General features: G+C 38.2%; 4 protein-coding genes across 5 annotated transcripts; 1 reads left to right on the plus strand and 3 right to left on the minus strand.

Moving 5' to 3' along the window:
- Positions 1 to 14360: 14360 nt before the first annotated feature.
- On the minus strand, positions 14361 to 19784 carry zbtb1 (zinc finger and BTB domain containing 1). Its single transcript, XM_065256935.2, has 2 exons — positions 19374 to 19784; positions 14361 to 17997 (listed from the first exon to the last, which is right to left on the minus strand). The coding sequence occupies exon 2, from the start codon at positions 17991 to 17993 to the stop codon at positions 15966 to 15968; it is 2028 nt and encodes a 675-aa protein (XP_065113007.1). The 5' UTR covers positions 17994 to 17997; positions 19374 to 19784; the 3' UTR covers positions 14361 to 15965.
- A 311-nt stretch (positions 19785 to 20095) lies between these two features.
- zbtb25 (zinc finger and BTB domain containing 25) lies at positions 20096 to 24092 on the plus strand. Its single transcript, XM_065256937.2, has 3 exons — positions 20096 to 20290; positions 21115 to 21293; positions 22949 to 24092. The coding sequence occupies exons 2-3, from the start codon at positions 21121 to 21123 to the stop codon at positions 24087 to 24089; spliced, it is 1314 nt and encodes a 437-aa protein (XP_065113009.1). The 5' UTR covers positions 20096 to 20290; positions 21115 to 21120; the 3' UTR covers positions 24090 to 24092.
- A 2195-nt stretch (positions 24093 to 26287) lies between these two features.
- Positions 26288 to 28680, minus strand: LOC135738812 (uncharacterized). Its single transcript, XM_065256936.2, has 2 exons — positions 28543 to 28680; positions 26288 to 27849 (listed from the first exon to the last, which is right to left on the minus strand). Exon 2 carries the CDS (start codon positions 27753 to 27755, stop codon positions 26292 to 26294), a length of 1464 nt encoding a protein of 487 aa, XP_065113008.1. The 5' UTR covers positions 27756 to 27849; positions 28543 to 28680; the 3' UTR covers positions 26288 to 26291.
- Positions 28681 to 39015: 10335 nt separating this feature from the next.
- Positions 39016 to 54817, minus strand: mthfd1a (methylenetetrahydrofolate dehydrogenase (NADP+ dependent) 1a, methenyltetrahydrofolate cyclohydrolase, formyltetrahydrofolate synthetase). Of its 2 annotated transcripts, XM_065256941.2 has the most exons (27): positions 54607 to 54817; positions 54313 to 54445; positions 53715 to 53799; positions 53127 to 53186; positions 52996 to 53049; positions 52271 to 52407; positions 50622 to 50722; positions 50058 to 50194; positions 48842 to 48953; positions 48614 to 48741; positions 47753 to 47850; positions 47335 to 47508; positions 45679 to 45821; positions 45542 to 45588; positions 45350 to 45457; positions 45196 to 45270; positions 45019 to 45111; positions 44236 to 44370; positions 44093 to 44161; positions 43837 to 43948; positions 43495 to 43634; positions 42315 to 42356; positions 42053 to 42153; positions 41434 to 41611; positions 40383 to 40490; positions 39718 to 39870; positions 39016 to 39154 (listed from the first exon to the last, which is right to left on the minus strand). In XM_065256941.2, exons 2-27 carry the CDS (start codon positions 54405 to 54407, stop codon positions 39092 to 39094), a joined length of 2748 nt encoding a protein of 915 aa, XP_065113013.1. In that variant the 5' UTR covers positions 54408 to 54445; positions 54607 to 54817; the 3' UTR covers positions 39016 to 39091. The 2 variants fall into 2 exon arrangements, with proteins under 2 accessions (XP_065113013.1, XP_065113012.1); XM_065256940.2 differs by lacking the exons at positions 44236 to 44370; positions 45019 to 45111; positions 45196 to 45270; ... (13 more) ...; positions 54313 to 54445; positions 54607 to 54817 and having other exon boundaries at positions 43837 to 43961; positions 44093 to 44154.
- Between the last annotated feature and the right edge of the window lie 17272 nt (positions 54818 to 72089).

Genomic DNA, 72089 nt, shown 5'->3' on the forward strand with positions numbered 1-72089 from the left:
TCATGTCTTAGCTCAACCCCTTTAGGATGCAAGGAAAGATACCTATGTCTTCTGGTCCATAACTCAGAAAGTTTCCTTGCTTCTTCCTCGCCTTCTAATGGTGCAATTAGACAGTGTGAAAACATTCATTAACCAAACTTAACCACTTTAAAGGGTCTTTTACAATAAAGAATTTTAAAGAGGTACATACCCCAAAGTAAATGATGACATGAGTTATCATCTCCAACGTAAATCTCTTTTCTTGGACTACAACAAACACATGGATTGTAGGCAACAGTTTAGTTCCTGGGATTGGTGATGTTGAGAAGACCGACATTATCATAATTCCTCCCGCTTGAACTCACAGCCTGTAAGTTAACTCATGTCAGCATTGCATTGTGACGAATCTTTTAAACATGGTAAGGGGTGTCACATTTCCGGATGGCATCAGATGTATTCAGGCCAATCACAAAATACAGATTAACTGGCCAATCAGGGACACAGAGCTTTTCAAATCTGTGCATTTCAGGGAGAGAGTGAAATCTGGAGCTACAAAAAATGTACAGTATGTGGAAAATAATGTGTTTTTAACCGTAAACCACGCAAACACATTGTTTTATACCAAATACACAAAATAACGTTGTTTTTTAGCAATGAAATAATGTGCTCTTTAAAGAGTACAACTTATGGACACGTTGCTCCTATGATTTTACAGTTTTTTACAATCACTTTGCTACTATTTTCAGAACCTTGATGTCATTTTTCACAACTCTAGACACAAAACTCACAACCAAAGATCAAAATGCACATTTTTCAAAACTCTTAACTCTTTTCTCAATTGCTTGGATACAATACACATAAAACTTGGATCATTTGTTCATTCAACCAAAATCACATGTTCAATATGACACAACTTAACATCAAAGTACTACTGTTTCAAAAGGCTATTCACACATCACATTTCAAATAAGTGTCTATTCATTTTCTTACAATGATCTAACTATCAATCAATACAACTGCCCAAAATGATAAGTAACTGTTGCATTATTCGTAATAGTTGTATGGAAACAGACAAAGAATCTTCCATGTTTACTGAAAATCATGAAAGTTTCAAGATAATGAGGTTCATTGTAACCAATAAGCATGGAGCATGAACCAATTATCACTGTACTGTATAGATGCAGGCCCTTGTAATTGCTTGTCCAATTCTGCCAACTTGTTACTGATGATTGAGTGCAGATTGTGAAATGATGTGACCTATGTTGTGATTGTACTGTAGTGTTTTCATCAATACATTACAAACTTTGTTCAATGATTCCAATGTGTCTGTCGTATTCTCTCTACTACTGCAGAACTTTTACAGATATGTATTTGCTCTACATGTACCATAATGAAATCTGTATCACCAATTTTGTTCTACAATACTTAATGATTGTACAAACAATGACTTAGTGAAACTATCAGTTGCTTGTGTGTGGGTGATCTATAGTTATGTTTCCATGGTATTTCACAGTAAATTTGTGTTTTGAAACAATGATTGTGCAAGTGCAAGATGTCTTTAAAGATGTGAATGCACAATGCAATGTTTTGAACACTAGACAGCCTGTGTTACAAGTGATTACCATTTTGAGTTTTGTATCTAGAGTTGTGAAAAATGACATCAAGGTTCTGAAAATAGTAGCAAAGTGATTGTAAAAAACTGTAAGCACAGTGTATCTCTCTGGAGGGCAAAACCTGAAGTGGACAAAAGACATAGTTAACGAACAGAACAGAGCTTAACACTATCCCTATACTTAATCAAAAACAAACAAAAGAACTCAAAAAAAAAAAAAAACTCTAAAAAACACATCACAACTGCATATTGCTATTTGTAGCTAATGCCAAACATTGTCAAAGTTGTACCTGGCACCTGTCATTCAGTCAAATAATTACTTTCTATATACTGACAGACTGTTACAAGTGTACTCCTCAAAGTGCACCCTTTTATATACTGATGGTTATTTCTGATCTCAAAGTGAGAGCAGGGTAGTTTGCTTGTAATGTAGAATTTATGTTGTAATGTAGATGATCGTCCAGCTGGTGGCACCAAATTACTTACTAAAACACGAACTAAACGTAAAACAAATACTTTATGTTTTTTTCCTAAATATAACATATTATACGCCCACTCTTTCATTTCTTTCCTACACACAAGATTTAGTTGTTGTTTATTTTTTAGTTGCATAAGTATAGGCTATAAACAACAAAAAACTGACCATATTAACCTGGAGGATAAACCTTTTATATTTTACTGTATGTGGTTTTCAGATACAGTTTTAGAAACGCCTTTGGCTACTTTCATTCATAAAAATCAAATTGTGGATTTCTAATTCATAAAACAGTTTTTCTGAATTGCTAAAACACATTTTTTGAAACCATCACTCATTTTCTCAAAACCTTAAACACAAATCCCAATTTTAAACAAAATTCACAGAACCCGTGACTCTGTGAAACAAAATCAAACAATTGCTTCAAAACCATTTCACTTGTACTCAAAATCAAACTAAGCTTTCAAATCATAAACACATAAGTCTATAATATAAAACACTACAAGCACCCTTACGAAAATTAACCATGGTTTTACTACAGTTAAAACCAAAAAACCATGGTTACTGTAGTAAAACCATAGTAACTACAAAATAACCATGGTTTTGACAATCATGGTTTTCAAAAACCATAGTTAAACCATAGTTAGTGTAGTAAAACCATGGTTTTGCTGATAGTAATCAATACACCAAAAAAAAAAATCTCTATTACTGTAATCACAAGTTTAGTTCAGTGAATATAGTGAATACTTTACTGTAAGTACTGCAAGTAATGGTAAGTTTTCAATACAGTTTTTCTGAATTGCTAAAACACTAAACCCCAATCTCTGAACCAAATTCATAGTGGCCTAAACCCATTTGTCAAATCATGCACTCTTTTTGCAAAATTCTAAACACAAACTTCTCACTAAAACACACATTTCACACTGCAATGCACTTGTTTTATAAATTCTAAACACAGGCAGGCAAAAGTTGAACACAACTAAAACACCGTTATCATCGAGTAAACACAACAACTCAAAATTCTACACACTTTTATCTAATGGTATTTTTACCAATTGTGTGGAATGGAAACAGTCTGAGAGGAAGATGAAGAGTATGAGGAAGAAAAGGACACCAGAGACAATGCAATTGGCAAAATTTGCACTTGGATTGATGACTTTTTACAAAATACAAGTGCTGCTTACAGTAATGTTGAAAACTTACTATTACTTGCAGTCTTTATAGTAAAGTATTCACTATATTCACTGAACTAAACTTGTGATTACAGTAATAGAGATTTTTAACAGTATTTGTCAAGTGTGTTGTTATGTACAATAAACATGTATTTTTCTGTAAGCAGATCTCCTGGATGTTGTGTTTTCCATTTTTTAAGGTAGTGTCTAATGGATGCTTGAAGTGTTTTATAATATAGACTTATGTGTGTATGATTTGAAAGCTTAGTTTGATTTTGAGTACAAGTGAAATGGTTTTGAAGCAATTGTTTGATTTTGCTGGAAGAGTCAGGGGTTTTGTGAATTTTGTTTAAAATTGGGATTTGTGTTTAAGGTTTTGAGAAAATGAGTGATGGTTTCAAAAAATGTGTTTTAGCAATTCAGAAAAACTGTATTACTGTTAGCAGCACTTGTATTTTGTAAAAAGTCAGCAATCCAACTGCAAATTTTGCTAATTGCATCGTCTCTGGTGTCCTTTTCTTCCTCATACTCTTCATCTGCCTCTCAGACTGTTTCCAATTGCTACCCAGTCTCACAAAGTTTCGTGATATAGTCACGTATTTTTTTGATTCTTTTTTCGTGCTATTATCACGAAATTTCGTGTTTTCTCGTGATCGTATAACGAATTCCTGTTTTCGTGTGATTATCACGTATTGGTTACTCAACTGCTTTTTCCTATTTTTAAACCATTGTCGCTTCGGTTTAGGGTTAGATTTGGTGCTTGCATTAGAATGTCACTTTATATATTGGTTTATACTATTTTTTCTGATTTTTTTTTATATGTCGCCTGGCGTTGGGGTTAGAGTTGGGTTTGGTTAGGGATGTCATTTTATGTAAATCTAACCCTAAACCGAAGCGACAATGGTAAGAAAATAGGACAAAACAGTTGAGTAACCAATACGTGATAATCACACGAAAACAGGAATTCGTTATACGATCACGAAAAAACACGAAATTTCGTTATAATAGCACGAAAAAAGAATCAAAAAAATACGTGACTATATAACGAAATTTCGTGAGACATTCACACAATTGGTAAAAAATACCATTAGATAAAAGTGTGTAGAATTTTGAGTTGTTGTGTTTACTCGATGATAACGGTGTTTTAGTTGTGTTCAACTTTTGCCTGCCTGTGTTTAGTATTTATAAAACAAGTGCATTGCAGTGTAAAATGTGTGTTTTAGTGAGAAGTTTGTGTTTAGACTTTTGCAAAAAGAGTGCATGATTTGACAAATGGGTTTAGGCCACTATGAATTTGGTTTAGAGATTGGGGGTTAGTGTTTTAGCAATTCAAAAAAACTGTAATATATGCCTAAACGTTGTATTGTGTAACATATTTTTGATAATATCATATTACTATGCCTAAAATTACCTAAGTTACCCTTTGAGACCATCTTAATAAATTTGTTACCCTAAATTATTAAAGTTAACTAAAAAATAAATCCCACATTAAAAATACGGTTGTATAGCCTATTTACTATAAAACTGTAGTAAAATTCCTAGATACTATAGTGTTTTTCAAGTAAACCATAGTAAACATTAAAGCATATTACAGTACTTACTTCAGTTTATTGATTGTTAATACATAATACTGTAGTATGCATTAACAAATGTAATAGTAGTTGGTGGAAATGGCCACTAGAGGGACATATTTTATATTTTTAAAACACTTACACAAAAAATTCCACTATATTTTCGAATTTCATATTCATTGGAGACATTTTAAAGATGGTAATTGTTTACATTTTGAACCAGAACTTTGTCCACCCTTGAAATTCACTATGGAGTTTTGCGTCTAGTGAATACTAAAGTAAAGCATTTTTTATTTTAAAGGACAAATCTTGCATCTCAAAAAGATAAAAGTAAATATTATGTAAACATTGACAGAATGCTGTTTATCTGGATAATGGTATTGGGTATTATGATTTATAAATTATAAGTATTTAAGAATGAGATGTATGAATACTCAAGAGAAATGATCTGTTTTACATTTTTATTATTTTGGGCAAAATTAACATGAACTTTTTTATGGACATGTGTAGTTTACACAGTCACACAACGTAAACTTGATGTTTCTTATCAGCGAACTATATAACAGTCCGTGTCATCTATCCAAACATTTCAGGATGACGTTTTCGCAGTGGGCTACGCAAGTGAGACCCGCCTCTCTCCAGCACTGTACCCTTATTGCATAATAGAGAGAGGGCAGCTGTATGTCTGTTCTCATCTCATTTAGCGTATCAAAACCCTAAACTAGACTGCCTGAACTGATTTTTCTCCAGACAAGGTGAGATTGCTATTTCTATCAGTTTTGGAAGCATCTCTGCATGGATTAGTCTCCGGATGCTGCTGTCATGCTGGAAACAGGATGGTGGGTTTGCAAAATTGACGGAGTGATGGTTGAATAACAGGACACGCGACGTGAATACATTCGCGGTTTTCTTGAATCAGCATCCAAAAACAAGCGGGCAAGACGGACGGCGTTCAGGAGCGCAAAGGAAGAATCCGTGGGAAGATGAGAGAACGGGACTTCATGCCAAACATGGAGCGGGGCAAACCTGCCACCTACACGGGAGACAAGAAGGCAAAAATGGCTGCCAAAACCAACAAAAAGTGGGTGAGACTGGCTACTGTATTTGCATACGTCTTGTCTGTGTCTCTGGCTGCTATAATACTGGCCATTTATTACAGTTTGATATGGAAACCGACGTCGGCCTCATCACCTGGACGGTCTGACGTTTTTAGCACTGTCGCAAGTGTGCCTATAAACTCAAATAACCTAACAGCTGGTGGTGATGTTTTATCAGTGAGAAAGACAAACAGTTCATCACCGGTCAACCAGAGGTCAACACAGACACCTGCTTATTCAAATGCAGGTGATAACAAAAGCCTCCCTAATATTCTCATTACAAAGAAATCTGATCATCAATTTGAGTCCACACAAAGTTACCCTGAAGAAAAAGTTAGCCATGTTTCTGAAAGTAGCATCCCTGTAGCAGGTGCACCAAGCGAACCCTTTATACCCATGGGGAACCAAGACGCAGTACGCATGGATGATAAGGAAAGCTCATTAGTGGACCCAAGGACCTTTCCCACATCTACTAAACCAAACATGCATGATGGTTCGGGGGCTGGTGCAGCAGAAAATCAGCAACAAATCTGGGATTCAGCATCTCAGCCCACAACTGACCAGGCATCTTGGACAAGCTACAGTGCAAGACCTGATGACTCCTCTTTGACAGAACGTGAACTTGAATTAGAGGGCTCCTCTCCGTAGCAAGAGGATTTGGTTACCAAGGACACAGAGAATGAAGCAATTGGTGTGTGACCACAGATTATTTGATGTTAATACCGATGACTGTGCAGTGTAAGAAATAGCAAACAAGACTGTGATAGAGGAACTCATTTGCAATATAGTATTTAAGGCCACAAACTGTTTTGATTAGCCTGCATTGGAAATCTCTTGCATATAGGGGTCAGGACTGGCATAGTAATGAATAATATAGCCTTTCTTTGCAAAGAACAATTTCAGGTAAGATGTGAATGGCAGTGTATTGCGCCCCTTTAGAATATCATAGAAAAGTAAGTCATGTTGGCGAGATCTTTCAGTAGCATTTATTTCCATATCTATTAGCTTAATTATGAGATAAAACACTTTGCCTATAGAATTGTGCTCAGGAATGGTATATTTATACGATTGAAAAATAACAGGAGACTAGGAAAAATACACTGTGCTAGCTTCCCCATGTTATCATTTTAACCTACTGTATTTTATAAATGTACGAGTTGGGAAATACAAATATAAGAAAACCACGATGTACTAATAAACATATATTTTTTATTCAGTAGTGCAATTGTTTGACAAGATAAACCACATTATATAATTTTTATACAGCATATCTGCAAAAAATATATCAAGACCTAATTTTAATCTGGCACCTTAAGCATCTTTTTAAGTTATCCGTTAATAAATATAGAACAAAAACATTAGGACTATAAATGCGTAATGGTGCTAAAAATAGGGTCATGTGTACAAACATTGCATGTTCTGCATACTATTTTAAACTGATCTTTTCTGGACTGTGCATTAAATCAGACTTCAAAATGTTCAAAACTAAAGAATGATTAAAACTAGGCCTGTATATTTATATTCAAAGTTGGGAAAACACTTTACCAAATTAGAAACCTATCAATAGCCTACTTTAGACTATCAATTAAAATATATATTAAAGTTTCACAAGTTCACATTAACACGTAATCAAATATAAAATAAAGCATATTAGGCGTGCTGTCCAAGAGGATGGCTCATTGCTTAAACCCAGAGAACTCCCCCTTCCTTAAGATATACTGGGGTGAAGGAGAAATGCTGCAAATCATGAGACAGAGGTGAGGGATGGCTGTAGAGACGTCTTTGTGCTGATTGGTTGGATTACATGACCATGCTCCTTCCGATTTAATAAACCTTAATAAAATGTTTTTGTCTATATTTTCCTTTCTGAAACAAAAATACATTTATGAGTCCCATTTGTTTTTTTTAATCAAAATTACAGATATCAATATCAACCTGTTGTAGTGTAGGGCATGGTAGACAGTCACAGTGAAAGTCACTGTTACATGACCGGATGGCTGGAAGTGATTCATGATGAAAACTGAGCGGAAGTGCATAGGCATTAATTATTAATCCCCATTTGCACGGCAAACCCTTGTGGATTTGCCTCAGTTAATTAATTTAGAAAGAAAATATATCAAACAAGAAAGGAAAACTAAAAATAATGTTTGATAGGTAATGGATATGTCTTGAAATGACATGTTTAATCAGTCTGACTGCTGTCTATTGGGGATAGATTGCTTAATTAACACTTATCACTTTCAAGAATGTGGTGTGCTTTATAATAAAAAAAGATCTAGCAGCTATAATTAATGTGACTTGAATACCTGTTGGACAGGCTCTACAATTGATTGTATAGTTATATGTGATAGTATATATGTATCCTGAAGCATAAACATCTCATTCACACTATGTTTATTCAATAATGCTGTTCATGTAAAATATTTCAGTACCTTGCTGTTTTTTTCAGCCAGTTAAAACAAAAGGACTTGGACATTCACTGCATATTGAAAGATGTTCTTGTGGGGCACTTTGTAATAAATGGAAACACTGAGCTTTCTACAGTAAACCCATTAATGGAAGAATCAGTTTAAGGGAAATAGCTTTTAGATGGTTTTGGTGGTTGTGAGTGCAATGGTAAGCGGATAGTGTAAGTTATTTGCCTGCATACATGAAAAGTAAGATGAAATATCTGTTAATTTCAAATCAGAAAACATTCAGAGAGAATTTATGTAAGTAGTTAAAAACACTATGGATGGTTTCCTGGACAAGGCTTACCAAAGTGTCAGACTAAAATGCATGTTTGGGCTGCCTTCATTTAAAAACATTTTGCACTGACATATCTTAACATACATCAGTAGCACTGTTTTGTCTCAAGATGCACACCAGTAATGTTTTTTGCAAGGTATTTTTGTAAAAACTACTTAAATGCTTCAAGGCCTCCAAATATAACCAAGGCCTGGTCCTGGATCAATCTAAACCCTGTCCAGAAAACTGCCCCTTTGAGTACACAAAAACACATTGAGTAGTAAGAAACCTCTTAACTAGCAAAAAAGGGCCATATTAGTATCTTAGATTTACTTGTTTCTATTGTTTTGAAAGGTTTTTTGGACATTTTCAAATGCCACATATAGGGGCAGTCTCACGAACAAGGTTAAGGTTAAGCCAGGATTAGGCCTTTGTTATATTAGGATATTTAAGTAGATTTTACAAACATACCATACAAAATACAATATTGTTGTGCATCTTGAGACAAAACAAGATATGTCAGGGCAAGGCGTTATTAAAGAATTATCTGCTTCAGGTGTAGGCTAATATACAGTAGATGAGTCGAAATACCAGCCTTACAAATTAGCTGTAATTATGCAGCTGGTTGGCAGTAACTTACTGTAGAAGATTTAGACTGAAAATGTTTCATGTTCATTTAACTTTATACAAACCGTTGCCAGTAAATAACATAAATGTAAAATCTACAGTAAGTTACTGGTAGCTAGTTGCCAGTATTACCCAGTAATACTGTAATTTCTACAGACATTTTTTAGAATGCACAAATTTAAGCCATGTGAAATTACTTCAGCAATATGAAAGTGACCTCATAAGGAACATGAGAAATGAAAACTAAGATAACAGCAGGAAATGTACAATACAGGATGTGGGTCAGGTGTGATATCAAGAAAATATTCTTAGAAATAACTTCCCTTAAACTGAAAATAGCTTGGCAGTAATCACCTGTCTTTGTATGCATTTTAAAGAGGAGCATTATACCTTCACCATGTTGCCTCTGACTCTATCCATCCTTTTTAAAGATTACATTCTTTTAAATTATTTTGTAAAAATTTATTATGCTGTTTCAAACATTCAAAGAAATTGGTTCACCTAAACAGGCTACTGCCTTACCTCTATGAGTTTACTGAATTCACTTTGCTTTCTGAAGCTCACTACTAATGTGTTTACTAGATGTCAATCTGACATTTCACAGGTGTTCACAGGACACACACATACATACTAGAACAGAGAAATACTAGAGTTGTGGGAGAAAGAGAGTATTGTAGATCGGTCATAAGGCGAGAAGAATTGACTTCCAACTTAATTCTTGACGAATAAAGGAGTATTACAAGACTTGCTTATTTTCAACTTTTTTATTTCACAAAATGTAATCTTATAGCAAATTTTTTACTTCAGTTTCTGTAGCAATAAAGGTCTTGTTTAATCTCTCCTCCTGTATAAGTTCAGTGGTAGTTGTGTTAGCAACGCAAAAGGTCATGGGTTTGAACACACACACTTAAGGCACTGAAAGTAGCTTAAATACATAAATGTAAATGTATAACCTTCAATTTGACCTTGTCTAAGACCCATAAAATACAATAACTTTTTTTTATTGTAGATGATTTACTTATTATATATATATAATATTCATACATCTATTGTCTTCATATATGATTTAAAACTATATCAGTGGTCAGTTGTTGTTTTTTTATCATTTTGAAACTCTATTAGTGCTGTAAGTTGATCTTAAACCATACAGTGGCAAAGAAAAAAAGAAAGACAGAACTGGGCATATCACATAAACAGACATTGCAGGATTCACCTTAAACTCGAGGTTCAAAACATTGGATTAACATGATTTAAGGTTATTCACAAAGCAGTGGAAATGGGCCTTGTTGACGCACATGTTTAATCCTATTAAAAATTATTATGAGCCATCATTGATTAATTCTCATGCAGGTACAAACTGATTACATATTCCACTTACTGTATGATATTTAATCATCTATTCAAATCAGATGGTGAAGCTGATATGTGCTGTTTGTTGTCATAACTTACACGTAACCAGCTAACTCAAAAATTAAGCCACCAGGAAACAAATTCATCCCTGTCAGAGAACGAGCCGACGAGAGTGGCTTTTTTAAAAAACAATGCTAACCTATCATTTCTTTCTATTTTATTCATTGATATTTTTACCCAGCAGGCTTTTGTCAGATATCACTCACATTCTAAGCCAGCATACACATGTAAGACTTTTTTAATATTGTCATAGACATATGGAATGAATCAAATGAAATTTGGACAAATTCAATACGAGTTTATGTTGAAGGTGTAAAAAATCAATTGACTAAATGAGGCTATAGTGAGGTGAAGTATAGTTTAAAATAAGCTTGGATCTAGGCAGCTGGATAGTGTGAAAATACAAAATATCATAATATGTTCTGCTACGCTGTACAAAAAAAGGCCTGGTCAGTTTTTTCTGTCTTGGGAACAATAAAAACAGTAAATCAGGCTCTAGTTTATTGTGGGAAAGCAGAATCTAGGAATGCTGTGGCATTTTATGAAGCCAAATAAAAATATTAGATTGTGAGCAGCAATTTAAGACTCTATTTGTCCTGCAATAATCTCAGCATTAATATTTGTCATGAATCAGGAAGTAAAAGGACTTTTATTTTGAGTGCAGCTACAGTTCGTCTTTGAAAAGCTGATGACATTTGATCTCATTTAATGGGTCTCCAGCATAAACTACAGAAAAAATACTTCAGCATACATGAAGAAAAGTGTTTCAACAAGGAAATTCTATACTGTACCATATAAAGTTTGTTTTCTTATTCAGAGTGCATTAAATATGTTTATTAAATATGTGTAATGACACTTCAGAGTGTGGGTGGAATAATGAAACAGGAAGAAAATTAGAGACGTAATTATGCAAGAATGATTTTTGTTTAGACTGCAGCCAGGTGGATGGGTACAGCTAGATACATCTACTCTGGACTTCATCTGCTTGATGATTTAGATGTATTTATAATACAAGTTAGACATAAAAACATACACTGTCTGTATCACAAAATTTTCCCAAGCTGTCACTGGGGCAATACCTTTTAAAAATGTCCTAATACGGAGGTAAAGCTATGTATACATTGGTCGGTATACATATCAGTATCTACCTCTGAGGTATTGATATGACTTAGGTGCAAAGATGTACTTTATGAAAAGGGATTTTTTGTATAAAAATATCAGTGTATTAAATATGTATGCACTCTTTAAACAACAAAACCTTAAACTAAACAAAAAGGCCAAAACACAAGGAATTAGGATGGAGGTCAAGAAGGACGACATAATGAACAAAACCTTATACTAAATGATAAGGAATGAAACAGGTGGCTGGCCAGGGCTGTGCTGGACACCTTTAAGAGGTCCATGTCTGTAAACATATGACTGGAGTGGGTGGATGGTGTGTCATGGAAAGACTCTTCATTACTATAACTGGCATGTCCAGCTCCCGTGAGGACCAGACACCCAAAGTCGTGGCAAACAGATCTGCCTTAAAAGGACATCATGTAAACCAGACTAAATCAGAGGGGCATGTGGGAAAGGCTCTGTGGGCCTATGATCTTAGGCAGAACGCTGCTGTTTTAAAACATATAATTAGGGATAATGGATATGAAATTCAATTAGATGGGTGTAACGGAAAGAGACCGTGGCATAGATGTTACAGATAAGGCTTTTTTTTGAACATATAAATATGTAGCTTAAGTTATTGGTTTTGTTAATGGATCAGGTCTGGTAAAGCAAAACATTTATCAGCAATTTGCACATATGTATTTGATCACACTTGAACTCCGCCTCAACACTGAGAATTTTTGGAAAAAGGTTTGCATTTGCATTGGTTGTATATTATCTTAATCTGAGAAATCATAAAGCATGTGAGCTATTACTTATTCAGTAGCAGAGATGCATTCAGTAGCCAGAAGACACAATGAGTCAAATGCACTCATGGGGAATGAATGCATAACCTGTTCATAATGTGCAAATGGAAGTACTGCAAACGTAAACACCGCCACCATGTGGATAAACTAAGAATAACACATAAGACAGAAATACACTCAAATAGAAGCAGCCATGCTTTTAGAGTAAACAAACACAAACAAAATGCACATCATGTATGGATACACTTGAAAAAGACACAATAGATTCAATTGTAACTTTTTCAAAAAATAATAACAATAATAATGTGATAATTACATTTAGGTTGGAATCAAACTATTTAATGCATACAGCTCAATTGCATTGTTAAACTATTTCACTAACTTTAAAGCTTTTATGACACACCCACTGATGTCAATCAGGTATTTACCCAAAAAAAACAATGAGAAGTTTCTCAATCCTAAACTCATTTGCTTGGTCAAATGCAGTGTTTGAATGCGTCACAGTGATCATGCGCCACAAGAGGTTTCCAGGCATTCAGTGATGGTTTCCAAAACCACAGGCTTATTGGCTGCAAAGGCACTAGGGCTGTTAGGAAACATGGAGGCATTAAAACGCTTTTAAACAGTCACGAGAACAACCATTTGACACCCTGAGATACGGTCCATTTAGTATTTTTATTTGTGCAGAGAAGGCAGGTTGTGTATGTGAGATTTTGATTTGACGAACTCCTTAAAATACACTTCATCCCATATATTCTTCACATTTCCACACATGGAGTGCAATTGTTTCATGGATCCAAATTGTTTAATGTTAACAGTCACAGATGGTGCTGTAATAATGTGGGTAATGTTTTCTTGCTGGTTATTTCCACCAAACATCGTTTGAATGGCACAGCCAGTTTAAGAATTGTTACTGATCATGCATCCCTTTATGAACACTATTTGCCTAATGGCCACTTGTAGCATGTTAATGCAATGTCACAAAGCAAAAACCAGCTCTCAAGATGTGAAAAGGAGATGCCAGGATGATGGCAATGCACCCCTCATCCTGACCTGTATGTTACCTATATGCCTCCAAAGGTAAGCAGTATGTCTAATTAAAGCTAGGGTGGAATACAATGACTCCATCTAGAGGTGACTTATGGCACAAACCTGAACCTTAAAAATTATTGTTTTTTTTCAGATTCTGTTATTGCAAATTGTGCAATCTTTGCAAATGATTTTTGAGGACACAGGTAATGCATGTATCTGTATACTAAAGATCTCTTAAATCTTTGAGAAAAAAAATTATATATATATATATATATATATATATATATATATATATATATATATATATATATATATTAGTAAAATATCTCTTTAATGAAAAAAGCTATGCAAGTTAGCCAAACCACTTTTGTTTGCTATTTGTATTTGGAAAAGTTTTTATTTTATTTTTTTTGTTTCCATAGTTTTGTCTATGGAAAAGGATGAGATTGCTTAACTACAAACAGAGGATAAGAACACAGATGCTCTTACTAAAATCTTACTTTAAAAGGTTTTAGGTCAAAAGACATTTTTAAATAGTAAAAAACCTGTCTTAACTAAACATTTTTGTTATAAGTAAACAAAAGCTGTTTGACATGGTCGGTTAAATAAAGGGATAAAATATCCCAGATGGGTTCTGAGTGATCATTTGCATGGCAAATGACATGCTGCTTTTAACCAGCAGTCTGACGGCTGGAACAATTCAGCCGTCACCCTGCACGCTGTACTAGATTAACCTTCGTCTGATAAAACAGTACAATACTGTAAAAATGACTGGTTTGGCATTTCTGTGTGCTAAAACAGTAAGAATTTTATACTAAATATTTCACACAAATACTCCCGTAAAATGTTTAAACTTTATTTTTTAGTTCATAAAGCCAAGGACATATGAAACACTGAAGAAATTTTAAAAATAAGCTAAAAAAAAACCAAGAGAAAAACAATATTTGCATATATTCCTTGCAATATTTCTACCACTCGAGAAAAATATTTTCACCATATTTAGATCATAACACACAACAATACACTGCTGTACGCCCAGTGCAAACTTCTGAGCTGCAAGATATCATTAATAATGGTTGCTTTGGTCCATAATAAAAACTCTTAAACCTCTCAATATCTTAATATACTTTCACACAATCCAAACATTAACTGTCAAGTTTAGTCAGTTTACTTAGATGGGATGACTTCAAACTAAAATACAGAGCAAGCACTTTTTCAGGTTTAACCAAAGTGCCTGTTCTTCTTAAACAATATAATTAATTGTGTCTAGATTAATCTGTATAATTATTGACAGCACAAAATGAACATAACAAACTATTATAGGTTCATTTTAGACAAAATAATGAATTTGAATATGTGTATTTAACCGATAAGGTAATAATTTACTCTTGTGCAAGCCATACATCTCATAAAGACTTAGCCACAATAATTGTACATGTTAATTTAAAGACCTAATACGCTGGGATGGACCCTTAACCGAAAGCAAACTGAAATAGCTTGCTAGAGCAAAACAGTGTAGGCTAAAAATAAGTATTGAACAACACACAATCCTTATTAGAAACACACCTTAATGTGATGTTTCATAAATCTGCTTAGATGAACTGTAGATGAATATCTTTGGGAAACCAAAGCAGCTGTACACAATGAAACATACTTTGTGACTCTTTCTACTAAGTGAATGCAAACTAAAATTTAGGGGTAAATTTACAACAGGTTGCATAGATTCCTGGGTTTGTAGGTGTGACTACTAGGTACATACAGGTAGCTGAAAGAAGTGTTTTTCTCTGCTTTTTATCATAATATACAGTATTTTTAGTGTTCTGGTGCAGGGAGGAATAGTGACAGCAAAACTTGTAATCTATTCTCCCTTATCTCTGTAAGCAAATGAGTGTAAAGAATTATGGCCATTTTGGGAATGAAACCAGAGCTACTTAAAAAGAAAAGCAGAATGGCCGAAGACACCTGTGTTTGGACCTCTAGAAATAAAAGCACCACTAATAACAAAAACAATGAACCTTTCCTCATAAGACGAATTCTTTAAAATAAACGTCAATGTGCACCATCACTAAAGCTTAATTATTCAAAGGATGGATTTCTGATCTATAACAACAACAGTTCAAGCTAGTATTTTCAACCGAAACACAACTGACCACATAATTTAGTCGACTTGGGATATCTCGAAACTGAAGACAAATACTCTAGGCACTATATCCCACCACAAACATTGAGTAATGTATTCAGAGTTTGCATACACACAGAAAGTGCAGATTTAAAGGTTGAAATTGGTGTCTAAGTGCATAGATTTCTTCTCACATTTACAGTATGGCTTATTTTATAGACCCGAATCTGCCTTTCATTGTCTCTTGTTGTGCTTAGAGTTGTAGTGGCTCCGCATGTCTTTCCGAAGGCGGAATTTCTCTCCGCACACGCCGCAGATGTACAGATGGACGTCCATGTGCTTTTCCAGGTGCTCGCCGCTTGGGAAAATTTTGAAACACACCTGGCAGATTGTCTCTCCGGCTGACAGGTGGGAGATCATGTGTCGCACGTGATCGTGTTTTAGGAAGGTGCCCTGGTCGCAGACGGGGCAGACGTACCGGGCCATTCCTTTGTGCATGTCAGTGTGCAACCGAAGCTGTCGTTCACGCAGGAACTGTTTGCCGCAGGTTTGACAAGTAAACTGCTTCTCCTTGGTGTGAACTGTGTAGTGCTCCCGTAGGTGACACCTCTGGTAAAAGCCTTTGCCGCAGATTGCACAGAAATGCTTTCGCCGATGGTCTGGCTCGCCGCTGTCTTCTAACAGGACGGGACGGAACGGCTCCTGTTCGGGACAAGCCAATGAGTGCTCCACAGCGAGAGTTTCACTTTCAAATATCAAACCGCAGAGAGGACAGCGAAAGCCAATTTCGGCTCCTTCCAGCAAGCTCTCTTCCATAGCTTCTCCATCTTCAAGCAGAGGTGAATCGTCACCTGGAGAGTCAATCTCAGGACCCTGGGGCTCACCGCAGCGCTCGGCGTGCTCCTGCAGCTGTCTGCCTTTAATGAGCACTTGGCCACACCTTCCACAGGCACAGATATGTCCCATGTGGCTGGAGATGTAATGGGCAGACTGATCCTCCTCTGTCAGCAAGGCTCCACACAATTCACAAGGAATACACGCTTCATCCTGCTTCTCTTCTTTGATCACTTGCACATTTGCATCCATCCCCAACACTTTACTTTGACCCTCCAAAGCATTTTCCATTGCAGAAATTCCTGCCTCTTCCTCGCTGTCAAATTTCATCTGGTCTGCAACATCTTTGTACACCCTGCTGCGAACCCTGCAGCTTCCTATGTTATGGTTTTCTACCTTCACCACACTTTCTAAGTCTGTCTCAGAATCATCATCTCTTTCCACTTTAATGGTTATATTCCTGGAGAAGGTTGTTTCACTGTCCATGCCAGAGGCAACAGACCTGATCACAGTCTCTGCGTCTGACTTGTGGTCTGACCAATCTTCTTCACCCTTGCAAACTGCTCTGTGTTCATCCGTCCCCTCCGAGGTTAAACTCTCCGCCTTGCCAGTGTCACCGTATGTCTCCTTGCCGACTTTGGGTGTCTGGAAAGCTTTGCGATTGGTGCACGTAAGGATGTGCTCAATAAGCAGCTTTTCACAGCTGAACACAAAGCCGCAATCATCACACGTGTAAGTGCGACCAAAACGAGGACGTTCTTTAATGCTGGAGCCTCGACCCGAAGTCCTCTTCCTTAGGTCACATGGTTGATCTCCAACCGTCTCTGAGTGTGGCAGAGGGTGTGGTATGACCACATCTTCAGCAGGCCTGACACTTGAGATGTTAATGCTTTGACGAGTAGGTGTGGTTGAAGTCTTGGGTGCACGTTCGTTCTCAGCAGGGCTGGGCCTTTGCTGCTCAAACATGCGCACGCCAAACATCATCTTGCCACCCGCTACACTGGACGAGGACGAGGAGCTGGATGACGAAGCGGAAGATGCGGAGGACGAGGGCGTCAGATTGGAAGTCCGGATGTCTCTGAGGTCCTCAAGCGAGTCGGGGATGTAGTACATTTGTAGGTAGGCCATAGAGGATTTCAGCTCATCGAACTCATAGTGATCCACAGCAATACGGCCAAGGTACATGAGCTGCAGGATGAGATCAAAGCACTCCGCGCTTATCTGCATGTTGCTGAGATCGAATCGCGCCGTTCCCTGCTGATCTCGGATGAACATCATTCTGAAGTAAGAGCTGCAGGCTGCCAGCACAGCTTTATGGGCCCTGAAGTAAATGTCCCCTATGGCGATACAGCAGTCACAGAGGAAACCCCACTCTCTTTGGTTGTTGAGCTGCTGCAGGACATGCTCGCTGTGGCTTGGCCTTGCCATTACCCTGTGCAAAAGTGTACAGAAAATAAACAGCCCATTAATCCAAGTTGGGGAAAACTTGTTCCCACTCAAATGTGCCAACGGTTTACGACTATCATGATAATGGATTGAAATTACATGGATGGATTGCATGGATGGACATATTAATGAATTTAGTGTTCCTGTAGCTCAACTGATAAAGTATTTTGTTATGCAAAAATCATGAGTTAAATCCCATATACATAGACTGATAAAAGAAACGTAGCGATTAAATGCACCATAGGTCGCTTTGGATCAAAGCTCCAGCCAAATGCATAAATTTAAATGTTATGTAAATATTGCTTAATAAATAAATAAATAGACAAGCTGTTCTAACACGTAAGTTCCTTGACTCCATGAAACAACAAAACAAAATATGAGCGTCATATCTGGACTTTTTGACTGTTGTAGAAAAATACTTGCAAACATCTCAAATGAAATTTAAATAATTAATATAACACAACTTATTATAGTACTATTTGCCAGCTAGATTTCTAATATTTATTTCTAATATTCTAATATTATTTTAAAATAACATTTTGTGAATTTAGACTTTAACAAAGGGGCAGGCTCAACAGGTACAATTTCTTTTAAGGCCACTTGCATGCACAATACTCTCAATAAAAATACATTTGATCATAATATACTTATTGACTCTGCTATAACCCACATATGTATATAGCCTAATATAGTAATTAAACTATAACATATTATAGACTAGTATTAACAATTAAAAACTCTAGTAAATACTGTTGTGTAGTTTAATATTTACTACAGAAATATTAGTACCTAGGAAATACTACAGTTTACTAAATATTACAGTATACTACAGAATTTTTAATGTTGTAAGAAATAATCGTGTAAAGTGGCTCACAGATGTGCTGTGCCAAATTATAGGTTATGTACACTTCATCACATAACAATAATAAAGGCATGCTTCATTTATCTTTATTTACGTGTGTGTAGTTTATGTAGTTTGTTTATGTTTCCGTTGTTCAGCTCCATTATAAAGCCAAGCGGAGAGCTTCACATCCCGCCCACGCGTTCTCATTGGCTCATTTCAGCGACACAATCATGCGGGCGTTGCGGCTGTCAATCATACCGCACTTAAAAGTAAAAATCAAACTATTTCAACAGCGAACTAAACATACGATCGTACGCATAACCACGCCGACAATAGTAAGTATTTAAAGGATATATTACGTACAGACGACAGAAGAAAATATATCTGAGCACGTCGTCGGGAGATCTCACGCAAGCATGCAATGCCACCCCCGCGCAGCTTCCCGCACATACACTGCGAGCAAAGCGTCACAGTACTGCAGCTCGTGTTTACACGCAAAATACGCTGAAAATACTCACCTACGGTAATGGGCGCTAACTTGTAGCGAACGACAGGATTCGAGGGATTACACGGAATGAAGAATTTCCACCTCGTTTGTCTTCGTCCAAGCGAAAACTTGGGACGAGAATATCCGATGTCGAGGGCGAAGCCCCTTGTGCAGCGCGGATGAAAGAACTTCCGCACAGCCGCTGTGCGCGCTCTATCACCGCACTGAGATCCGGCCCCACTCACGCAAATCCAGCCCGCCCCACACGCGCAGCACTGTGAAAATGCAACCAAACCATGCATGAAAATGTTCTCTTCAGGACGAGCCCTTGTTGTTGGCTTCTTTGACAAAATGTTAAGTGCTCCCTGCTAAATGAATAAATGTAAATGTACTCATTCACTTGGTTTAAAGTTTTATAATAATGTATTTATGTACCCTAATATATGTGGAAATGCTGGTATTGCTGTATTTTATAAAAATGTTTTATCAAAAATGTGGTATGGTTTTATTTGCATTGTATTGCATATTTGCGATATGTTTTTATATTATTACCTATTCACTAAATGCTTAACTTAGCCGAAATGTGTTAGCACCATACAGTTGATCCTGTCCTTGCTGTATCTTCCATTCAAGTACATTAGGCGTAATTCAATTTTTTTGTCAGGAACTTTATCAGTACAGTAGACCAACTCAATAAGTTATATAGCGACCGTGTCACCCTTCACTATAAAATATTAAAAACGAAACGAACGAGCATTTCTAAAAACCAAAGCATCCGCTTTTTATGTTATTCACCGTGCGCGCGTCTGGATCAGCTAATGTACAGTATGGTCACGTGACGGATAACAAGCTAAGCCGTCAATCGCATAGGAAGAGCCGCGAGACCATAAGAGAATTGCTCCAGCTGCAACAAATACGAAATTATAATCAGTATCTCTCGTGTAGTTGGTAAGAATCCGTTTTTTAGGGGACGATGTGATTGCGTTTTATCTTTGTTGTGGTACGTGCATGTTTTGTTTGCCAATGTGCATGAAAACGTACACCGTTTCTTCGACAACACTTAATCGGTACAGAGCAGGCGTGTGAAAATGAACGTGATTCAGACCAAAATGTTACAAAACCATGAGCTGAATGATATCATTCACGATATTCGATGTACTATTTATTCATTCAGTCATGACATTTTTCCATGCGATTGCATGCTGTTTCTATGGTCTTTTGTGTAATGATCAAAGAATGACTGAAGAATCATTGTCTGCATGCAGATACTCGATACTGTTGCACTGTAAACATTACGCCAGAAGGTTTACAATATAATGAATACAATGATTCAATGTCACTTTCCTGAAGATTAAGTTACGAATAATAAAGGGATCAAGGCATGGGAAAAATCTTAACATATAATTTAATACCAGAATAATATGGATAAATATTAGCAATGTAAAAATATGATTTGTAGATTGTTTCAATAGGCGCCAATGTACAAATAACACTGCTATCCAGATGTAAACATCTGGTCTATATTGTCTCAAACATTATAAAAATGTTGTGCAAACGTTGTTCGCTAGAGGTCGCCAGTTATGTCAACTCTTCTGCCTCATTGGTTTGCTCTGTGCTCCATCATGTTCAGATATGACATTTTTGTACCTAAAAGCTTTGACTATTTTTTTATAGGTGAATGGCATTTTTTATGTAATACCATTATAATATCTGCATAATAACATTTATTTTGTTTTACATTGTGTTGTATTCCATGTATGTGGGTGTAACAGGTCGAGATGGATGTGTCTGGCCATAGTTTGTTTCTCCTGCAACAACTGAATGTCCAAAGGGAGTTTGGCTTTCTGTGTGACTGCACTGTTGCCATTGGCAATGTATATTTCAAGGCCCATCGTGCCGTCCTTGCTGCCTTCTCAAACTACTTTAAAATGATCTTCATCCATCAGTCCAGGTTAGCTGAAACTCTAATACTCCTGCTTGGTATTTGCAGTATAATTTTTTGAAATCTAAAAACAAAAGTTTTTACACCCATCAAGGATACATAACACTTTTTGGCTTTGGATCTATAATTAAAAAAATATTTAATTTAGATTAATCATTTTTTACAAGCAACATTCACATCTATGCTACAAATGAACACTTAAAGTTTGTTTGTGGGACTGTTATCACACAATTACACCGAAAGTGACAGGAGTGCAAACGTTACAACTTACCCCACAGGTGTGGTTAAAGGGACATTCCACTTTTTTTGAAAATAATTTTCCAGCTCCCCTAAAGTTAAACATTTGATTCTTAGAGTTTTGGAATCCATTCAGCTGATCTTTGGGTCTGGCACTAGCACTTTTAACATTAGCACAATACATTGAATCTGATTAGACCATTAGCATCGCCTTAAAAAATAACCAAAGAGTATCAATATTTTTCCTATTTTAAACTGGACTCTTCTGTAGATACATTGTGTGCTAAGACCACTGATCTATATAAATGACTGGATTGCGCATGACGTCACACTTGTGAAGCCACCGCGCCGCCATGTTGGTATACCCAAACGTTCTATTAAATCAATGGACGTTATCAGATTTTAATGATAAAACATCACTTTACTCGTCTTCGTTTTAATATGTGAAGTTACCCTGTACATTATTACAACACAAACGTTCAAAGCATGTAAATAGTTATTTACTGAAAGTTGTACATTTTGCGTTTTAATCAGTTATTATACATTCATCTTTATTACAGTATCAGATCAGCAGACAGACCGTAGCATATTTAGTATTAATGACAATAAACGTGCTCATTCTGAAATCTAAATAAATAACCATGCTTTGTACCGTATGTGCATGCAATAATTTGCTAGTTTTGTAATTATGTTACTTACAAGTTACCTAAACTTATTTAGAGAAATAACGCTGAAAAAAAACTTTATTTATACCCGTGTCATTAACAAATGCAACAGACGCACTCACCTTAACGGTTTTTTTATAAATCCATTATCCTGCCCGATTAAAACATAAACATTGCAAATAACACCAGAATTAACAAATAATTAACGTACACATATCCTAAAAATTAACCTTGTGTAACTGATACGCTGTAAAGGGGGTAAATTTTGATCATGATTTTGAATGGAAGTCAATGACGCTCTCTGCCGGTTGGGTATACCAAGATGGCGGCTCGAACTCTGCGCTGGCTTCACGTCACGCAGTTACATCAATCGTTCTATGCGCAATCCAGTCATTTATATAGATCAGTGGCTAAGACCGACTGAAAATTAAAAGTTGCGATTTTCTAGGCAGATATGGCTATCATTTTGATGAATAGTATTTACATTTTCTGACAATAAGAGATTGCTCTGCCCTGTACAGTAAGAATATGTAAAGTAGCCATGTTACAATTAACCCCTGATTAGTTTGTGCCTTGCTCACCCCTATATATTGATTAACATTAAAATCCTTAGACAAATGTCTAAATGACAATTGTGAGCCTGCCTGTGAAACACCAATCTTAGGTCATTTACTGTTTTCTACATAAAATTTATTTTTGTATTCACATTGATAAAAAATGAAACTTTGATCAATTGTAAATACCTTTCTACTTTTTTTCCAGTGAGTGTATAAAGATCCAGCCCACAGATATTCAACCAGATGTCTTTAGCTACCTGCTACACATAATGTATACAGGCATGGGTCCCAAACAACCTGTAGACCAGGTCAGACTTCAAGAAGGCATCAAGTTTCTCCATGCATACCAGCTCTGCCATAAAACAGGTGAAGGTGGTTCAGATGCTTTCTCTGACCCTGTTCGTATGTCCAACCTCTATGGTATCCAGATCTCTTCTCAGCTGACCGGTAAAGAGACCTCAGGCTTGAAGGCGGCTGGTTCACGGGACCCAGAGGACAGACGCTCTAGTACAAGGGCAGATCGTACACATGGCCGACTGTCTCTTGCTTTAGGGCTAGAGGGCATCACAAATGAGAGGCACCCTCAAAGCTTTCACGCCGCATCTTCGGTGGTGTCAGGGGACGACTCTGATATCTCAGCACGAATCAAGCAGGAAAGAGTAGAGGAGGAAGAAGAACAACAACAACAACAGGAAGGCGAGAAGGACCCTCGCTCTCTCTCCCCAAACCAGGTGAGCCCCTGCCAGGCAGGCCTGTTCAAAGATGGCCCACTTGCACTTCTGTGCCCACGTTGTGGCGAACGCTGTCTGTCACCTGAAGGCTTACAAGAGCACCTTTTTACGCACGCAGCCTGTGCCCTCGAGCCTAGAGGCTTGATGGAGGGCCCCTCAGAGGACAAAACCGAAGAGCATGCATCCCTGGAAGAAAGACGGCCCCATAAAGAGCACATAGACACGGGTAGCCTAGAAGAGGCCTTACGACAGAGCCAGGCTCTTGCAGATGAATTGGCCATGGAACTCAGACGAGGTGCCGGAACCGGACGGAGTGGCAGTCCGTTGGCGGTCTTCACCCGAAAACGAAAGATGGCCTGCGCAGTCTGCAACCTTCGCTTCTCACAAAAGAGCCAGCTGCAGGAGCATATGTTTGCCCATGTGGGCAAGCCACTGAGATACCACCGCTACAGCCGCTTCTGCGGGCAGCTGCTCCATGGTTGCGAGGCCCAGCCGGATATCACCGCAGCCACAGGAGAGGAAACGGCCAAGGACACTCAGGATAACGGCAGTTCCTGCTACTCACTGGACTCCGAGGTCTCTCAGGAGAGCGTTGACGCAGTGACTGTGGAATGAAATCTGGGAATGTAGTCTCAAATAGACCCATACAAACACATCAATTGCTGATTTGATTTCTGCCTCAGCACCAATACGCTTGTGTCCTGTCTCAAACGTCCTTGTCAGTATGTTATACAAAGTTTTGTTGTGTTGATGATTGTTGTGTTGATATGTGTTGCTGACGTTTGGATGACTGAGAAGACATTTCAATACTATATTTAAACAAGTATTAAATTAAAAAGCATGTGCACATGAATCTCAAATAGCTAAATGATTTTAAAGGCCACCCTAAGCTAATAATTTGTAACTATTTCTGGTTTTCTTCAGCTGTGGCCTAATGATTAAAATGCACTGAGCTGAGAGTGTAAATGATCCCTGCCCTAAATCAAAACTGGTTCAGTGCCTTAGAGTATTTTTGCCAAACATCTTTGAAATGTAAAGCACTTAAACTATCACTCAGCCAGTTGAACCAAACCCTGGAAGTTGTTTTTATTGTTATAATGTTTTAATTAACATACCGTACATTCGAACAGTGCCTATTTGTCAGTGCAAAGTTATCCAAGACGTCTACACAATCAAAGTAATTTGTCAAAAGAATGTGTGCAACAGGTGCTTTTCTTAAAGCATTTTTTATATGTCAAAAGACTTTCAAGGTTATACTGTGCATTGGAATACAGCTTTATTAGGAACCTTACTACATAAACTTGCAACATTAAAAACAGCAGTGGCACATACTGTAGATTGAGTCATATTTCGAAGACATACATTATTCAAAGATTATTTTGCTGAAGCATCTAAAACATGCAGAGGCATAACAAATGTGTCAAACACATTTTTTTAGAATGATTTATTAACTTTCATGACATCACTGACGGTAGACATGGTTTCCTTTGTGCTGTATTTAAACTGTCTAAGCGCCAGTCTTTGCAGTTATATTTATTCAGTACCCAAACCAAGGCTGGTGTACTGTGGTGAGTATTATAAAACAGTGAAACTTGCATTTGTGTTATTTGTGTGTGACTTGTAAGGTGCATTTTTAAGAAGCCCCTATTCACCATCAGCACTTAGTGCCATTGTGTGATAATGTGTTCTGGTTATTTTTTTAATAAATAGCACACTAAATAAACTGATTTATATACTTCAGTCACTGGTTCCAATACTTTACCTGTTTGTCTTGTAATTGCAACTTATTACCACTAGAGAGCAGCATATATTCACAAGCAAACATCTTGCACAATTGTCACCAATTCTGTCTCTGAAAACATTATGGGGTGGTTTCCCGGACAGGAATTAGCTTAAACCAGCAGGCCTTAGTTAAATTATGAAATATAACTAGTTTTAACAAACATGCCTTACTAAAAACCTTACTTGTGTGCATTTTGAGGCAAAACAAAGGGTACTGATGCATGTTTTAAAAGAAATGTCAGTGCAAGTTGTTTTGAGTTTGGACAGCTCTTACATTTATTTAAGTATGGTACTAGTCTAATCCCTGTCCGTGCTTTACCGCCCCATGCCCCCAACTCTGCTTGTTTTACAGTAGATAGTGAGTTAACAATGTATAATAAGTTTAGTGTAGGTTTCAGTCATGGTTATTTAAATATGAAATATAATCTGATGCACACACCTGGGATTTCAAACCACACATTTTCATAAAAACGTTGAGTTAATGTCAATGGGAGGCAGTGTTCACAACAGTTTTACACAATATATCAACAGATTCTTTTACAGATGGAAAAATATCCTAAGCATGTGGCTCAATGCCTTCTTGTAGTCATGTGTGGGATATTCATTGCTATAGAAACTGGCCTGGCATTGCAGTGAAATGAAAAATTATGCAGTTTAAAAATATGAACAGTAGAAGGTAAAGGCATATAAACAGTAATTTTACTATTGAACAAATGTTAAATATATATAAATAATAATGAGCATATGGGGATTTAATTATGATATCATTGTAAGATGAAAGATTAAGTCATGCATGATAAATTACAAACAGCAACTATAAAATATACAGTAAAATCCCACAATCTGACTTCAATGATTGAATCATTACAAATATTATTTATACACAGACACATTTGAAATGTAATCACATAATATTATGTCCCTACATCCGTTACATACAGTTTTTATATAATAATAACATCCACACAATAAAAACAATAGGAAATCCCCTGCTAAATAAAGTATGTGAATGCGTGAATGTCTGTAAATCTGTGCTTACGCACGGTCCAAACTTATCTGATTATGCTGCTGCTCATTTGCAAACTGTTCCACTGCGCCACGGATGGCTGCCTGAACCATTGAAATTGCCGTCTGAATCAGTAAAGTCTCATTACATCGGCTGTGGTCCGGTTCAGGGGACACACTCGGGTCAGAAGGATGTAGTGTGTTGTTTGTGAAGTGGTTTATTTTTAAATGTTGCCAGGACCCATTCATTGAGAGAAAATCAAACCGTGACTGATTGACATTGTCTTCCTGGTTCTCTTCCTCTGGAGTATACACACGCTCTATAGTGATCACTGGTTTGCATTTAAAATCATTTTTACCACACTCTTCCTGGTTAACATCATTTAACTCTAGCACATCACCTATACTTCTGTCTGGTTGTGCACAGTCAAAGCTGCAAGATGAATCCAACAACTCACTAGTTTGTAAAATGTCATTTGTTGGCTCGGGGTGTTTATCTTCATTTTTAATTTGACCTACATTTGGGTCAGGACAGATATCCGACTCATCATCAATGTGGCCAGATTCAATATTTGTGTTAATGCTCACCTCTGCACTGATTGTAAGTGTCTCTGGTGTGCTTTCCTCATTTTTTTGTTCTTTCTCTTGGTGCTCTTGTTTGTGGGTGCTGGGAATCTCCATGTTAGCTGTACTTCGTTGGTCACCTGCTACTTCATTGTGTGCTGTTGTAGATACATCACATTCATGCTGATCAATAGGAGGCTGTGCTTTCTTTCTTCTTGGAAACATGCGGTACATTTTTTTGAAAGGAGCTTTTGGTTGTGTCTCCTGAAGGACCACGCTACCACATTGCTCTCTACTCTGTCTCCCTTCACTGATATTTGAGGATTTCTTCGAAATGGGCCATAACATAAAGAAAAAATTCCTTTTGCCTTTTTCACGACTGATTGTTTTATTGTTCCCATCACATTGTTTATTTTCATACGGTGAGTTAGTTTCTTTAGGAGCTTTGTTTTTATTTTTATTTGATTCTTGTGGACTCCTGTTTTCCGTTCTGTCCTCAGCATGTCCATCACAATCTGATTCTTTCCTCCCCCTGCCACTACAGAGCAGTGAAGACAATGTCCTTTTAATGGCTGTCTTTGAGGTGCTTCTAGTCATTCCGGCTTTATTATCCAAGTTTTCTTCTTTGCCTTGATTTTCCTCCAATGTTACAAGAATTCCTGAGGTGTCTCCTTGAGCATCAGGCTCTGGTTCCTCCAACTCTGGGGTTTTTTGTGGGCTGTTATGGGTAATGTGGGACAATTCTTGTTGTTTTGAAATATTATCTGACATGTCTTCACAGCATTTATCTCGCCTTTGCCTTCTCTGAGAATCTGCCTTCTCTTTGGATTTGTTGGACTTTCCCAGCAGAAGTCTTGGTGGACCTGTCAATTTTCTCTTCAAACCAACCCTTTCCTGGCAATCTGAAAATTCTGTTTCTTGTGTGGACATGGTCGATCAAACAGTACGAAAGTCAATAATAGTCCACAGTGAACATATTGGCGTGATTACATAAGTGGATGGTTTTTCCACTCATATGTCAACTCTGTGAACCAACATAAAACATTGAATTTTAAGCTTACATGTTTCTTATATAAAAATGTAAATATACAATTTGAATTTAATAAAGTATTTTGTATTGGTTGAAATCTATATGCATTGATTTGTTAAAAATCTTATTCTCCAATTATGTTTTATATGTAATGTATTCATTTTCCAAAATTATTAAAGTACATCTTTATTTAAAAACACAGCCTGCCCTGTGCATTGCATTTAACAGCAACAGCCACAATCTGACACTCGCGATGGGCGTGACACCGTTTTTATATTATAAATTATTTCATTTATATTACATGAATTAAATATAGAAGAAAAGACAAAAATAGACGGGTCTTAACATTAAAAATTGAATATGTGTATTCATTCCTAATGCTTTTTGGTACATGCATTGTGTTTTCAAGTGAGTTTGCGCTGAGATGCTTACAGTAACTCTTTTTAGATTAAACAGACTACAGGAATTTAAATGCAATGGCAAACTCAAAACTCTCTTTGAAAACATGATCTTTAATCCTCTTTATTTAGCATACAAGCTTAATTCTTTCATCATGAAATCAAGTTTAAGACTTAATCGCAATCCTTATATGTTAAATAAAATATAAAAGGTAATGCAAAGAACAAAATGTTTACTAAGATAAATCATCGTACCAACAGCATACAACTTTATACGTAAAATACATACCTGGAGGAAGTCGACGAGATTGAGACGGCGTTAATAAATCCACTCGCTGAACTACCGCGCTCTGGAACTGCACGCTCTCACTGGTTACGCGCCTGTATCTGTTTCCATGGAGATCAGATGACTGACACTTCATGTGAGCGTCCCTGTCATCCCGCCATACAGAGGAAGGGCCAATAAGATGCTATTGATATCACTGCGAAACCTCGGTTAAACATTTGGTTAAACATGTGATAGTGTCTGTGAAAACTCAGGTAAAGGTGTGATTTGTGTTTTCTACATTATTTTATAAAGAACATTAAGTAAAAAATATTGACTAAGTAAGGTCATGTCAAAGATTAAAATTAATGTGCATAATGATGCATGTAGGACCAAATTTTAAAAAAATAATGATTTTAATCATTTTATATTGCATATGATTTAAAAGTCTTAATGAAGTATGATGCTTTCGGTTTTATAAATCTGTTAGTCTTAAGGATATCTATACTGTAGTGGCTAAAAAACAATGACAAAAATTTGCATTTAAAGGTATCATATAAGCCTTCATGACGTTAAAGGGATAGTTCACCCAAAAATAAAATTTTTGTCATCATTTACTCATCCTCATGTTGTTCTAAACCTGTATGAATTTTTTTTGTGATGAACACAAACGAAGATATTTTGATAAATGATGGAAAGCACACAGTTGACGGTACCCATTAAATTCCATCATATATTTTTATTCCTACTATGGAAGTCAATGGACAGTATATGCTGTGTGTTTGACATCATTGCTCAAAATATCTTCTTTTGTGTTCATCAGAAAAAAAAAGAAATTCATACAGGTTTAAAACAACATGAGGATGAGTAAATGATGACAGAATTTTCATTTTTGGGTGAACTATCCCTTTAAGATCAACAAATTGTATGACATCAGATTCCTGTCTGTGAGGTAAACTAAACACTATTGGCTATTTTCAAAAAGGAAAGAGACACTTAATATGTGCCTTAACCTGGTTTAACCTCTTATCTATATCTAGTTCTCCCATGGGGTTGTTTACCATCACCACTAGCAATTTCCTTATAGACTTGTTAGGAAAGGAACTGCATCTTCCACTATACTGTATATGACATAGTGGTCTTGGCATCTCATGCATGAAATGTTATTGCAGACTCAAAGTAACCAATGCTAATGCTCAATGACGTTCAGTCCCAGAGGTCTGCGGAAAATGTACTCTGAAAGCCTCTTCAGAAAGACAGTTAATAGACAAGTTGGACTTACAGAGCACTACCAGGCAAGATTATTTAGGCAGTCTCTCCCTTAGTGAATGGACCGCCTTACTGCAAAACAGAGTGTCCTGACCTAACCTGAGTGACTCAGTATCTCACTTAACAAACACAAATCTATTTTCTACTTACAGAGTGATGGACCGATTTAACACTCAGTTAAAAAATAAAAAATGTGTTAAATGAGACAATTGTTTTATTCTTGAATTTTTCTTCAAAACTTAGATACAAGTGATTTTTAAACAGTTAGGCCTACATACAAGTGGGAGTTTCAAAAAAAAATTATAATAAAGATTTACAATCAAAATGCACTTCATAGCCATACTCACACATCTACAGTTTATTGCAAAATAGTCTTACTACATTTCTAAGAGGCACCAATTGCAATTAGTTTTGTCAAATTCATAGGCTTATAGTTAAAGAAAACAAAAACAAATAGTTGTTTTCCAACAAAACAAAACTCAGCATGCAGACAATAATCAAACAAGTTACCAGGCATGCATGATGTAACACTGTAAAATGACTTGCAAATCCAAGTTGATTATAATAAAAAAATATAAGTGCAAAACACATTTTGTACAGGCAAACATGTTACAAATTTTGGTTTAAAAATAGCCTATATTGAAAAGAAATAATTTTACCTAACACTGTTATTGACACATTTATTTGTCTGGGTCTATATAGGAAAAGTGCATAAACAATGTTTCTGGTAAAAAAAAAAAAATCTGAAACTTGTTTAAAAAAAATAGTTGTTTAAAGACTCGTTTTTTAAATACTGTAGCTGTCATAAGTGAAAGACTGAGTTTTACATTTTTATTACACATTGGCTCCTAACCTTAACCCAGTCGATCTCAAACTTTTCAGGAGTGTGCCACCCTTTGTGCCCCCCCCCCCAAAAAAAATAAATTCATGGCATAAAACAATTTCAGAATTAAAGGGACAGTAAGTGGGATTTACCCTTATCTAGTGGTGAAATTGTATTTTACATTTAAACGAATAATGCTCTCTAGCGCCTCGCTTTTCGATTATGTACTCACTGATCTCCTTGTCCGTTCACCTGGTTCATGTGTTCTGAATGAAAACGCGTTGTGGAAACGCATTGGTAGACTAGTGCTTTTTGTCCCTCCCTGCTATTATAGTTCATCAGTATGGCAGAATGACATGGAAGCCTCCTTGGACTTACCCATTCAATGTAAGTAAAGAGAAGAAATCGTCTCGGTTACGGATGTAACCCTCGTTCCCTGAAGGAGGGAACGGAGACGTCACGTTGTGACCGACGAATTGGGAACTCGCTTAGAGAGACCAATCTGCTTCGAATACTACTAAAACGCCAATGAACTTGGCATTGAGATATTTGCATAATGCTGGCGCCGCCCCGCCAGGTGCGTATATAAGCAGCAGGTGCAAATAGGGAAATTAGCTTCTTTTTCGCTGAGAAAGCCGGAAAGTGTGACCGGCCGTAACAGCAGGTGGCAGCACCTGTGGCGACGGGACGTGACGTCTCCGTTCCCTCCTTCAGGGAACGAGGGTTACATCCGTAACCGAGACGTTCCCTTTCAGTCGGTCACTACGACGTCACGTCGTGACCGACGAATTGGGAATCCCTATCAAAACGCCACTAGGGGCTGACCTCTTCCAGTGACTGCGTAAAAGCCCTCCGGTTCCACTTAAGGAGGAGGAGGTAGGTTTTAAGGCAGAAGGCCGGGCACTAGATGTTCCTTTAACCCCACAGAAGTGCCAGCGACTGGGAAGCGCCCTACCTGAGCGGGATAGGAACGCTGCGGAAGCCACCACCCGTCTTAAGGGCTAATGGTGGGCGAAAGTCAACCGTAGTTGAGGTAAAAATGACAGCCGTGGCTGTGTAAGCAAAGCAGTGCTCTGCTAAGGGAAACGTGGGCTGGTAGGATTAACCCCACGGAAAAATACTCACAAAGGAACCCGGTGGGACACAATGTGGAGCCCGAGCCAGACACGTAGGTTCGCGAGGATACAGCTAGTGAAAGGCTGACAGCCAATGCTCCGCAACAAAGGCTGCCAAGGCAGCGGAGGAAGAACAATTCAAACCATTACGCATTTTTGTTCTGAAGGCCTTCCATACTGACACAGTTATGAAGCATCAGTTGGAGGCTGCAAGCCGACCTGCGAGACTGTTCTCCGTGCTCCCCCTGGTGAGGAAAGAACACGAGAGGATACAGGCTCGATACGAACACTGTAAAATCTAATGAACGTATTAGGTGTCGCCCAACCAGCAGCTCTACAGATGTCTGTTAGCGAGGAACCACGAGCTAGAGCCCAAGATGAGGCGACGCTCCGTGTGGAGTGCGCTCTCAAATTAAAGGGGCAAGGAATACCCTGAAGATTATAAGCCAGGGCGATAGTATCAACTATCCAATGAGACATCCTCTGCTTAGTGACAGCTTTCCCTTTCTGCTGGCCACCATAACAAACAAAGAGCTGGTCTGAGGTCCTGAGGCTTTGCGTGCGATCCACGTAGAGTCGCAGTGCGCGTACGGGGCACAACAAAGCCATGGTTGGGTCTGCGTCCTCCGGAGGCAGCGCTTGCAAGCTCACCACTTGATCTCTGAAAGGAGTAGTGGGAACTTTGGGCACGTAGCCTGGTCTGGGCCTCAATGTTACGCTTGAGGCAGCAGGACCAAACTGAAGGCACGAGTCGTCAACAGAGAATGCATGTAAATCCCCTACTCTCTTCACTGAGGCCAATGCTAGCAGGGTCAGAGCTTTCATTGATAAAAGCTTCAGACTCACAGACTGCAAAGGCTCGAACGGGGGGGCCTGAAGGGCTTTCAGCACCATGGACAGGTCCCAGGGAGGAATAGAAGGAGGGCGCGAGGGGTTTAGCCTACGAGCGCCTCTTAAAAATCTAATAACCAAATCATGCTGGCCAACTGATCTGCCGTTAATAAGTGAGTGATGAGCAGAAATAGCAGCGATATCAACTTTAATGGTGGAGGGTGACAGCCTACCGTCTAACCTATGTTGAAGATATAAAAGCACGATGTTAATAGGGCATTCTCTGGGGTCCTCGCGTTGCGAAGAGCACCAGGTGACGAAAAGGTTCCATTTAAACGCGTAAGCCCGTCTCGTAGACGGAGCTCGTGCCGCGTTGATTGTGTTAGATACCGCTTGCGGTAAATCACCTAAACCTTGCGCGCGCTCAACGACCACACATGGAGATCCCACAGGTCGGGGCGCGGGTGCCATAATGTGCCCCCTCCTTGAGAAAGAAGGTCCTTCCTCAGGGGAATCCGCCAGGGAGGGGCTGTCGCGAGGAGCATTAACTCTGGAAACCAATTCTTGCTCGTCCAATATGGGGCGATCAGTAAAAGGCTCTCCTCGTCCTGCCTGACTTTGCACAGTGTCTGTGCGATTAAGCTCACTGGGGGGAATGCGTATTTGCGCATCCCCCGAGGCCAGCTGTGTGCCAATGCGTCCACACCGAGGCTGCCCTCGGTTAGTGAATAAAATAGGCGACAGTGGGTATCGTCCGGCGACGCAAACAGGTCTATCTGCGCACGACCGAACTTCTTCCAAATTAGCTGGACCGTCTGGGGGTAGAGTCGCCATTCGCCGGGGCGCGCAGCTCGAGAAAGCGCGTCCGCTGCTGTATTGAGCGAGCCCGGAATGTGAATGGCACGAAGGGACCTCAGATGCTTCTGACTCCAAAGGAGGAGATGACGAGCGAGATGCGACAGGTGACGGGAGCGCAAACCGCGTTGGCGGTTGATATACGCAACGGTCGCAGTGTTGTCGGTGCGTACTAGTACATCCTTCCCTCGCAGCTCCGTAGCGAAGCGTACAAGTCCCAGATATACTGCCCACAACTCTCGGCAATTGATGTGCCAGTGCAACTGGGGTGCTGTCCACACCCCTGAAGCTGTAAGCTCGTCGTACGTGGCACCCCAGCCCGTGTCGGACGCATCTGTGTGTACAACAGCATGCTGAGCGATCTGTCTCATGGACACACCGGACCTGAGAAACGCGGGGTCCGACCACGGGGGGAATGTTAGGCGACACGCAGGTGTAATAGCTACACGATGGATGCCGGCGCGCCACGCTCTCCTCGGGACTCGATCGTGAAGCCAACGCTGAAGCGGTCTCATATGGAGCAGTCCGAGCGGTGTCACGGCCGCTGCTGCTGCCATATGCCCCAGGAGCTTTTGAAATTGTTTCAGCGGGACCGCATTCTTCCCTCGGAATGAACCGAGGCAAGTCAGAATTGACTGGACGCGCTCTTCTGTCAAACGCGCCGATAAATCGATCGAGTCCAGTTCCATCCCGAGAAAAGAGATCCTCTGCGTGGGGCAGAGTTTGCTCTTTTCCCAGTTGACCCGAAGACCCAAACGGGCGAGATGCCGAAGCGTTAAATCTCTGTGCTCGCACAGCGTCCGTCGAGAATGCGCTATTATAAGCCAATCGTCGAGGTAAGCCAATATGCGAACGCCGCTCTCTCTGAGGGGTTTTAACGCCGCCTCCACTACTTTCGTGAACACACGGGGAGAGAGGGATAGCCCGAACGGTAAAACTTTGTACTGGTATGCCCGTCCCTCGAATGCAAACCGGAGAAACGGTCTGTGACGAGGGATAATGGACACATGAAAGTACGCGTCTTTCAGGTCTATTGCCGCAAACCAATCTTGGGGGCGAATTGAATTGAATATTTGCTTCGGTGTTATCATCCTGAAAGACCTCCTCTGCAGAGATTTGTTCAGAACGCGCAAATCCAAGATCGGTCGCAACCCACCGCCTTTTTTTGGGTACTATAAAATACGGGCTGTAGAAACCCGATCTCATCTCGGTTGGAGGGACCGGCTCGATCGCGTCCTTCGCCAGCAGGACTTCGACCTCTGCACGCAGTACGTGTGCATCGGACGGTTTCACCGTGGTGAAACGAATGCCCGAGAATTTGGGTGTGTGCCGGATGAATTGAATTTCGTAACCGAGGCGAACAGTGCGTAAAACCCAACGAGACGGGCTGGGAAGCTGAAGCCAAGCCCCCAGGGACCGTACGAGGGGAATTAACGGCACTGTCGGGGTACCCGCGGTGGGGCGGCTGAGCGGGACAGGTGGTACTGCCGGTACGTCTGCTGGGACAGCATAAGTATCTACAGTATGTGTGTGTGTAACACTGACCTGAGCCCGCTGAGGGTGACGGTCGTCTGGTCTCCTCAGCGGAGAGCACAGACTCCGAGGAGGGTGCTGGTGGTCCCGTCTCCTCAGCGGAGAGCTGGAACTCCTCAGAACACCCACTGGCGATAGAGGAGAGGGAGGAAGAGCATGTAGATGCCCGCTCACATCTCTCTCGATCCTCTGGAAACCTGGAGAAGGAATAGGAATGCACTCTTTTTGTGGTTTTGTGGGTGCCGGCTGAGAAGCCGGCGGAACAGAAACAAAACGAAACCAAAGATTCTCCACCCGGCCCTCTACCGGTGGAGGGAGCGATGCCATCACCGTCTCCCGTAGAGTGATCCCATCCAAATCCAGGTCGCCCGTCTCAGGGCCGCTTCGATTTCCGTTTACCACGGGAAGCGGGTGGGGCGGGCGGGGCGGGCTGCCGACGGCTGTTCCCCCTCCGTGGCCTGGAAGATGTTCTAGTGGGGGGGGCGGAGGCAGCCGCCGCAGGGCGCCCTCGGCGAGGAGCAGACGGGCCCGCCGGCGCTGGAGGGCGAGATGCAGGTCGCTTGCGCCGGGGCATGATCTGAGCGATCGCCTCCGTCTGCTTCTGGGCGGCGGAGAACTGCTGGGCGAAGGACTCCACCGACTCACCGAAGAGGCCATCCTGCGACACTGGAGCGTCCAAGAACTTGTTCTTCTCCGCATCCGACATGTCCGCCAGACATAGCCATAAGTGGCGTTCCTGGACCACCATCGTGGACATGGCACGACCAATCGCCTGCGCTGTCACCTTCGTAGCGCGAAGAGCCAGGTCAGTGGCAGCCCGGAGCTCCGAAAGGACAGGCGAGTCGTGTCCTCCCTCGTGCAGATCCCTCAAGGCTTTGGCTTGGTGAACCTGCAGCAACGCCATTGCGTGCAGGGCTGAGGCCGCCTCTCCACATGCCTGGTGGGCAGCGCCCGTTAAACCGGAGGACTGTCTGCAGGCACGAGAGGGGAGGGTTGGGCGGTCCTTCCAAGAGGGAGCGTGTGCCGGACACAGCTGCATCGCGACAGCACGCTCCACGGGAGGGATCCCCGTATAACCCTTAGCGGCTCCGCTGGTGAGGGAGGTGAGGGGGGAGGGCTGAAACGGCCGTAATCTCGTGGAAAACGGCAACTTCCAGGTTCTAGTCAGCTCCTCGTGCACCTCGGGGAAGAAAGGCACCGGTGGAGAGGGTTGTGAAACCCGGGCAGCTCCAAAGAACCAATCATCCAGGCGGGACGGTTCGGGCTGAGGGGGGGGAACCCACTCTAACCCTACGGTCTCCGCCGCTCGAGCGAGCACGGCCACCATCTCTGGATCGAACTCCGGCGTCCCAACCCGACCAGAGGGAGGAAGGGCGTCGGGGTCCACGTCAGGGGGAGGAGGCCCACCCTCGGATGCTGCGGCGTCGGTGGACCCGGAGGGCGGCACGATGGATTCTAGAGACATCGTAGAACACGACGCTGAAGTCTCCATCGGCCCATCAACCGGCTGTGGATGAGGAGGCTGAGAGCCTGAGGACGAATCCCCCGCTCGGCTCAGCACAGTGATGCGCAGGTCGTCCTTTGAGAGCTTCACAGCCGCACCGTGGCGGCGTTCAGCACTCGCATGACGAGGGTTGCGTTTTTCCCGGAGGAAAGACAACCGTCTGCGCAAATCCACAAGGGACATGTTCTCGCAGTGAGAACACTTACCCCCAGCGAACGCTGCCTCTGCGTGCTCGATGCCCAAACACGAAAGACAACGCTCGTGACCGTCCTTCGGACCCATGTATTTGCCGCACCCAAGATCGCACGGACGAAAAGCCATCCTGAAAAGGACGCTGATGTCCGGATATACGAGAGAGTGGCTGCCTTTAACAAGGCACAAAGCTCTCTCGTATCACTCTTTTAGGGAAATTCACTCAGATGCTTAGTTGATGAGCGCACAGGAAGGCAACGCACACACTAAACTCAAAACAACAAACAGATGTAGAGTCGTGGAATTAAGCGAAGCGTCCGCTGTGGTACTGCTAGTCCAACCAACTTCAGCAATCGAATCCCACCAGAGTAAAGTAGCTTCTCAGTAGCAGATACTGCCGGCTTTCGAAGCGATAAAAAGCTAATTTCCCTATTTGCACCTGCTGCTTATATACGCACCTGGCGGGGCGGCGCCAGCATTATGCAAATATCTCAATGCCAAGTTCATTGGCGTTTTAGTAGTATTCGAAGCAGATTGGTCTCTCTAAGCGAGTTCCCAATTCGTCGGTCACGACGTGACGTCGTAGTGACCGACTGAAAGGGAATCTAAGCTTACAAAGAAAAGTCAGATCATTGGCAGAGGTCATTTGACACCAATGAGGACATATTTATGAATTTATTAAACAAAACATATAACATAATACAATGTAGTGCTGTTGGTTGGTAGCTATAATTTTTTGAGGTTCGATCACAAAGAATCTGTGATAAAGCAATGTATTTTATAAAAATGTCATAAAACTGGGGCCCCCTGGCACCATCTCGTGCCACATCTACATTGTTACTCACAGCTCCAGATGTCTGGAAAGGACACTTTTAGACTATTGAAAGTGAACACTGTCTACAGGACAAGAGAATTGGCTGCTGAGCATAATGTTTCTCAAAGTAATTATGTTAAAAATAAACTAGACAAAAATAAATTATCTAATTATAGCTTACAATCAGTTTAGTATCTATAGGAAGCAGCAACGTCTGGGGGAAAAATGAAAGGTTAAGCTAATATTTCATTTGACTGAGGCAGAGAGAGAAAACCAGAGAGAGAGAGAGAGAGAGAGAGAGAGAGAGAGAGAGAGAGAGAGAGAGAGAGAGAGAGAGAGAGAGAGAGAGAGAGAGAGAGAGAGAGAGAGAGAGAGAGAGAGAGAGAGAGAGACAGACAGACAGACTAAGCCATCAAATAAAATCAATGTGTCACATGGTCTTTAAAATCAAATGCACCTTTCAAAAATACTGACAAACATGAATATGCCATGGCAGATGTTACACTCAATTCAAGATAAATGGCAGCAATATCTTAATACTAACTTAATTGAATAAGTAAACACACTGATAAGAAACACACAGACATTTTGGTCTTGTCAGATGATCTACAGTACTGTGCAAAAGTCTTAGGCCACCAACAGCTAAATTTTAATGACCATCCATATTTATATTTCATTCTCTTTACCAAGAAACAAACATGGAAAATATGTGCACAAATTGTAAAAAAGTAGGGGTGCACCAATAAATGCCGATATACACTAATAATACGTGGCCGATAACTATTCTGAATCGCACAGCCGATAATATTCACAGCTATTTTTGATCAGTAAGTGCTTATCGATCTGAAATCACTGTTAGTTTGAGTCGTGCATTTGAAAAAGCAAAACTAGTCAAACATAATCATTATACATGTTCTTTATTATCATGAAAATCCCTTTAGAGCAATTATAAATATATCCTAAAGCCATTTCCTGGAGCTGCGTGTCATAGCTGCGTATGTATGGTTCTCATACTGAGTTTCTGCACGAGAGCGCCCTCTGGCTTTTGGATGTACTGGCATTTCACAGTAATTCATTGAGAAGCATAGCAAGCATCATCAGGCGATATATCGGTGCGCACCCCTATAAAAAAGCCCATATTTTCAGAACAAAATGTCTTGTTCCAGTAAAAGTCTTTTTTTAGTGTGACCTCCCTTGGCACTAACCACATTGGGAACACTTTTGAGGAGTCCTAAGGTCATGAGATTACATTTTTGTATTTTCTCTGTGATATATATATCACAATCCCATTGCAAAAATAACAATTTAACAGTGGCATGGTGTCCTACTTATATTATAAATACTTTTGCACAGTATTGAATGTTGCTTGACTAAAAATCTATGGTGAACAATATCTTACAGTTCAAAAATCACAGTGTTTTAATGCAGGAGTGACCATATCTGAAATTGGTAATGCCATGACCAGTTTGATGATTTTTCACTGTATTATACTAATAAGTTATCATAATGAGTTTCAATAATTTCTCAATATTAAAAAGGATATACCTTCAATTAAAAGTTCAAAGTATTAAAAGTTGAATTGATCATTAATTACTGTAAACTTATCATACTTTAGATCATCATTGAGGCACTTGCAGTCACTGTAAAAGGTTGTTGCCATGGAAACCGGGCCACACGGGATCAACCATTTCTGTATTTGTCTGTTGGAGAGTTAACAAATAAGTTATCATAAAGGAAGTAGACTTTGCTTGCTCAATTGTGTAGCTAACCATGCACCCCCCCAAAAAAGAAACCTAATCAACAGAAAAAATAAAGACGTACATTAAAGATGTGCCAGGTTAACCATAATTGTACATTAAATGGATCTTACTCTGAAATTATAATTTGAACATAAATGTTGGGTAAGGTCACATAGACCACCAGTGGCGCTTGTTGAACAGCTCATGTTCAGCACAGACATGCAGCCTAGCAACGTGTCTGGATAAAAATATCTACATGTGTGACCAATATTCTCTCTTTTCTATTTTTAGGCTATAGACGCACTCAAGAGCAACTGACGGAAGAAGATGGAGTAGAATTATCATCTGAATAGAGGTGATATCACAGCACTCATTTCAAGTATAGTCTTATAGTTTTATTATCTATCACGTGTGTTAGTTCATCCGGCAAAAATTAGCATTGATGGCCCATAAACATCCCTTTATTGTCTTAAAAAGATGAAAAGATGTATCTACATAAGCCTCTAATATGTAATAAAGCTCACAGAGTCAGTCAGACAGCAAAGGAAACCAGCTCCAGCATTGGCTTTGACATCTGTAATGGGCAGGATGAAGTCTGTTGGCACTCCTTTCAGCTTAGGGTCATTACTCAGGGACAGGTGTGTCTTAGCTATGCAGACTGGCAAATTCCCAAAACCCTTTCAGACAGGAACAACAAAAAGCATGAAAGGAAGAAGGAAACATAATTTCTCAGATCGAATATTTTCCTTTTTGAAAACATCTGGATCAATTCAAGATTTGCTAGCTAAAGTAGAGAAATCTTAACCAGTAAGATGAATGAAGCTTTAGTGGCATGTACATTATATGCAAAGGTTTTTCTTGTGGTTCTATGTTTCAGGACTCTAAATGGGTCTGATTTGATAGGTCATGGATAAAATCATGATGAATACAAATAATGAAAGATAAGGTAAGGAAAATAAATAGGCTTTTCAACATTTTAAAGTCAAAAAAGTGCACTTGCTATTTCTGTTGTTGTTGACTTCAGTGTGCACAAAACCATAAAGTTAATTTTGCACAACACAAAATAGCACAATTTTGGTGCCTTGCCACATAGAGTTCAAAGTAAAATCTTGGACTTGACACAAAGCCATTTAAGAGTACCCTGCTGAATATATGTTAAACATTTGCCATTTGAAGACATTTATCTCACCTGTTTTGTGTAAAGCTCAAGCTTCTCCTTGGCTTTTGGTGAAAAGTCTATGTCTTTAGCTCCATACATCTGCTTTGCCACAGACCTTAACTTTTCAGCAGCTGGAATCTGAAAGTTAACATTTATCTGTGTTAAAGGATTTATTGGTTTAAGTAATGGGTTTTAGCTAATCCCACTGATGGGACCAATCTTAACTTAATACATGCAACTCCTAAAGCTAAATTGGCTATGTGTGATGAACACTTTCATGCCGGTTATATTTAGACCTTGTCAATTAAACAGATTTCATGCATGATAAATACATTGGCTGGTAATGAAACAGCTCTATATATAAAGTGTTAATTGACATCAAAATGCAGTATGTGTGGATAATGAGAGCAGAAGGGGACAAACAGAATAACAAACAGGATCCAGACTGAAATAATATCGCTCTACAGTAAACTTATATATGCACGAAAAAACAAAGCAATTAGAGATGCTTATTACATTGCTATTTGATATCAAATCATTGTTTCTTCCTCTGGAATAGTTTTAGCATTAACATTTACCAATAACAAGTGCGTCACCTCAGAATATGACATTTTAGGTTTGAAATCACTGATGTCTAATCTCATTTGTTGTCATGCACCTTGTGACAGAGAATAAGAAAATTCATTTGATTGTTAATGTGAATTAGATATAAAAGATAAGGTAAATTTCTTCAGTAAATAACGACTTACTGAATAAATGCATATTTTTATTACACCAAGACTTTTTAAATGATGCCACTGTACTTAATTGTCCTTTTTGGAGGCTAAAAACTTACCATCCTTTTGGTCATTCTACTGAGATTCTCATTGGTGCCTTAAAGACAAAGTTATAAATAAAGATATTTTGATAAATGACTTCCATAGTATTTGTTTTCCTACTATGGAAGTAAAATGGTAATTCCACTGTGTGGTTGGTTACCATCATTTAACAATTCCTTCAGCATATTACCCCTTGTGGGTTCGAACCTACATCGTTTTGGTTAGTTAAACAGTTAAGCATCAACCATCACTCCACTTCTTACCTGTGGTTCGTAGAGGAACTTGAACCGTCCGGGCAGTTTTGCTGCTCTCCGAACAGCTTCGGCCAGATTCAGCGCTCCAGCGCCACCCTTAGACCAGTTTGTGCACAGTACTGCATCTAAGGCACCAGCTTGTTTCGCTTGGCAACACACCAGCTCCAGCTCAGCATCAGTATCACCCCTTTGCCAAATACAATAAGAGCCCATATTGACACACATTTACAAAAATCAACCACAGTTGGTGTTTGTGGTTGATTTTGGCTGAAGAGCATAAGATGAGTATACACAAGGATTTACTGTAACTGTGATCAGTTAGAAGCAGAACATAAAAGATACAACACGTCCAGATGAACCATGCATGCTTTCTGTTGCGCAATATCACTTATTTTGGTGGAAAATCTTTAGATGTGTGTTAAATTAAGTATTTGGAGGGACTTAACCAATAAGTTGTAAATATTTAATAAACAAATGTACAGAGTGGGTGGTTTGTGTAACAGTGAATGTGTGCTCATATTCTGCTGTTGCATATTCCATATGGGCCTGCATAGTGCACACAGTATATATCACGAAGAGGTTGACAAACAACATACATGTGCAAACATGCACTACTTTGATGTTGTACCTGAATGTGTTAACAGCTACTATAACTGGCAAGCCAAAGGCTTTTGCATTCTCCACTTGTTTCCTCAGGTGATAACAGCCTTGTTCCACCTGTTTGATGTTCTGCAATGTAGACAGATCAAATATCTCAAGCTCATATTATTTACTTGAAACTGCAAATTTCAAAGTATTATACCACTAACAGTAGTTTTTAGCATCTAAGATATTTTAAAATGAAGAAATGTTTGAAATAGTGGAGTGTAAAGAAATCTAGGTTGTACAACCTCTTGTGAGTACTCCTTTGGAAGGGACCAGCCTACCCGGACCTATAAATAAGACAGAAAATTAAGTGGAAATGATTTCCATCATATCCAGTATTATTCTCATTATGTTCACTGAACTTAATACCTGGAACATTTGCCTATATATCATACGACCTCCTAGAATATTGTATGCATCTTGTGGGATGGCTAGGCCAGCATAATTTCATTTATTGGGAATAAATATGACACTTAACTGATGAAGAAATTTAATGATTTACTGTGTATGTGTAAGTGTGAAGACAAAGGCTTTCATTCACTAACTGTGCATGATGAACATGTCATATGTGCAAAACTAATGTGCGATAAAGATAGCAGGTTCATCGGGTTTGCACTAAACACAATGAAACCACATTAGATATGTAATGAGTTTCTGAATGTATCATAAAAATTGACACAAAGATATCTTGACTTATGTTAAAGTAACATAATTTAATATGGAAACACATGCTGCACAAACATACATAATCACATGAGGTTTATTAAAGGGGACATATCATAAAAATCTGACTTTTCCATGTTTAAGTGCTACAATTGAGTCCCCAGGGCTTCTATCAACCTAGAAAATGTGAAAGAGATAAGCTACTTAGCTTTGGTCAACCATTCTCTGCAAGCATGTGAAAAAATAGGTCATTGAAATTGGGCCCCCATTGTGATGTCAGAAGGGAATCTTATTATAATAACACGACCTCTTGATCTGCACTATCCAACCACAACATTGCCATTTAGTGCAGATATAAGCTTATTTGGATTTAAAAGGAGACACCCAAAATGGCACATTTTTGCTCACACCTACAATTTTAACATGCTGCTATAATAAATTATCTATTTAGTATTTTGAGCTAAAACACATACGTACTATGGGGGCACCAAATATTTATTTGACATCTTAAAAAAGTCTTGTGAAATGTCCCCCTTTAAGAAGGACCCAGGGTGTGGTGAGACAGAATTTGACAGAGCTAAAGAATAAGAAAAAGTGTTTAAGTTGGTTTTACGTGATGGCATGATCTTTATCTTGAAAAACTGCTGTGCATGCTTTTAGGCGTAAGACGACTTTTAGAAAGCACTGGATGCAGTATTATTTATTATGCATAGTTGATGTTTCATTGGGTTAAGTAAAAACTGACTTGTACATCTGACTTACTGGAGCAGCACCACCATGCATCCTCAAGGTACGAACAGTAGCCACCATCACCACCACATTTGGCTGCAGGCCTGAGTAGCGGCATTTAATGTTGAAGAATTTCTCCAAGCCCACATCGGCCCCATGAGCAGACTCGCTGACTGAAAACATTAGCTTTTGTTTAGCTAGAGGTTTTCAGTTTATTGTGACAGTCTGTCCATTTTCATTAGTTTTAACAATTTGATTTCAAAAAGTAATCTTTTAAAACATACTCTAAATAGAGCAACATTTATTCAATATGGTATTTGTACATATGCTAAAAGAACTGAATTTTACTGCAGTCAAATAAAAAAATTACTTTACCAACAAATCCTTCAGATCCAACCAATTTTAGGGCCATCTTGTCTGCCAGGATGGAAGTACAGCCTTGAGCAATGTCAGCTAATGGGCTGGTGTGAACAAATACCGGTGTACCCTAGACAAAAGAACTTAGATGTGGTGAGACAGAGTTTGACAGAGCTAAAAAATTGTTAAACTATTCTGAAAAATGCATTTAAAAATAGTATATTTCTAGACATTTTTAGATGCTCATGTGACATTTTGCACATTGAAATCTTACCTCCACGGTTTGCATTAGGACAGGCTTTAGTGCATCTTTCAAGAGCATGGCCACTGCACCGCTGACATCCTGCAATGACAAGGTTGTGTACATCACACACACGTGCAGACACACACAAATATATACAGTAAACACATACTGACCAAATCCTCTGTGGTGACAGGGTCTCCAGATTTGTTTGTAGCCACTACAATCCTAGCAAGCCTTTGCTGCAGATCATCCTCACTGCTGCTTAGTGACAGTATAGCCATCATCTCATTTTCCAAAAATCCAGAGTCCTGTACAGCACATACACCCACTTAAAATAGCACATCACCACATCACATTCATTAACTCCTGAATGCATGACCACTGTAATCTGTGTTCCTAACTCTTTCTTCATCTCACAAAAATGTTATATAAAGTGGTATAAAAAATATAATTTATTATACTCTAATTAATGACCTAGTTCAATCATGAAACTACTGTAAGTGCCGGTTGATAATACAATACTAATTTTGAGATCAATCAGCCAATCAGCTTGCACTTGAGCACAATCAACCTTTTTGTCTTTGGGTAATTCATCGCAATGGCAATGCATTAAATAATCATGTTGGTGCTGTTAGCAGTAGGGTGAAGTGCTCCATCAGAGCTTAAAAAAAATCACCCAGCTCCACCTGTCTAGATCTTTTTTAGGGGCATATTTTGCCTAACATTGCAGCAGCATCATTTGCATGATCATTGACAAGAGCAATTTTTTATACTTGCTATGTAACAGCAGTAGCAGAGTAAGCAGATCCAGTGTTGCCAAGAACAAATACACTGACATGTCATGACATGCTAAAATAGTTGTCAAGACTAAAATGTAAATTCTACAAATTCATTTTAAATCATAAAGGCGGTAGTAATGCAGGAGGCTGAAATAACATTAAAGTACTTATACATACTATTGCAGTCTCTGTGTCAATGTCCAGTCTGAGAAATTCTTTTATTTCGGTCTCTGTGAAGGTCAAGGGATCAGATTTCTCAATACCCAGTTTCTACAGGTTATAAAGGACACTGTGAACATGTCATCATACTACAACCACTGTTTTTAAATGAATGTTTCACTGTATAGGACTTGCCTTCAGTCGATTAAGCTGGGCTGGAGAGACTGACCTTTCACCTCTTCTGAGAGGAACCATTAAATCAAACAAAGACTGGAAGACAGATGCATGCAAGTTCACGCAAATGCAAATTGCACAAAATACACACAAACAAAGCAATTTCAACCCTGACCTTCTCGCAAAGCTTTGACTCATAATGAACATGCGCTTTTATAGCGTCCATCACCAGTCTACTGGCAGTACAGATGACCTCATTTTGGCCTGTAGGTTGAAGGCTGACCTGGGTTTAATATGGTGGAAGAAAAATTAACATTACATTTTTTTGAAACATGTTCTTCTATCTGTGCTTTAAAAGGTACTCTACCTCTTCCAAAGGAATCACTTGAGAGTATCCACCTCCAACAGCAAGACCTGCGAATAAAACATTACCACACCTCAAATGAAACATGAAACGAATAATTTTTAGTGGTGATGAAACTGCAGAAGGAATAAATGTTTGACCTCCATCTTTAGCCCAAAAACAGGATCCAGGAGCAGGTTCTCGCACACAGGCAAAAGAGTTGATACTCAGATGGGCCCCTAAGGCCTGAGCCAAACCAAGAGCAATGGTGCGCTTTCCCTCGCCCACTGGAGAAGGAGTAATGCTGGTCACAATAACACAAAATGGTTTGACCTTAAAAAGTAATGTAATACATTTGTATATACTGTAGCCTACTACACGCAGGCCCGACGTAACTTAGATACACTGACAATTTACTGGCATCAGACATATACAACAGTGCATTTAAAACCTACAGTCTTATATTAGAAAACAGTCAAAGAATATTTAATTAGAGGACTCATCTTGGATATTAACTCTTTCCTCGCCAACGTTTTTAAAAATAGTTTCCAGCCAGCGCCAGCATTTTTTATGATTTTCACAAAGGTTTAGTGCTTTCTAGAAAATGTACTCCTTTAAATATATTAACATACAATATATCAAATGAAACAGCAGACCCTCTGCTTTAAAAAAAAAAAAAACCTTTTAATCCTACCTTCATTTCTTCTATTCTCTCAAATATGGGAAGGTTTCTTCAAAACGACAACATTTTGAGATAATTGCATTTTTGTAAAGGACTTTTGTTAGAGATCAGATTCAGAGCGATAATCAAAACATACACGGAGTTCCTCCTGTTTTTCCTAAGGGGTTGCTTCCGGGTTTTATAAGTTGGAAATACGGATTGCCGGAAAAAGTCATCATTGGCAGGGAAACATTTTCTCTTATTTATTGACAAGTTAATGGTGGGGAGAGTTAAAATATTAATTTGTTTGAAATGTTAAAACTGCAGTTTTAATAACTTAAAAAGAGTTTATTCCTTTGATATGATTCTCTCAAATTACCCAAGTAAAAAGCGAAGTATGCTCATCAGGTCATCTCAAAGTGTCTACAATTCTGTTTAATTTGGTAAATTTTTGTACTGACATATGGTCTAAGCTAGAAGTAAGATATTGTGAGCTAGTATTTGGTTCTTTGGAAAGTTACTACTGTATAAAATCAGTGTTCCCACACCTTAGTTAACTTCAATTCAAGGACTTTCCAGGTTCAATACCCTCAAATTCAAGGACTAAATGTCGGGAGACATTTCAAGTGAGAGCAAGATTACATTGTGTTACCTTTTAAAATACATTGTTACAGTTCCCTTTTGAGGGAACTCGTGCTGCATCACTGCGGTGACACTTTGGGGACGCCTCCAGGGGTAAGTGCATATGAATGTGTAATCAAATTCAACCCATGGTGAGGCTTAACAACAAAGACAGGGTGACGCGGGAGCCAGGAAGTATATCGCTATCTGAAATATTGCCAAAGACGGCGTTTCAGGAAAGTATGGCAAGGGAGACGCAGTGTCTCGTTCCCTTCTCAGAGAACAACAGTTACATACGTAACCCAAGACGTTTTCTATGCAAAAAGCATTTTGGTATGAATGAACATTCGCATACAGAAGATATAAGCATTTAAAGCGAACAGTTTAGCATGTGTGTTTAAAAAGTCTTCCCAGGGCCTTGAGTTTTTTTCCCCAGATTCACAAACTTTCAAGGATTTTAAGGACCCGTGGGAACCCTGTAAAATGAGGTTATGTTTATGCACAGCATGTAATTATATTTCAAGATAAATCTTACCCAGTGACAACCACATATTTTCCATCAGGCTGGTTCTTCATGCGTTTCAGAGTGCCCAGTTGTATCTTAGCCCTGCTCCTGCCATATGGCTCCACTTCTTCGGAAAACAGGCCCACCTCTCTAGCAAGCTGGGTAATTGGTTTGATCGGGCATGAATGGGAGATTGCAAAGTCACTGAAAAGTAAACATTTCCTTACCTTTTAAATAATACAAATTGATTACTTATTTACTAATAATTGACCAATTGATATTCAGATATCCTGATTCTAAGCATCTACTATGCATAACAGTTTCTGACAAAACATTTTCATGTACCTAAATACACACAATCTGCATATACAGTACTTGGAACCGGCTACCTACTATACAAAGACCTTATAATAATGTATGTCACAAAGCATTCAAGTCATCTCAATACCTTGGATGTGGCATTTGAGGTTTCATTCTTGTGTAGACAATGTTCCACTTCCCTGGCTTGTATGTCTGCAGAAACCGCTGTGCACTTTGAACTGTATTCTGGTCCGAATACAAATTAGAATATGGTAAGCATATGTAAAACAATTCGCACAAAATTGTATTTGAGAAATGCAAGTAAAGGTTCTACCTATTTTGGCTTGTGAGCATGCATACAAATGAGTCATGCTTGTGATATTGTTAAGTATATACAGTGTGTGTGCACGCACGCATACTGTACTCTACATGTATGTGCATAAGTACAGCTGAAATATATGTAAATATACTGTGTCTGTAAAACTGCTGCCCAACTCATACTGCAAATAGCTGGGCTATAGAACTATATAAACTGACATAATACAACGTCTGAAGTTAAGTCCCCCTAGTCAATAATTGTATCCATTAAAACTTATATTTCATCATCAAACTGACAAATTTAAGAGTTTTTTTATGTGAAAATATTTTAAAAGTAGCTTGAATGCATTGCTTTATTTAGTATACCATGGATATGCAAATAAGATCCGCCTACTCTCAATCACACCAGCTCAGACTACCTGTTACATTAAGACATGCAACTTTATGTGATTGGTTACAACATGCTTGTGCCGTAGAAAACCGGGACGGTTTCAAACCAGTTTTTTGTCTTTGAAAAAAACAGTTAAAGGGGAAAATATGTTGAGCATGCTTTATTTTAAAGCATATTAAAACACCACAAAAACTGGATTTTTATTACAGGGGAACTTTAAATGTATACCAAATCGGGTGTTTGATGAATAAGTGATTTCATTTTTTAATTAGCTCATATTAACGGCACTTGATCCGATACCTTCATCAGCATGGCTACAGTCATGGGTCCGACCCCACCAGGCACTGGGGTTATGTACCCAGCTCGCTGTACAGCTGAGGGATAGTGCACGTCCCCGACTACACGCTTCCCACTGGGTTTACTGCTGTCTGTGAATGTAAACAGGTAAACAGGTGAGCTTAAATATACAGTAGGTGATTTATAATGGTTTCAAACAAATAAAAACAGTGAAGCAGATCTAACAGAGACCTGATATATGATTGATACCACAGTCTATGACCACCGCCCCCTCCTTCACCCACTCTCCTTTCACCATCTCAGCTTTGCCAGCACCCACAACCAATATGTCAGCTCTGCCCACCTGATGAAAACAACACAGAGTGAGCTTGCCATTTAACCCGGCTCTATTCATTCAACCAAACTGCATGCTGGGCAAAGGTCTGCATACTCGGCAACCAACACAAAGCTCCAACCATTAAATTCAGCTGATGTTTATACATCTTAAACCCAGTTTTGTTTGTTTTTGGTGATGATGCACTGAGTTAATCAATAAAGGGATGCTTTAGTGGTGCACTGAATTAATAAAATCATAAAAGAATAGCTGAAATGCAAGAAAGTGATTTATTTTGATGTGTGTGACCTAGTACTTGCATACTCCTTTTACAAACTAAAATGTATAAACTTTACCACAAAAAAACCAGTACATACTTTCAAGACAAAGTATAAGTAGATCAATTGGGATGCAGCATTTTATTTTATTTTTTTATGTAGCACTGATGTTAACAAAACTGTTAAAAATCTTTTAAAGGGACACTCCACTTTTTTTGAAAATATACTCATTTTTCAGCTCTCTTAGAGTTAAACATTTGATTTTTACCATTTTGGAATCCATTCAGCTGATCTCCGGGTCTGGCGCTACCACTTTTAGCATAGCTTAGCATAATCCATTGAATCAAATTAGACCATTAGCATCACGCTAAAAATATTAGTTTCAATATTTTTCCTATTTAAAACTTGACTCTTCTGTTGGTCTTAGTAAATGATGTAACTACAGAAGAGTCAAATTTCAAATAGGAAAAATATGAAAACACTTTGGTAATTTTTAACATGATGCTAATGGTCTCATTAGATTCAATGGATTGTGCTAAGCTATGCTAAAAGTGGTGGCGCCAGATCCGGAGATCTACTAAAAGGATTCCAAAACGGTAAAAATCGAATGTTTAACTCTAGGGGAGCTGGAAAATGAGTATAAAAAAATTGAGTGTCTCTTTAAATCTTTTAAATTTGAAACTCATTTAACATTGGTCTACTGTGGAAAACAATATGTTTGGAGAATATCTTGAATTATATTCTACATACTGTAATAAAAATCAATTGAAACTGGGGCTATTAAGGTGAAATAGTGCTGGATTGATTTAAGTGCTCTATTTGGAGGAATAAATGAAAGAAAGAAAGCTAAATGAACCTGTTCGGCAAGGTCATGAGTCTTTGAATGACAGGTGGTCACTGTAGCGTGATTCCATAGGAGCAGATCATGCATTGGCGCTCCTACAATCTTACTGCGCCCAATCACCACAGCATTCTTCCCAGATACACTCACGCCTGGACACAACATGAATCACAATGTACTTGTTTCAACTACACCAGATGCAATCATAAACAATTTTGGCACCTTTAACCATAATTACCCATAATGTTTTTACATTTGTGTACAATGACGACAAATGAGATTTCATTTTAATTCATGACTCTTTCTGTCTTGCAAAGGTTATACGCAAGTGTTATTTTTTTCGCCCCTTCATCTTTTGAGGCATGTGGCCTTTTTCTATCTACAAGTTCCGATCTTTTCATTACTCCCCCAGTCATCAGACTGCTCTGATTAGAGTGAGTTTATATATAGATCTCACACCTATGCGGTGACATTGCACATTGATTGTGCCACAGCACGACTGCTACTTTACAGATAATCACTCTATGATGCTGACTGCTGATTGGTTGAGCTCACAGGGTTCACGAGATTTCCACCCACCGGTCTGACTGATGAGCTCCAAACACCCATTAGGTGTACATGGGATGAAACAGTTCCTCAGGTCTCCTCGAGCCAGCTTCCCTGCATTTATACTGGTCAGCCTGGAAGGAGGACATATTAGACATTTACACATGCATGTTCTTGAGATGTTATTTGAAAATATGTCTTGAATTTATTAGTAGGAAAAATGAAAAAATAAAAGCATAGTGGTTTTAGATTTTTACATTCCAAAGCAAATAAGTGGAGCTTTTCAATTTTATTCATATAGCAACCTTTTACAATTGTGCATTGTTTTAAAGCAGCTTCACATGAAAAAAAAAACAAAGAACACAAGAAAGATTTTAAATATATAGAATAAATTACGACGCATACGACCGCATAGGTGGAAACTTTTATTGTCATCATATAAATATTATAATATAGTACTAAATGTTTTTTTTTGGCACATTGACATTGGGTTGCATTAAAAAGGTTTTAATTGCTCAGTTATACTGTCAATTCACCTATATAAGTATACTTAAAACACCCAAGAGGGAAAATGTGCTGAACGAATGTGAAGTTTTACATGCCATATGTTAACAAACAGATCAATAGACCTGTGTGCTCCAGCTCATCTACAAAAAGGTATTGGAATCTTAATTAGGATGTAAAAGGAACCTGCAAAATATTGCATATTTGTGCAATTTCACAAAAACAACGGAAACTACTTGTACACTGCAAAAATTACTTTCTTAGTATTGTTGTCTTGTTTTCAGTAAAAATATTAAATTAAGATGTATTTTCTTGATGAGCAAAATGAAAATAAGTCTAGTTTTTAGACAAAAAATATTAAATGTAGGCGAATTTGTGTTTAAAACAAGCAAAACGAGTGTTTTTGAGCATGTGTTGAGCAGATTTTTTATTTATTTTTTTGCTTGTTTTAAGCACTAATTTACTTAAATATATATATTTTTTGTCTAAAAACTACTTATTGTCCTTGGTAATTTTGCTCATCAATAAAATCCATCTTAATTTAAGAATTTTTTGATATTTTTACTGAAAATTAGACAAAAATACTAAGTAAGAAAGTCATTTTTAGCAGTGTACTGAAATGAATTTTTAATCATTTAGATTTACATCTAAGCATTTGGCAGAATACAGATTATCCAAAGCGACTTACATTGCATTACAAGGCATACATTTTATCAGTATATGTGTTTTTTTGAGCTGCTAATGCAGTGCTTTACCATAGAGCTATACAAAAGCAATATCATAAAAGTAAAAAAAAAAAAAATAATCGATGTTCACATTTATTAGGATTTTGGCACATGAACACTGGGTGGAAAAACAAATAAGAGAGATGAGACTCTGAAACTAGAACTAAATGACCATATACATCAAAAACTTGACCTTGTGGAAAATAGTTTTAGATTAATGTGCACAAATAATACAATCCTCACTGGCGGAGAAAAAAATAGAACTCAAATCTTATTGAAATTGAACTCTAATATCCAATTTAGAGATATTTTTAAGGGCTGACTTACCAAACTATCTGCACAGTAAGTAGCCTACAGTATAGCACCTGTCATCATCAAAATAAATGTGCCCATATCTTTTTGTTCGTTCTACATGTCAGTTTGACAGGTGCACAGTATCCGAAGTCCACTTACCCATCAACATCTTTGTCTGGGGCCACAGCATTGGTCACCTTTTCTGTGTCTATCGGGTTGACAGAATCAAGGGGCAGTTGTACAATGAAACCATGGACTGCATGGTTTTCATTGACTGTAATAATGCTACGTAAAACCTGTAAAACATCAGTGCTAAAGGGTAGAATGAAAAAAGGCTTTACTTTACATCACATTTACTTTACAAAGTGCCTCCCAGCTTGGAACGATTCTTGGCTTGGGGATTCAGTCAGACTCGGATTTTTAAGTTGGCCCAAAGGAAGTGCAATATCTTGTTTGTATACTAAAATACAGTTTGTTGAAAAATATATCTAATTACTTTATTTGGTTACTTTATTTAGTCATTTTTCATTGCATTTATTGCATTGCAAGGCAGAGCACTACATGAAACATTTAAAGAATCCCCCATTGGGCGGAAGGCACAATTAAATTGAATACATGCACAATTTATTAGATTAATGTGCACAAATAATAATAAAATCTTGACAGAAGCCAATTGGGGGAGGAATCACGGGAGGAATGAAGCACCTTTAAATAAAGTCTAGTGACGTTTATGCCTCCAATACATCTGGTAATGGAATAATTTTCATTATAATATATCATGATGAGCAATGCTGCAAGGATATATAAAGCTACAGGAGATAGGACAGAATATTAGATGCCATGAGTCACAGCTTTTGTTATTGCTTGGGGTTTGTTCCACTTACTTCATCTTCTGTGGCTGTCTTGGGAAGTCTAATGTGGCTCGCATTGATTCCAATCTATGTGAGACATAGAGACAGTGTCAGCGAGAGGTTTGCGATAAACATGATTCGATTTATTAAATCAACTCGTTCACCTCAGCCGCTGCCTTAAGCTTCATGCTGATGTAAAGGTTCGAATCATCTCGGTCTCCGACCTGAAACAAAATACAGAACACACCTCAGGAGATATGCGATGAAGCTAAATATTTCACTCGATGGCTAAAACGTATGGGCTAAAATATATATTTAACAGATTTAACATTTGTAATTTTTTTTTTAATTTAGGAAGAAACCAAAAATATTCCAAACAACAGGATAACAACACACCTCAAGCTGTGAGATAATTATTATTCACATGATACAGCCCAATATTAAGTGTTATCTTATCCCAGTGACCTTAAACTCACACACATTTATTACACAACACGTTGCACGCTTTTGCATGTATTAACACATGTACATGAAGGCATATTAGAAAGATTATTTATTTTATCACAACACCCACAACTGTTAGAGAAAAAGAAAATGGCACGTTACCAAATGACCATCTGCAGCTGAGCGAAAGCAAGAAAAAATAAAGAAGGATGAGTCAGATTATCAGGAGAGATGAAAATGTACAGCTAGCTATAGCCACAAGGGGTTTTATATGAGGCCAAAGTAATAAGGGAACAGTAAAGAATGACCTGCAGAACAACCAGGCCGGGCCTGAAGCCTGGGAACTGACTGCTCATCTCTGCTACCTCCTTCTTGAGTTGCTCCCTCACCTGTCTGAAGATAAATAGATCAGATGATATACTGTATCTGCAGGGAACTTTAACATTTCTACTTTTACATTTATTCATTTGGCAGACGATTTTATCCAAAGTGACTTACCCTGGGGATCAAACCGAAAAACTTGCACTGCTAGCATAATACACTACCTACTGCCCTACAGGTTTAAGACCCCCGGGGATCACAACAGCACTGCCCAGGGATTCTGTCTGGGTCTCAAACTAAAATTGGTGTGGAATTAATCAAATGAAACACAGCAAATGTAAACAAAATATTTAATTATCATGCTACAAATTAATAAAACAATAATTACTATTAATGTGTCTTCATTATAAATAAACAAAATAAACAAGGCCTGGCTTAAATTGCAGTTTTTATTTAGTTCATCTCAAGTATACTTTGCTCCATGCCTCTATCCACCAAAAGATCCTTGCCCTGAAAAGACGAAGCCCCTGATCTACCCAATTTCAACATCTGCAGGGGCCCTTGCCCTCATACACTCAGACTCACTGTGAGGTCTTGTTGCCGGAGACAACTGTTGCCATGGTGCACTGGCTGTATCTCCAAGCTCCTCGCCGGAGTGTTGTGGCAGTGATGGCAAACATGTCCAGCTTCAGAGGCCAACAGAATGGAAGTTATTGAACTAAATGGTACAGCGAAACAGAGAGGATCAGTATGATGGTCAAGAGAGAAAGAATTGAAGATAGAGATAAATATCAATATAAAGTGTATTACATATTCTGCAGGTATAAATAACTGTCTTTTGTTAAAACAGACCTTGCACAGCCACTCCCCACCTCCTACCTGTCAAGAGAAAGTGTTCACTGTCAGTCTTCTGAACACAGTTGTGACTGTTCTCTGTGGATTCTGCTGTTGCATTCCAGACTTTTCCCGTATAAATGGGAACGCAGACTGATAAAGGAGCTCTATCAAGGCTGCTCAAACACGCTCAAACAATCACACATGGTTTGCAGAAAACCGTACACAGGTCCAAAGAGGTTAAACTACAGCTGGGCTGTATAGGAAGTAGGCGGATACATAGCGAAGCACCAGGCAGCCAATCAGGAATCACTTAAGCTGGGAGAGGAAAGTGCACTCCGGGTTGTTTTTAATGCCTTTTCTGCGTGTGAATTCATGCAACGCTGCGCAGATTAATCAGTCTATGACATTAGGTACCGCGAGAACAGACGGTTCCGTGTACGTTCGAAACACGCTCGCGATACTTTGATGTCATTCACTGTTGGTTTGAAGTTTAAGTTTGAAGCAAGTTTAACACGCCTTCTTTTTTGTAAATATTAAAACCTAAATTAAACGATTTTTCTTGTTTTGCAAGTCACGTTTTAATCACCAAACAATAATGATTACTTACATACTACAATACGAAATAATTATTTGTTGAACAAAAATATACACGTTGCCTCCATGATCTCACACAGTGCTCATAAGTTTTGAAAGCACCTATGATCAAACTCAAGAGATATGATCATGCATTTACTTTTATGTGATGCTCATACACAAATAAAAATGCCGCTGGTCGTTTTAAACATATCTGACACGAAATTTTACATTAAGTTTGCACTTAACGGTAGTTTTTAAAGCGTACATTTTACCCCATATTTCTGGCGTAAAGAACTGATTTGATAAACATCGATCTCACGGATTGAGTTTGTTCGAAACACAAAACCATGGTTGCATGGAGAAAGTGCAGTCAAATGTTTTCACTGAATGCTGTAGGAAACTCCAATAAAAACACGCTTCTCCTGGGCTAAGTGGTTATCTGGTGCCCTCTAGTGATGAACTTCTGCATAACAAGATTTAGATGTTGCTTGTCAATGTATTTAATCCTGGATTTAGTTAATTGTGGTTAATAAATAAAGTTGCATTGGAAGTACAGTCATTATATAACGTATGTTTGGCAAAGAGGTATTGGCTAGTATAATGTTTGGGACCCTGTTTCAGTTCCCATATTTATAATAAACACATTTTGGCCATAATTTGTTTTCTGATTGTCGGTGATATTCTATGTAAATGTATAGAGTATGTATGTATGTATGTATGTGAAGTTAAATGTTAAAATGTGACAAAATCAGTTTCTTAGCTGAGTTTTTTTTTTTTCTTTATCTGTGCTATGATTTGATGCCTCGTTTAAAGGTACAGTTCCCCCAAATGAAAATTATGTCATAAAGGTACACAAACCTATCAGAAGCCCCATTGACTTCCATAGTATTGAGGTCAGTATGGCTTCTGATAGGTTTCGTTACAAACATTCTTTAAAATATTTTTTGTTCGGCAGAAAAAAAATTCACAGGTGTGGAACAACACAAGGGTGAGTAAATTATGACATAATTTTAATTTTAGGTGAACTATCCCTTTATACTTTACAACTAAAACGCCTATGACCACTAGGAGGCAATAAAGATTCAGGTTTTAAAGTTACTGTGGTCACTGAGTGCATAACGTGTCCAAAATGTATGCTACACGTCCCTATGGGCTACTACAAAACATATAGTTATAACCAAACGTATAATGTGATTTAGAAAAAATAAACTTTAATGTTAATCAGCTTACATCATGTGGATGCAGCACTATATATAAATAAAAATGACTTCATCGAATGATTCACCAGTTTATTTTTAAATACAAATCCTTGCCCATAAGCAATACTGTGCAGTGTGCACCCAACTGTGTAATACAATATAAACACCCACAAGTGATTAAGCTTATACTAGTTGGTCGAGCTGCTGAGTAATTACATTCAGCTATCAATGAACTGTATTTTTAAATACATAGTTATTAAGTTCAGAATTTTGCTGGAAGTAATTTTAACTGAACACAGCCATTGACCAATGGCAGATAAAATGCTGCAGGCCAAGAAAAAGAGACATTTTTAAATCTTTAAAAACTCATGCAATAAGAAACCCAACACATCCATTCACTGTACAGGTTCACAATGCTCTCCAGAACACCATTATGTCCCATAAGCAGTAAAATCATTAAGATTATTTCCTGTTGAAGGGACATTAGTGTGTATTTGCTCTGGTCTGGCTGATCTTGTTACCCAAATTATATAAGCCAAATAAGCCTGACTTCCTTCTGCTGCTGAGAAGAAGAACAGTGATTTGAGATTTACACACATTGCCTGAACTAGGTCTATTACATCATGCAATGGGAATAACAGAAAGTTCACTGGCCCAAGTATGAATACCTAATAGACGACCAAACGCTGTGAAAATTTGATAACTTGAGTAATATAATTTAATGCAAAGCACACAATGCACAGGACCGAAGTGGAGAACCGGTTCTAATGCTTTTGCATTGACTACTGTACCTGCTCCTATTGGAACATTCTTTGAAATGATTTCCATTGATCTTAGTTCTTATTTGTCTTCATATCCTGCAAAACAGATTGCCCTATACTGTAATCTACAGCAATAACTATCACACATATCTTGCTTTTGTTGCTCCTATTTATTGGTTAATCTCTACAGTTCAGTCATTCTTCATCGCAAAACATCTTTTATCTAGCATGCTGTATTTTTTTTAAATCATTTTAAATCCTCAGCATCTATTGACTAATAAATCTATGAAATTATTCAAAAACCACATGTCCTGCTAAAGAAAGTCTTGGCTTCCTGATGCAATCGGATGCAATCATCCTGAAGACATTGCAAGTGATCAACGTCTTTTCTTGATTCACAAAGGGGGTTTCTTTCACAACTGTGTCAATTGTATTGTCAATGACGCTTCACCTCCTTCTCAAGAGCCTGATCGCTCCCTGTCACACACCTATAAGTACAAGATAAAACTTGCATGACATGCCTGTACTAGTTAGTAGAGTTATACAGGTGTATGTGGCCTGGTTGTTAAGCAGATTGACCCATATGAAAATAATATCCTTTTTTAAAGGGAATACACTCCCTTGCGAAACATGAGCTGGCCTAAACTAATGTAATTCCAAAGCTTAGTAACACAGACATGCACATAGGCACTCAGATATGCAAAGATGATCCAATTATCTCTTCTTGTCCAAGATCTTGTGACCCTTTCTAACGTTTTCATTTCTTTTTCCTCTAAAGTAATAGATTGGAAATCACAGAGCGCTCTGTTCGAGCTCCGCTCATACATTTTAATTCGCCATGGACAGATCATTTCGGCCCTGAGTTTCTCATTTCTGAACCTGGTGGAATGAAAGCAAATTTATTTTGTGGCTGTTTCGGGAGCAGTGAAAACGACTTTCTTATACGACACAATACATCAGAAGTAGTGATCCCTGGCAAAAATGAAGAGCTTGGTGGCTAAGGGGCATAGCTGTTTCTGTTCACCCTGGATGCCAGCTGGGGCTCACTTCCCTTTCAACAGGTTGGCACCAGCCTTAAATGTGTCATTGAGTTGTGGCAGTGAAGTAGGACAATAGTGACAAATGTTTGCAGGATGAAAACTGAATCTGAGGTAAACCTAGGTAAAGATTACCACAAGTAGCCTAAGTTCAACTTCTATATGCCTTATGTGCAAAGAGTAATTGGTTTAGATCCAACAACTATTAGGATTTTGTGAGTTTAAATCAATCTTTTTATTGCTTTTTACCCTGCTAGCCTTAATACTTGTGGGGTTGATCTGATGCATTAGGTAAATTGCCTGTCCAGCAGATGGCAGTAAACACTGCAGTACTGCTGAGATGCAGTAAAACTCCAGGACCATAAATGCCAAAAAATACACAATTTAAAGGGACAAGACAAATTGAAAAACTGAATTTGAATGTACATTTTCCATTTGATTAACAATTTTCAAACTCTTTTAAAAGGGAAATAAGGGGATAAGTTGTAGGTTATTGAAGATAATACACTAATTCAAAAATAAATTCAATCCAGATAGCATTAAACCGAGCACTCTTATAGAGAGACTGCATTGAAATTGGAGATAGTCTTTAAAGAAAAACGCCACAGTTTTTTGATATTTTACTAGGTTCTCACCTCAACTTAGATGAATTAATACATAAAATGCATGCACTTAATCTTTGCACAGCGTGTCGTGAATGTGTTAGCATTTAGCCTAGCCCTATTCATTCCATAGGATCCAAACAGGGATGAATTTAGAAGTCACCAAACACTTCCATGTTTTCCCTATTTAAAGACTGTGACATGAGGAGTTACACGAGTAAGTAAGGTGGCACAAAATAAAACATGGTGATTTTTTTAGTGGATAAAAAATGAGAACTATATTGTATGGCGGAAGAGCACTTAGTTTGCAGCACTTCGACATCTGGCGCGGTTACGTCTTCACTTCCCCTCTCAATGAGTTACAGCGAGAGGGGGAGTTCACAGGAGTGATGATGTTACAATAAAGTTATTTTTTATCTGCTTAAAAAATCGCCATGTTTTATTTTGTGCCACCATACTTACTCGTGTAACTACTCATGTAACAGTCTTTAAATTGGGAAAACATGAAAGTGTTTGCTGGCTTTTAAATTCATCCCTGTTTGGATCCTAAGGAATGAATGGGGCTTGGCTAAATGCAGCACATTCACAACGCGCTGTGCAAAGATGAAGTGCACGCATTGAAAAAATATTAATTTGTCTAAGTTGAGGTAAGAACATAGTAAAATATTGAAAAAAGGTGGTGTTTCCCTTTAACTCTTTCCCCGCCATTGACAAGTTATTTCGTCAATCACAAGAATTTCCGGCTTTCCCAATACCGCTATTATCGACCAGTATAATAATAATAATAACTTTTATTCCGCAACTTATACAACCCGGAAGTAACGTCTCATGTGATAGAGAAAGAACTCTGTGTATATTTTAAGGATCGCTCTGCATCTGATCTCTATTAAAAGTCCTTCAAAAATTGAATTATCTCAGCTTTTGCTCAAAATTAGATGTTTTTGAAGAAACCTATTTGAATATTTGAAAAGGTGATAAAAAGAGTGAAGGGAGGAACTAATGAAGGGAGGATGAAACGTATTTTTTTTTTGATAGCAGAGCGACAGCTCTTTCATTTGATATGTTGTATGTTTAGATATTTAAAGAAGAACATTTTCAGGAAGGCATACAAATTTTGTGAAAATCATAAAAAATGCTGGCGATGGCTGGCAACTTTTTAAAAAAATGCTGGCGAGGAAAGAGTTAAGAAATCATCCTAGAATCACATTACAGAATCTCATTTATTAGATACAGTTTCAATTCTCTTATTAACCTTCAGAAAAACTTTATTATTTTTTTCATTTTCTTCAAACATATCAAAGGCATTTTGAAAGGTCAGAGTTGAGGGCATTAGGGACATGGACTAACCAAATGAAAACCCGAAAGAGCTGGCCAATGCACATTTCAAGCTGTTGCACTTTTAAATCTTAAAGGTCTCCTTGCTGATTTTAATGAGAGCTTCGGTTTGTGAGGAGTGGGATAAAATCCCTGAATACATTTAGAGCACTTATGTACCTCTCGCTTTCTCTTTCTGTCTTTCTCTCTACTATTCTCTTCCATTCTTAGTGTAATATGCTTTTTTCTCTTTAATGACATATTTTACTTGATAATCCCTTGATGCAGAGGAGCTTTTGAAAAGAAAAGGGTCACAGGGGTGGTCCTTTAGCAGAGAGAATGAATTAATCGACAATCTGAGAAAAAAGACTTAGTGTACTGATCTTAGTGAGTGAAGCGAGACCAATCCTGAGTTTAATCAGCACCGCAGCTTTTTCATTTTTGCTTAGAAACACTTGTATGGAGGATCGACTCTGTGTAGCCAAGCAAAACAGCATCAGATATGTGGGTCAGATGAAAGTCAGGGCTAGCCACAGGCCTGTTATGTTAATAGTACAAAAAAAGAGAGATGTTCTTTTGAGACAAATAAACAAGGTAAGCACATTCGGGAGACAAGACTAATTCTTAAGTTAAAGATTTTTACAGAGATTTCAATCTAAAAAATGCTGGGTGTAATTTTTAATCCATCATTGGGTCAAAAAGGGACAAACTCAGATCGCTGGGTTGTTTCAACACAAAATGCTGGGTTGTTTAACCCATTGTTGGGTCAAATAAAAAAAAATTCTGGGTAATTTTAACCCAAGTGCTGGTACTCTTTTTAATCTAACACTGGGTTGAGAAAATAACACAGTGTATGCAACAGCACCTACAGCCTTTGCTTTTTGCCAAATAAAAAAAATTACTAGAATGAGGGTTGGTGAGTCAATTCACAGTTCCTGTTAATATTTACAAAAAAAATTGTAGAAAATGTAGTAATGTAAAATGTAAGGGTCCTCATGCATTTAATTTTACAATGTATGAGAAGAGACCTATAGAAAAGCTATAGCTGATTTTCACCTCCAAATGTATGGTGATGTGGTCATCTTCTTATGTCAAAACTATTTAACAGTAAGATTTTGCGTGAAAAATTTTCAATGCTACTGCTGGGCTTTTTTGCCTATGAGCAAAACAAAATAGCTCATAAAATAACAAAATATTCTTTCAACAGTCACTGAATGATTCTACTAACAAATGCATGAAGATCTGACATCTATGCAATTGTCATTATTCAGGCTTCACCCCAGTATCCTCATCTGCAACTATAATGGCAAAGGTGATTGCCTAAAATTGGACATGTTTCATAATGATTTTCAATGCATTATGCAGGAATCAACAGGCAATGAAATGGCCATTTTGCATTCAAATATTCAATGAATATTTGATGAATATATATCCATACACAAAAGGAGGATCAATACACTGAAAACTAGCTTCTTCTTCCAATGCAATTTCTATTCAAGGACATGTTTATTTTAGCAGTTTAGCTCTGAATAATGAACACCTCATACAGTTTTATGTGTCTAGTAGCAAAACTGCTTTAGATGCAAGCATTGTTTTTTCTTATGACCTAAGAGCAGAGAGACAATGTGAGCTTGAGACCCAATAATGGGTTTTCCCTCGAGTTTGTGTACTGCAAAATTCAAGAACAAAGAATAGAGACTATCCGTAACCATGAGCATTAAATGTGCAATACCAGTGTCAGTGTAGGCTTTCCTGAAGCACTAAAAAGTCTTCTCTCATTTAATTGGATATGAATTGTTAATATGGTCCTGGTCAAATAGGTGAGCTTGGGAGCAGAATGGTAAAAGGATTTCGTCAATATTGCATGGCAGGTCCCTAGAGGTTAAAAGAATGGAAAGAAATAAACCAAAGAATTATGAAACAGGTGATAAAGCGATAAAGCCCCATGGGTCTTTATCAAGGATCATGGGTTTGATTCCCAGGAAAGACACATACTGATAAAAATATTTTATACAGAGGCACAGCACAAAATCCATCAAGTTAGGTTTGAATCTACTGGCAATCTCTCTAAGATATGAACGTACCCGTTACACAGCAGTTTCAGTATCATTCTTCACAATTAAGAATGAAGGTTTTAATAGGGACATTAATTTATTTCAGCCTGAGCATATTCATTTTTCTGCCAAACTGAAGGAATAAGACAAAGTGGTCATTTGTGAAGGATTCCCCAAAGTGAAATTGATAACTGTACTTGCTCCTGTGTGTCAGGCAGCACACAGCACAGGACTGCAGGTAAGAGAGTCCATGAAACACCCCCATCCTCAGATTTCTGCACCTTATAAAGAATTCATAAAGGTTCCCATTGGAACCGGACAGGAGTCAAGAGTAAGAACACGCAATACTCTTGCCATCACTGAGCACTTAATATTCTCAGTCTATTATCACATATGGCGTCTAAATCACTTTATTTATGTACCTCAAGCTGCCAATTTCTTTGCATTTGACCACCCACTGAATAATGTATGTACTTTTGTGGTTTTAAACAGTACACACGTGGACCCAAACACATGGCAGTGTTTGTTTTTGCAACTCGTTTTCATTTTACACTAACTTACCTTGGATGAAATACTTGCTCTATCCCCATACTATGTCTTTCATTTGTGGTAGACTATGGCTATTTGGTAGAAAATTGCTTTGAAAAGTGCCAGCAATCAAAGCAGTTTAGTTTTCAGTGATTCTGAAATGGCCCTTTCCACACGCAGACACAAGGTTTTACATTTATCTTTTGCAAAACTCTGAGTATGATACTTTGGTGTTCTGCTGCTGTTTAAGATTCAGTTCACATAATGCTTTCTTTAGTTCACCGAAAAAATGAAATTCTGTCATCATTTACTCAAGTTGTCCCAAACCTTTATAAAGCTTTGTTCTGCTGAACACAAAGGAGGATATTTTAAAGAATTTTTGTAATCAAACAGATCAGAGAAGAATAAGTGAATGATGCCATTGACCTGGCAGACAAATCAATAGAAAATTCATCAACATACCACTTGCTAGCATCAGATCCTTAAAGGAACACTCCACTTTTTTGAAGATAGGCCCATTTTCCGGCACCCCCAGAGTTAAACATCTGAGTTCAGGCCCGGGGTGGGTAAACGGGGTGGGTAATCGGTAATCCCCTCCCATAGAGTTGGTTCGGTCCATAGCGCGTCTTTTCCAAAACTTTTCTCAGGTACGCGTTTCAAGGAGGATGGGTGGGAAGAAGAGGCCAGGAGGGGTTGTAAAAACCAGGTTTAAGAAAAGAAAGACATTGGAGGAGGAGGATGCAATATGTGCCAAGCTTAACGATTTATTTTCAAGAGGACAAACACAAGTGGCGACAAGTAAAGAGAGATATGCCTAGTAATGATTAGCATTAGCAACTTAATTATTCGGCTAATACCGTTGTCTACCTATTCACAAGCAAAATATAAAAATTAATCAAAATATTAGCCTTTTGTGTATCACCCAATACATTGTGATTCATAGACTATATTATGCAGTTTAATATTGATAACAAAACTCAAGCTTGATCTGTGTATGGAGTAAAATTACTTTTTATTATTATTTTATTTTATTTTAATTACTAATTATTTTTTGCAGTGAATAAGTATATTATTATTTGATTAATATTTAACCTTTACATTATTTCTTGAACCATGGTATTAATAAAAACTACACAAAAGTGCTGAACTGCTTCATTTATCCAATTTGGCAAAAGTGCTAATTTAGAATTCCACCATGGAAAAAGGGCCTGAAAGTGGCCCCCCCTCTGGCCCTGTCTGAGTTTCACAGTTTTGGAATCCATTCAGCTGATCTTTGAATGGATTCTGGCTAGGAACTATCTCTCATTCCGGCAAAATAATCAAGAACTTTGCTGCCATGGGTGCAGCAGGAGCAATGATTTTACGCAGCACCAGAAAATAGTCCCCAGCTTGATGACTTTCAATAGCTGGAGACTATTTTCAGGCCTATTAAAAAAAAGTGGAGTGTTCCTTTAATAAAAGTGAATGTGCTTGTATACTGTATTAAGCATGCTCATGTATTTTCAATAAATGTCCAGTTGACATTATTCACATTGGTCAGTAGAAAATCACCTTCATTAAATGTGCCTTTCTCATTTAGTTTTTTCCTTGAATTCAGCTGATTTCAGGCTTTTTAATGTATCTGACAACATAAAAAAAAGAAAAAAATATAATAAATGTATATATGAAATAATGTATTATTGCATTGTGTACATAAATAACTGTACTGTATGTAATAATGTATTGCAGTTTGAGTGAATAAAACAATAGGAAAAAATCTGTGTCAGATCAAGCATAAATAAAGCATAAGGTAGTAGTTTTCAACTGGTTTAACCCTTTTACATTGAACATTATAGTCTGTGGCATTGATTTTTATTGGGCATACTTTTGTTCATGTGTTTTGAGGATGGGGTTACTGATATGAGTCTAACTTACTTGCATCTACCAAGTGACGGATGAATGTGTAAAGATCAATTTTAAACTGCGCCTGATTATATGGCTTGTCAACAATTTGATCTCACTGTGATCTCACAATGAGATTCTAGCATGCTCATGATGCAGTGCACTAATGCAGTCATGATGACCAGTGCACTAATGAAGTCAACATTTTTCATTCACAATTAGCTTGCATATTACTCACAATTTGAGTATCACAGTATAAAATGGTGTGATGTCATTGTGATCAGCGTATGATCTCACACCATGGTCACAATTTGAGGTCACGCACACACACTCTGGGTGTGCGCTCATACCATGCACTCACATTTTGAATTCACACCGAGCTTGCATATTACTCACAATTTTGAGTTTCACAGTATAAAAATGGTGTGATGTCACTGGCATAAAACTTCAGTTAAGGTTAAGAATCCCTGGCAACACTGAAGTCTTCTTATTGGAAAAATCAAATTGCACAAACAAAATTGTTGTTAGACTAATGGCTTTTATATAAACTCCCGAATGTCACATTTCGACTGCCTGAGGCTACTCGCATATAGCATGCAGTTTATTTTGTCTCTCAAACTCTGTTACACTGTCAAGGCTGATAAACATTTAAAATCAAGGCAACGATGGCACTTTCACCTACCCACCTTCACTTTTCTGAGAAGCACGTAGTCCCTAATGACTGCAGGTACTCATGACAGATACATTAAGAGCTATATATATAGACATCAGACATCCAGAGCCGTAAATCTAAAAACAGCAGTGAGAAAAGTCCCACCAAGCATTTGAATTGTGATAAAAGCTGACTGACACTGTGCAGATTTTCAAATGGATTGTTGTTCTTCTGTATTTACCATAAAGAGTCAGATCTGTCACTTTTATGAATGACAGGGTTTGTCCAGACTGATAGACAACCTATGTATTGTATATAACAGACAGACTAGTTCTTTTACCAGACTTTTAAAAGCACAATTATTGTTATAAAATGTTTTAGGACTTTGAGTAAACCAAAAACCAAGTCAAGACCATCTTACTGGCTATTCTTATCAATATTTGATAGCAGGACCTTTTAGCTTTCGTATGTGCCACAAAAAGTAAATTTGTTTTCAGGAAATATTTCACCCTAAATGCTGGGTTTTTTCAACCCATGGCTGGGTAAAATAAGGACAAACCAAACTGTTGGGTTAACCTAGAAAATGTCCTGAACCCCAATCATAGGTGGAGACAACTAGTGCTGAGCATAGATTAATCTCATACAAAATAAAAGTATTTTTTGCATAAGATATGAGTTTGTGCTGTGTATAATTATTATGTATATATAAATACACACACATTAATTTACGTATTTAAGAAACATTTACATGTGTATGTTTATTTATTTATATTACATATATTCTATATTATATTATATATATGCGTGTGTGTTTAAATATACACTCTCAGAAATAAAGGTACAAAACTGTACCTTTTCTGTCACTGGGGCTGTACCCTTTCAAAAAGTACTAAGGATTTCATTTTAGTACCTCAAAAATACATTCTGGGACCAAAGAGAGCTTATAAGTACCTCAAAAATACATATTAGTATCTCAAAGGTACATATTGGTACTAAATGTTTACATATCTACCTAATGCTCCATACAAAGACCTTTTTAAAGGGTGCTGCCCCACTGACACCTAGGGTACATATTTTGACTTTTTTCTAATAATGTAGGTCCTTAAGGTAAGGTAATCTACCCGAAATTGAATTCTGTTTTGTATCCCTGTAAAGGTATCAAACGAAAACTTAGGGTACAGCCCCAGTGACAGAAAAGGTACAGTTTTGTACCTTTATTTCTGACAGTGTACATAATAATTACACACAGCACAAACTCATATGTTATGCAAAAAAATACTTTTATTTTGTATGAGATTAATCTATGCTCAGCACTAGTTGTCTCCACCTATGATTGGGGTTCAGGACAAACCAACAGTTTGGTTTGTCCTTATTTTACCCAGCCATGGGTTGAAAAAACCCAGCATTTGAAATAATATTTTGTATGAGATTAATCTAGATTAATCTATGCCCAGCCCTAGAGACAACACAGTATTTTTTGTGTAAGAGGTTTGTGTGTGTGTGTGTGTCTTGTTCATACATCTACATACAGTAATTATTGCTATCAACAAGTGACTTACCGTGCATTCAAGTTATTTTTTCATATGCATGTTCCCTGAACTGAACCCATGACCTTTATGCTGCTAATGCAATGATCTATAAGCAACAGCAACACTGTGTAATGCACATCTAATGAAGGAGCAAACTCTGCACATTTTCTTTACAATATGTCACTGATTCCTGTCAGTCCACCTTCTCTAGTGTAAAGAAGCAGTTGGACACGCCTGGACGTCCTAAGCCAGTGAATTACAGTGTCACTGCTCAAAAGATGCCAAATTGATTGACACAACAGACTTTAAGGCGGTGCAGAGATGAGGTCCTGCCCTTTGGGGAGATGTCATTATTATACAGGAGGCAGGGTCAGCATGCGTATAGTAGCTAGGGGAATAACTGAACCGCTGATTAATTTTAATGAGTATATTAGCAAGTGGGAGGAGCCTCTTTCCAATAACCACTTTCTTTGTTGAAAACAGACCAGTAGGCGCTGGTTTGAAAGAAGGAATTTTCAACATGTTTATTCGATTAAGACTTTGAGGATTTAATGAGAAATGCAAATATGTAATTAGTGATGATGAACGCAATTTAGGATAATCAGCTCTGTACAGTATGAGTTATTTCAATATTAAATATTATTCAGTAGAAAACAGACACAGGTGCTAAAATAAATCTTCATTTTTGGTTTCTATAGTCCATACCTTTTTCCACTAAATTTATGACTGTATTGCCTGCTCAATCTGCTCTCTTTTGTACACTTAGAGATGATTCATACAGGTGAGCTGTTTAAATTCAAAGACTTCTAACTAAAGATTCATTTTCACAGAAAAACAAAGTGACAAGCGAGATTTACACACTTCAGTCATTTAATGAACCATTCTTTGCCTTTCTGACATTTCACTTTATCATCACCCTCTCATTCTTTTTCAATAGGGTGCTGCACTCGGCAATTAGGGAAAATGGTGCTATTATTATCATTACACCTTGATGAGTAAGGAGGAAACATATGTTCTCCTGCGCTCTGCCCGCTTTCATCTTGGAAATGCGGGAGATTAATGCCATGCTGTCATTTGGCATTTGGGCTATGGCGGGGTTAACCTGACTAGCATTATGATGAGTCAAGCTCTGCTTACCAAAACAGGTTTAAACACGCAATAAATCTACAGCCGTCAGAAGCCGACGTCAAAACAACTATTTTCCCCCAATGCGACCTCAATGGTCTCTCAGATAATCACATTAGCTCTCTCAAATGACAAAAGAATAAATGTAATTTTGGAGGATGTACCACACTAATCCTAATGAATGCACAATTTCTTGGTCTGCATACATTAAGTCTAGCAAACCCCTGGAGAGTTACTTATTCCCTTCTATTCAATGCAATGTCAGCTTTAATCGCGTGGTAGCTTGTTGGTGAATGGTTGGCCATTCTTATTATTCATTACTTTAAAGCAACACATCACCATCCTGACAATCACAATGCCCATAAACAGCTGCCCATGCATATATACATGCGCACAATCATTCTCATAGTAGCGGTCTAATAGGAAAGTCAGAGCCAGACTCTACTTACAGCAGGACCAAGGATGTGTTATTGTACCCGCGGGCAATCAGCATTGCAAATTGTTGAAGGAGTGTCAACAATAGATAAGGGCCAAAGCGCTGGCAGGTCCAGCAGATCAATATCTCTATTGATTCATGTGTCTGAGAATGCAAAACAGGTGGCAATTATGAGTGTCATCTATAAAGCACGGTGACACCAAAATTAAAGGTGGTGGAAATGTGTGGTGATGGTGGGGGTTAAAGCTATCATTAACATCTTTTTTGACCTGCTGAGCACCAAAAGCACCAAGCCGCTCATTACTGACATAGCTGAGGGGTGGTGTGACTTTATCAATACCTCCCATTAATCTCTGTGGCTTTGTCATATTTGTTTAGGGCTAATTTTGAATGGAATGGAAGAGCTTTTGTAGTCACACAAACGAATGCTGATTGTAATCGATGCTTGCAGCAATGACTCGATTTTATTAAAAAGTGTCACATTTGAGGGCTAAAGCATTCTTCGTCTCATACTCTTAGAGAAGACAAGTTGCTTTGCTATCATTTATAAAATGGTTAGTTTCAGTCCTTGATTCTGATTCGCAATAGTGTTTAATATACGTTAAAACACAACTAGAACCGCTGCACCCAGCAATTCTGTTTACTACTGTGCAGCACATTAGCAATGCACCACCCTTAAAGGGACATCCCACTTTTTTTGAAAATATGCTAATCCAGCTCCCATAGAGTTAAACATTAGATTTTTACCGTTTTGGAATCCATTCAGCTGATCTCCGGGTCTGGCGCTAGTACTTTTAGAATAGCTTAGCACAATCCATTGAATCTGATTAGACCATTAGCATCGCGCTAAAAATAACCTAAGAGTTTCAATATTTTTCCTATTTAAAACTTTACTCTTTTGTAGTTACATTGTGTACTAAGACCGATGGAAAATTAAAAGTTGCGATTTTCTAGGCAGATATGTCTAGGAACTTTACTCTTATTCTAGCGTAATAATCAAGAACTTTGCTGCTGTAACATGGCTGCAGGATAGGTGCAATGATATTCCGGAGCAGCCGAAAATAGTCCCATTAGTATCTTACGATAGACCCCTTAAAAGTTTGTAAAAATTGCAATGTCTCTGGGTGAGCAGGGCTTAGCTGGAGACAAAAAGAGGTGTGGAAGCAATGTTGACAAGCCATGTTACGGCAGCAAAGTCCTTGATTTTTACACCAGAATGAGAGTATAGTTCCTAGCCATATCTGCCTAGAAAATCGCAACTTTTAACTTTCCGTCTGTCTTAGTACACGATGTAACTACAGAGGAGTCAAGTTTTAAATAGGAAAAATATCAAAACGCAATGCTAATGGACTAACCAGATTCTATGGATTGTGCTAAGCTATGCTAAAAGATCAGCTGAATGGATTCCAAAACTGTAAGAATCAAATGTTTAACTCTACGGGAGCTGGAAAATGAGCATATTTTTTTTTTAAAGTGAAGTGTCCTTTAAACATTACACTTTAAATTTTAAAGTCCACTATATTATATATAATTGTTCTACAGTCCATATACAGTATTTAGTTCAATTACATCAGAAGTAATTGTAATTAAATTACTGAAAAAAGTAATTAAATTACAATAATTACTAATAACTTAGTAACCAATGGCAGCCAGTGACTTCTCTTTCGAGGGGCGTGAATTCCAAATATGTGTTTTCTTTTTGTATGCTTTACATTTTATTTACGGAATATGCATTTTTGGAATCCGTAAAGCAGGTTGACCGAGGAGTTGATTCCAGACAGACTCTCCCTATTTCTTAGCCTGACAAATTAAAAGTGAAAATTTCTTTGTAACCCAAGTGACCCATACAGTAATGAAGTGGAATAATTCTGTCGTCATTGCCAAAGAAGTCTTAAAAATCCTGAAGCCATGAGTAATTATGATGTTTTAAACCAGAAGGAGATTTGTTATAATGAGATCTCTGACCATTAAATCTGCATCTGCTTTAATCATAAGTACATTAGATGTTCTCCCTCCATTTTCCCTTCAGTGATAATTATTAGGGTTTGTAACCTGAAGTCTTCATAATGTAGTTGCACAAAGAATACAATGAACAGTGAATAATAAATGAACAGATATTCTCAGAAAAGCAAGCATTTTGTATCCGTAACAATATTTTAAACTAATTTCTGTGATTCAAGAAAACAGTTGCCTACTGCTGATTTATTGTAATCACCCGGATCCAGTCAATTCACATTTGTTGGTGCTATTTATCAAGGTTTGTGCAAAATGATTAGCTAGATTGATCAAGCATATGGTGATTCATGCTGTGTTGAGCCGACATTCTGTTTACTGTTCCCCATTAATCAGCCCTACAGCCCTTTGAATCAGTGTTGGATGAATCAGAAACCAGTGACACTGCAATTAAAGCTGGGGCTACTGTGTCGTTTTGAAGGGCAGATGGAACATCATGCTTTCCAGACAAATGAAAAAAGTGTCCCACAGTCTGTGATTCGTTTTCCTCTTAAAGTGCACCTATTTCATTGCTAAAAACAACAACGGGAATAATTATGATAATTTCGGTCTTGTCTACATCTCCAATCTCAGGAAATAAACTGTTGCCTGCAATCTGTGTATTTGTTATAGTCCAAGTGTGCCGCACAAGCCCTGAAAAGTGAAGCCAAAACGTCTCGATCGCCCCCCAGTGACTGGTCCCAGTATAGGTCATAAACCCCGCCTCCCCATGTTATTCAATGGGACTTGAGACCAACTAAAAATATTAATTACACTTCAATTATCTTTTTTCCGAAGCTGGTTTCTGTCATTTACTGTAGTTTTTATCACGCTGATGTAAATTCAAATGTTTGTTTTTAAAATATGTTTGTGTTTAGTTAGTTATTTAATGATATAAAAACGGTGGTGTCACGTCATGATTGACAGCTGTGATTTCGTGTGATATGCGCATTCTACGAGAGCGAGGGCGGGGTTTTGACTTCGCGGCTTCCCTTAGTGCTCACTACTGCGCATGACTGGTCCCGAAATCGCTATTGCGCAGAATCAAGACCCAAGATGTCAGTGCCGTATCGGGACACTGGCGGCTTCACTTTTCACCAATGGAAGAGAGCGAACAGGCGTCGTTCATCTTTTTTAACAGTCTATGTTGTAGTCCAAGAAAAGAGATTTACGTTGAAAATGATTACTCACGTCATCGTTTACTTTGGGGTTTGTACCCTCTTTAAAATATTATTAGGGTGTTATCTGGCTTCTTCTGTCTTCTTTTCAATAACAATATTAGCAGTATATTGGTATTGGCAGCCCAGATGGGGAAGCAGTTTAGACTATTGAGTAGAAGTCCTATACTATTATTATGGTATTCCTGTAGCTTTACAGGTAGAGCATTGTGTTAGCAGTGCAAAGGTCATTGGCTCAAATTCCGAGGGAACACACATACTGGTACAGTACAGCTTAAATAAGCTAAATTGGATAAAAGTGTCTTCCAAATGCATTAATGCAATTTTAGTTAGTGTATTTGGCTGTAATGTTACTTTGCTAAAAATGTGGTATAAAATTCTGATTAACTGCATTAAAAAAATTAAGGGCTGTCAATAATCTCCTGGTTTTGGGCAAAAGTCTGTTGCTTCTGGACCCAACAAAAGAGAAGAATGATTTGGCAAAGGACAGTTGAGATAGAAAGCCTTTCATTCTGTCTCTCTGGCTTTGTGTGATGTGCGATTAAATCCCTCTTTGTCTCTATCATAGCCTCGCACTCAGACACACATACACACTTAAACCCATGGCCCCGTTCCATAGCAACACAAAATTGAATTAAATACCCCGGACTCAATCTCAAAT

Source organism: Paramisgurnus dabryanus, chromosome 12, assembly GCF_030506205.2.
Source record: "Paramisgurnus dabryanus chromosome 12, PD_genome_1.1, whole genome shotgun sequence".
Taxonomy (NCBI): Eukaryota; Metazoa; Chordata; class Actinopteri; order Cypriniformes; family Cobitidae; genus Paramisgurnus; species Paramisgurnus dabryanus.

What these genes read in the sequence shown, in the direction of transcription:
- zbtb1 (XM_065256935.2), bottom strand. Translation starts at nt 17,993, where the DNA reads ATGGCAAGGCCAAGCCACAGCGAGCATGTCCTGCAGCAGCTCAACAAC.
- LOC135738812 (XM_065256936.2), bottom strand. Translation starts at nt 27,755, where the DNA reads ATGTCCACACAAGAAACAGAATTTTCAGATTGCCAGGAAAGGGTTGGT.
- zbtb25 (XM_065256937.2), top strand. Translation starts at nt 21,121, where the DNA reads ATGGATGTGTCTGGCCATAGTTTGTTTCTCCTGCAACAACTGAATGTC. An exon ending in ATCTTCATCCATCAGTCCAG is followed by an intron (nt 21,294 to 22,948) that starts GTTAGCTGAAAC and finishes CTTTTTTTCCAG; the next exon opens with TGAGTGTATAAAGATCCAGC.
- mthfd1a (XM_065256941.2), bottom strand. Translation starts at nt 54,407, where the DNA reads ATGTTTGCCATCACTGCCACAACACTCCGGCGAGGAGCTTGGAGATAC. An exon ending in TGGTATCAATCATATATCAG is followed by an intron (nt 48,742 to 48,841) that starts GTCTCTGTTAGA and finishes TTACATTCACAG; the next exon opens with ACAGCAGTAAACCCAGTGGG. An exon ending in TTGAGCTTTACACAAAACAG is followed by an intron (nt 39,871 to 40,382) that starts GTGAGATAAATG and finishes CCTGTCTGAAAG; the next exon opens with GGTTTTGGGAATTTGCCAGT.